At 28.1% G+C, this 72,089-nt stretch overlaps 2 protein-coding genes and 3 pseudogenes across 5 annotated transcripts; 3 read left to right on the top strand and 2 right to left on the bottom strand.

Annotated features, from left to right (window-relative positions):
* Window positions 1-28,406: 28,406 nt before the first annotated feature.
* On the bottom strand, window positions 28,407-32,229 carry LOC111276850 (uncharacterized). Its single transcript, XM_022862757.2, has 2 exons — window positions 31,971-32,229; window positions 28,407-28,692 (listed from the first exon to the last, which is right to left on the bottom strand). Exons 1-2 carry the CDS (start codon window positions 32,136-32,138, stop codon window positions 28,645-28,647), a joined length of 216 nt encoding a protein of 71 aa, XP_022718492.1. The 5' UTR covers window positions 32,139-32,229; the 3' UTR covers window positions 28,407-28,644.
* Window positions 32,230-32,293: 64 nt separating this feature from the next.
* LOC111278022 (methyl-CpG-binding domain-containing protein 2-like) lies at window positions 32,294-35,895 on the top strand (annotated as a pseudogene).
* Window positions 35,896-39,827: 3,932 nt separating this feature from the next.
* On the top strand, window positions 39,828-46,659 carry LOC111276848 (putative pentatricopeptide repeat-containing protein At1g56570; annotated as a pseudogene). The gene is made up of 10 exons (XR_016343516.1): window positions 39,828-40,217; window positions 40,319-40,387; window positions 40,735-40,878; window positions 41,114-41,212; window positions 41,437-41,509; window positions 42,231-42,316; window positions 42,809-42,892; window positions 43,012-43,071; window positions 44,110-44,332; window positions 45,128-46,659. The product of XR_016343516.1 is annotated as a putative pentatricopeptide repeat-containing protein At1g56570 (transcript).
* Window positions 46,660-47,271: 612 nt separating this feature from the next.
* Window positions 47,272-52,239, top strand: LOC111276849 (CRIB domain-containing protein RIC4-like). Of its 3 annotated transcripts, XM_089763656.1 has the most exons (4): window positions 47,272-47,547; window positions 47,687-47,882; window positions 48,642-48,713; window positions 51,085-51,224. In XM_089763656.1, exons 1-3 carry the CDS (start codon window positions 47,420-47,422, stop codon window positions 48,684-48,686), a joined length of 369 nt encoding a protein of 122 aa, XP_089619782.1. In that variant the 5' UTR covers window positions 47,272-47,419; the 3' UTR covers window positions 48,687-48,713; window positions 51,085-51,224. The 3 variants fall into 3 exon arrangements, with proteins under 3 accessions (XP_089619782.1, XP_089619783.1, XP_022718491.1); XM_089763657.1 differs by lacking the exon at window positions 48,642-48,713 and having other exon boundaries at window positions 51,085-51,222; XM_022862756.2 differs by lacking the exons at window positions 47,272-47,547; window positions 47,687-47,882; window positions 48,642-48,713 and adding exons at window positions 50,629-50,896; window positions 51,680-52,239 and having other exon boundaries at window positions 51,085-51,225.
* A 2,169-nt stretch (window positions 52,240-54,408) lies between these two features.
* LOC111277746 (photosystem I reaction center subunit XI, chloroplastic-like) lies at window positions 54,409-59,121 on the bottom strand (annotated as a pseudogene).
* Between the last annotated feature and the right edge of the window lie 12,968 nt (window positions 59,122-72,089).

The following is a 72,089-nucleotide window of genomic DNA, read 5'->3' as shown; positions in this document are numbered from 1 at the left end:
CAAGATAAGATAATATTATTTAATTTAATCCTATTTATAATATCATCTTATTCTATCCTATCATAATTTTTTGTATAAAAATATCCTATATTTATTACTTACAATTAAAATTTTCCCTACCTTACTTAGAAGGGATAGATCATTGTTCTCTTTAAAAATAATATGAAAGATAATTTTGTATGATGAAAATAATATCAATAACATACAATTAAAAGAAGTAAAAAATCCTAAAACATTAGAGGATAGTAGTTGTTTCTTATTGTGAAATAACTATTTTAGCTTTTGGTTTGGAGACTAATGACTAACTTTAAGCATTTGAAATTAATGAGAGAGAAGCATAGAAAGAGTGGAGATAAATAAAAAAAAGGAAAGAGAAAGATTTACCTAAAAAACCTTGAAAAGAATGATTTAAAAGAAGAATGATAATGTTGGAGAAGACAAAAGAGAAAGAAATGGTTAAGGCTAAAAATCGGTACGGATGACTACAGAAAAAAGAATGATAAGAATAGAGAAATAGGGGAAATAGAAAGAGAGAAAAAACAAGTGAAAGGGGAACACGATCTATTTCTCCCATCCATAGATCTCATCATTTAGGGATTAAATTGATGCAAGCTTATGTAATCAAAGCTAGAAAAAAGAAAGGTTTAAGAAAATATGAACTTTAGTGGAAGAAGCCAGAAGAGAGGAAGAAAGAAAAAGAGAGATTGAATAATTTTACTTGTCCATATCCTTCCCAATGTCCAATGATTCATTTATATACATTTACTGAGTCTTAGCATAATCGTTGTAAACGTCTCTAACTAACATTATAACCAATATAACAACCATAACCAATAATAACCAGTACACAAGCTATTGTAAAATAGGTAAACTACTAAAATTCATTTAAGGCATATATCAATACTCCCTTAATGTGGAGAATCCTTGTCCTTAAGGATTGAAGCCTGGATATCTTTGCTGTAAATTATAAAAAACTTCCCACGTTGCATCTTTTGGAAATGAATTAGTCTAATGTGCTAGGTTTCACCATTCTCCTATCTATGATCTTCAAAGGTTCCTTGGCAATGGTACCATCATCTCCTACTATTGATAGCTATTGTTGTGTAGGTTGCCTACCAACATGTTCCTTAAGTTGAGAGACATGGAAAGTGGGATGTACCTTAGAGCTTTAAGGTAATGCCAACTTGAATGTCACATTCCTCATTTTTTCCATAATTTGATAGGGCCCAAAATATTTAGCTGATAATTTCAAACAACCCTTGTTTACTATAGATTGTTGTTGATGTAAGCAAATACAGCTTTTGACGAACCATTCATGAACATGTTTGATTTTTGTTCGTTTATGTTCATTTACTAAACTTAATAAACGATCTTGAACATTATTTGTACGTTCATTTATTAAATGAATTGAACACGAATAGTTGCCTCTTCATTTATTTATGTTCACAAACAAGCTCATTTACGGTTCATTTAAAACTTGTTTGTTTATTGTTCGTTGGTTATTTGTTTATAATATTACTAATAAAATTACATTTTTATCCTTTACCCTAATCCTATTTTAAGGTTTGTTTATGTTTTTTTGGATTTGTTTATATTCATTTAAGATTTATTTATTTAAATTTATTTAGTTATAGTTTGTTTATTATTCACGAATTGTTCATTTCGTGAATATGTTCGTTTAGTGTTCACGAATAAGCTTGTTTAACTTAATTGAACAAACACGAACCGAATATGAATACTTTTAAAAATGAACGAACAAATACAAACATACGTTTATTCATTTATGTTCGGTTCATTTGCAGCCCTAGTTGTCTATAAGGCTAAAACTTCACATAAACCTAATCACCAACTGTAAACACTCTGTCAGTCCTTTTCCTATCTACTAGATTCTTCATTCTAGCTTGAGCTCTTTCTAAGTAAAACTTAAGCATTTTAATGGCAACTTCTCTTACTTTGAAACTTTTATCTACATTATCCCCCACTGAGTCATCCGTCAAGTAAAGAAGATGAATAGGGGGAGGTTGGCCATATACTGTTTCATAAGGGGTCATGTGAATGGCCGTATGGTATGTAGTATTATACCCCCACTTTATTAATGCCAACCATTGACTCCACTCCCTTTACTTTTTATTGGTCATACATATCAAATAAGATTCCAAACACCTATTAACCACCTTAGTTTGACCATTGGCCAAGGATGATAAGCTATTTACAGGTTCAGACAAGTGCCCTGTGTCTTGAAAAGCTCTTACCAATATTGATTCATGAAAATTTTATCCCTGTCAAAGACAATGCTATTAAGCATACCATGCAACCGATACACCTAATCCATGTAAACTTGAGCAACAATCAAAGTTGTAAAGGGATATGCCAATGCCATAAAATGATCATATTTGCTCAACTTATCTACTACCACCATTATAGTATTTTTACCCCCAGATTTAAGTATTTTCTTTATAAAATCCATAGATACATCATACCACAGCCTCTTTGGAATTGGTAGCGGTTGTAACAATTTTGGTGTAGCTATAAAGTCATATTTGTGTTGCTGGCATATACATTTCTTCACCATTTTTCTAATCTCTTTTTTCATACCCTTCTAATAAAATAGACTAAAAAACCTATTCATAGTCGCTTGAAATTCAGAGTGTCATCTTAAAGAGCCCTTATAGAAGTATTGTAATAGTTCTTATTTTAGTGCAGTTGTATTCCCTACTACTAGTTTCCCCTTCTTCTTTAGTTATCTTTCCATCCAAGTAAACTTAGAATTAGGTGTTATAACTGTTCATCGTTTAAGAATCAATTTCTAAAAGTGAGGACCTTAGTCTCATGAATATTGAATTTTAGATAACAGATTAGTGTTTAATGAAGTAATAGCTACTAGAACAATTTCCACTTTTTCAAGCTTTTAAGATAAAATGTTAGCTATAACATTTGAAGCTCATTTCCCATAGCATACCTTATAGTTGTATCCCATCATCTTGGTTACCCATAATTGTTGAGTTGGCATTGTTGTTTGTTGATTCAACAAGAACCTCAAACTCGGGTGATCCGTTTTTATTTTGTAATGCTTTCTTATCAAATAAGCATTCCATTTTTTATTGCTAGTAGTATGCCAGCATTTTTTTGTCATATACAATGTTTAGGGGATAATGTCTTGCTAAAATATGGTATGGGTTTGCCATTTTGACTAACACTGCTCCCACTTCCAACCCTAAACATCTGTTTCACCATAAGTTTCTTGGAAAAATCAAGCAGTGTTAAAATGAGTGCTATAGTCATAGTTGTTGGCCTTACCCATAAGATAATATTCCCTCGCTCTATCAATCTGTTGAAATCTCGTTTGACAATAGTACATGCAGAAAAATATTTATTTACAGTTGATTGTAATCTTATAATTTATATATTTATATTTGTATCCCTAGAATTAAGTATTTGTATCTCTAAAATTAAAGACACAAAATTAAGATAGACAATCCTTCAATTATAGGATTAATTTTTTAGGAAGATTTAGTTTTCTAATTTATCTACTAGTTTGTTGTATATAAACCAAGATGTTTGTATAATTTTTTATGAGTAGTTTTTCAATATACATTCAATTTTATTCTTAGTTTTTCACACAGTTTTATTTCTTAATTTTTTCACATGACATCAGAGTTTTAAGCTCTTCTTGAGAAGTAAAATTTTTAGCCTTCATTGTTGACTTCTATTTTAGGCTTTCATTGTCAAACCTTGTAAAGGCCTTCATAGCCATTTTATTTTTTCCTTCTTTAGCCTTCATTGCTAAGAGTCATTTCTGGTTATATCTTAAAACTTCTTTCAGTTCAAAGAAAGATATCACTACCACCCAATTTGAGAAAATGTCAACTGTGAAAATCATCAGAGTACTACAGATATCTTAAAAATAAGGAGAGTTGGATAGAAAAGAGATTGAAAAGCTAAAAAGCCTATTGAAAACCCTTGAAAAGCCTACTGAAGTATGTTTCTTAGGTAAGGTCTTTAGTTCAAATAAAGCTTTTGGTTTTTTTGGATTAAATATTTTCGTTAAGCCTATTATGAGTTCTTGAGTCATTGACTCAAGAGTCATAGATCATATAACATATTTCTTACAGAAGTTTAGTACATATATCATGTGTCTTAGTAATGCAAAAATTATTGTTGTAGATAGTTCACTTACTACAATGATAGGATTATGAGATATTCAAATTAATCCTTCATTTGTTCTTAAAAATATTCTTTATGTTCTTGGATTATTTACTAATATGATATCTATACAAAAACTTACTAAAGATATAAGCTGCAAAGTGACTTTTTATCCTTTTTATTGTGAATTTCAATATCAGAGTTCATGGGAAAGGATTGAACTTGCTAAGGAGAAAGATATTTTAAGATATCAAACAACGCAAGTAATATCAAGAATAGTTTACCTTTGTTATTTCTTTCTGAAAAATTTCTTAATAAAGACAAAATCTAGCTTTATCACTTTTGTCTTAGGCATTTTTCTTTTGGAACTTTAAAAAACATGTTTGCTTTTTTATTCAAAGGATTAAATGCCAAAAATTTTCATTGTGATATTTGTGAACTTACAAAGCATAGACGTGTGTTTTTTTCAGTTAATAATAAAAAAAAGTTTTACTCTTTTTTACTTGATTCATAATGATATATCCCTTTACAATTCTTAATATTTTAGGTGTAAAGTGGTTTGTTTCTTTCATAGATGATTGTACTAGGGTCTCTTAGATATTTTTACTTAAATCCAAATCAAATGTGAATAGTATATTTTTAAGCTTCCAAAACATGATCTAGAATCAATTTGGAGTGAAAATCAAGAGATTTAGGTCTGATAGTGCAAGAGACTATTTCAATCGGAGTTTATCTACCTATTTTTAAAAGGAAAAGATTATTCATGAGTTATCTTGTGTTAATACTTCACAACAGAATGGAGTGGCAAATAAGAAACGCAATCATTTACTACCTAAAATTCAAGCTTTATTTTTTCAAGTAACATATCTAAATCTTACTGAAGGATACTGTTCTCATTGCCACACATATTATAAATAGGTTACCTTAAAGGGTTTTAGGATTTAAAACTCTTATGGAACTATTCTCACAATTTTATCCTAACTTAATACCACAAGCAACCTTACACCTAGGATATTTGGTTGTACATTATTTGTTCATGTTCATAGTCATAATAGGAGGAAGTTGGATCCTAGAGTAATTAAGTGTATTTTTATGGGATATTCCTCAACTCATAGAAGGTATAAGTGTTATCATCCTCTTACCAAAAAATTATGTCTGCATATATTACTTGTGAAGAAAGTAAATAATTTTTTACTTAACCTTATCTTCAAGGGAAGACTTTATTCATGAAAGATAAAGATAAAGACTTTTTTTTTACTTAATTTATCCTCTTCTTCAATATTTTCACTCATTAATCCTTCTGAGTCAAAACCTATTTTTTCTGAGTTTAATTCATATACTAAATTTGAGTTTAAACCCATTCCAAATATAGAAGATGTGACAAAAGATAATATTGTTCTTGATTCTATGAAGGAATTACAAGTGTATTCAAGAAGGAAAGTTTTAAATCTTGAATCAATGCTAGTCCAAGAACCTGATCCTAACTCTAAAAATGAGGTAACTACAGTCTTTGACTCTATTTCTCAAAATGAGCATGAATATCCTAAAACTATAACTAGTGATTATAATCTGTTTATTGTCATCAAAAAAGGAACCAGAGAATATACTATGCATCTACTATACCCAATCTTTAATTTTGTGTAATTTAAAAAATTCTTCCTATCCCACAAAATTTTTTTTGTGAGCCTAAACTCTATTTCAATTACATTATCTGAGGCATTATTGAGTGAGAAATGAAGGCAAGCCATGAAAATAAAAATAAAGGCCTTAGAGAAAAATAAGACATGAGAACTGGTAGAGTTGCCTAAAGAAAAAAAATTCAATTATGTGTAAATGAGTTTTCATTGTAAAATACAAAGCGGGTAGTACTGTTGAAAGGTATAAAGCTAGGTTAATGGCTAAGGGCTACACTCAAACTTATAGAGTGTATTATCAAAAAACTTTTGCTCTAGTTGCCAAGACGAATATAATTAGAATTTTTTTTATCATTGGCTATAAATTACGATTAGCAACTTTAACAATTTGATGTAAAGAATGCTTTTCTATATAGTGATTTGGAATATATATATATATATATAAAGGTTCCACTAAGATTTGGAGGTCATCTAGAAGCAAACAAAGTATACAAGTTTAAAAGGCCTTTATATGACCTTAAACAGTCTCTTAGGGCTTAGTTTGAGAGATTTACCAAAGTAATGCTAGTAGTAGGATATAAGTAGAGTCAAGGAGATCGCATATTGTTTATCAAGCACTCTGATTTAGGGAGAGTCACAGTTCAATTAGTGTATGTTGATGATATAATTATAATTAGAGATGATGAAAAAGAGAAAAAATTTTTAAAACATTGTTTGGCTAGAAAATTTGAGATAAAAGAGCTAAGGAGATTAAATCACTTCTTAGGAATTGAAGTAGCTCACTCACGACATGATATTTTCATCTTACAACAAAAATATGTAATGGATCTTTTGAAGAAAACTAGGAAACTCGTATGTAAATTTGTAAATACCCTTATAAATCCTAATCATAAACTTGGAGAAACTAATAAAAATGCTGCTTTAGATAAAGAGATGTACCAAAGATTAGTTAGAAGACTTATTTATCTCTCACATACTAGACCTGATATAGTATATGCTATGAGTGTGATAAGTCAATTTATACATAGTCCTAAAAAAATGCACCTATAGACCATCTACAGTATATTGCATCATTTAAAGGTTAATCCTAGGAGAGGTATCTTATTCAAAAAAAAATTAAGGCTGGTTTTAGAGGCATATACAGATATTGATTATACATGTTTAGTAATTGATAAAAGATCTACCCCAGACTACTGCACTTTTCTAAGTGATAATCTTGTGACTTGAAAGAGTAAAAAATAAAATGTGGTGACAAAATTAAGTGCTGAAGTAGAGTTTGAAGCAAGGGCTCAAGGAATTTGTAAACTACTATGGTTAAAGATTATCTTAGAAAACTTGAAAATTAAGTGGGCTGGACCAATGTGACTCTACTGTGATAATAAGTTTTCAATAAGCATTGCACACAATCCTGTGCAATATGATAAAACAAAGCACATTGAAGTAGATCGACATTTCATAAAGAAAAAACTAGATAATGGGTTGATTTGCACACCATATGTATCAATCAAAGGTCAACTTGCAGATGCGTTGCCTAAAGGTCTCAGCAGTGTAATATTTTAAGAAACTATTTTCAAGTTAGGAATGAAAAACAGCTATTCACCAGCTTGAGAGAGAGTGTGAGAAAATACTTATTTACAGCTAATTGTAATCTTGTAATCTATATATTTATATTTGTATCCCTAGAATTAAATATTTGTATCTCTAGAATTAAGGACAAAAAATTAGCATAAATAATCCTTCAATTATATGATCAATTTTTTAAAAAGATTTAGTTTCCTAGTTTATCTACTAATTAGTTTTATATAAACCTAAGATACTTTTATATTCTTTATGAGTAGTTTTTAAATATACATTTAGTTTTATTCTTAGTTTTTTACACAGTTTTATTTCTTAGTTTTTTTCATAATACTTATTAATGAGATCAACCTAGTGGGATTTGCAAGGAGAGGTATGGATGGTATGGTATTGGTTTATTATTTCCCTTAAAAGTGGCATATATTGGATATGTATTTTAATATAGATATTATAGCATAACTTATAGAAATATACAATTACTCCATAATTAAACTTGGTATTTTGTTTCAAAAAGTTTATTTTAAAAAAATGGATTGCATGGTTAATTAAACTGATGTTAATAATATAAAGAAACAAAAGTTTATGCTATCTTTCTTTCTAGTGAAAAAACTTATATGACTAACTAATATACAGTGCAACATAAGCTTAATAGAACAATAATATTAATAGGTGAAAGATTGATTAACAAAAATGCTAATTTAGAAATACTATGAAAGCCTTATCTAAAAATTAATAAACTCAAAATATTACTCATGGCTATTTAAAATCCACACTAATTGATGCCAAATGAGTTGAAATTATAATTAGTGATATAAAAAAACTATACTCTTTTAAAACATGATAACAATCTTTTTCTAAGAAAGCAACATTTTAATAATGTAAAACATGTTGTCTTCTTTAAAACCAAAATAACTTTTCAGTCATCATTCCCAAAAAATTATCAAATGTAAAGAAATATAGTCAAACAATGGAAAGTGAAAGTTCATCCATAACCACTCACTTTCTTAAAGGAAAATGGCATCAAACCTGTCTACTCGAACATGCCTAGATTAGGTAGTGTGAATGTCCTTGCATATAATTGAATTAATATTTATTCTTATATAAAAAGCATTAGCAAAAGTAGGTCAATATAGTAGAAAAAAATATCTTCAGACATCAAAGAAAATAAACAATATAAAAATAATTTATGTAACTGAATTTGTTAAACATGAAAGGAAAATTTAAATGAAACTCAAATTTAAACTAAGTTTATTGTCTACAAACTTCAAAATTATTGCAATTATCTTTATCATCCCTAAGTCAAATTATGCAAATGCACATTTATATATAACAATAACATGTTGATCTTTATCTAACGCTTATAAATATATAAAGATGCTATTTTCATAAATCTATAGATTGGATGCTTTGGTTAGAGCTCAAAATTTTATTCACTTTCACATTTGACAACCAAAGTATCTAAGTTTCAATTTTCTTTTGTCTTTTTTTTTTTCAAGTATACATTGTATTCACATTTAGATTTGACAACCAAAACTTATACATTATATTCTCATTCAAGTATTCCTTGAAGATTTGCATATAAAAATACGAATACATTTACTACATCTAAGTTTTGACCCACATTAATCACAAACACACAAAAAGGAAATATCATACTTTCTTTTCAAAATATAAAAGAAAAGTCATCATAATTTTAGACATTGCAACTTAAATGACAAACATGAAAATAGTTTTAGATAAAAAACTGATAAAGCCAAAGGACAAATTAAAAATAAAATATCTTTAAAATATAAACATGAACATTAAAAAGAATATGGTTTAAATTCATGCATACGAAGCCCCAAAGCTCTAACTCTAATAAATTCTTGAAACCATGGCAGCTAATAGATATAAGATATATAGAAACAATATTACATTAAAAAGCAAACTCAAAAGAAAAAACTAAGAGTAAATTTATATTAAAACAAAAGCAAAGCATATTTTTCATGAAGATTTCAACCAGTATAACCAAAGCTCACTAAACAATGAAAGATCTATTTCAAACTATTTTGAAATATGAAAAAAAATCTAGAAAATGTAAATCAAAAGTATTAAATATCAATATGAAAATAATAGTATGATACTAAATAATGTGGTTTTAACTATAGGTCTAAATTTAGTTAATCCAAACAATAAAGTAAAAAATTAAGTTAAACACAACATTAGAAGTTCTAACTTTAGTGTCAAAATATTGAATGTCTTGATTCAAAATTGCTTCTACGTATTTGATCCTCATCTTTGTTGTTTAGCTTTCCCCAATCCATATCCAACAAGATATTTTTACAACAATTTCTTAAGTTTTCTTTCAATTATTGCATCAACAAAACCACCCAAAAACTTGAAGTAAAAGGAAAAAAAAGAAAAAAAATTGTCTTTTCCATAATGAACTAACCTATCCAAGAAGATACTCGAATTGTAGCACCTAATCTCATTCTAAAGTAAAATACATATTGTAAATCTAGAGAAAAAACTATATTACACTACAAAAAAAAATTCACTTTTACTAATAAAATTTTCTGTCGATAATAGCTTCAATTCCATTGGTAATAGTATTATCTATGAAATTTTTCATCGATGATAGAGATAGATAAGTCAGTAATATTAATCCATTGGTAATATGTGAAATCCATCAGTAATTACTGACAAAATTTTTCGTTAGTAAATTTTGTCGATAATAATTTCATCGATAATTTGGTTAATAATTCATTAGTAAAATCTGTCAATAAAAATGTCAATAATTTATCAGTAAAGTCTATTAGTAATTTATCAGTAATTTATTAGGGGTTATGAAAAAAGTGGACAAAATAGGTCCAAATTATATTTGAAGGGTTATCAAATCAAAAATCTTTTTTTTTTTTTCATATGGGGCATGTTAGCATTCTACCCTATCAATTTCTCCATTTTTTCTCTTTTTTTCTTTTCATCATTTTTCAAGAAAAATTTAGGCATAAAAGGGCTTTATTCCTAAAACAAGCTTATCAAAATTTGCCCCCAATATAGAAGTGATCCTTGGTTATAGTTCCTTAAAAGAAATTTTTAACAAGCTCAAATGGAGCAGCAAAAGATAATTTCACTCATTTTGTGAAAGGTAAAAGAAAAATGACAATTTATCATTTCAAACATGAATATTCTCAATGGGGAATATTTATTGACTAAGAATAGACTTATAAATGAACAATTGCAATGATCATGTATTCCATCACTTTCACCTTTCAATAAGCCAAATTTTCACCCGAGTTATCTTTTTTTATTCAGTAGTACCAATGAATCAACAATTTTAATTTATCAATCATATCATTATGAATTATATTTTCAAAATCAAATCCTGAATTATTTTCATGATTGTCTGAACATTCATTATTTGGAATTAAAGAATGGATATGAGAAAAGATATGAAAAGCTACAAGTATATAATGGTGATTCACACAAAAGAGACAATGTCATGAAAATTTATCAAATCTATCACTTTTATTAAAATGATGAAAAATAAGATGAAATCTAAATACATAAAAGAGATTCATATTTTTAAAAATTCCTAAAATGATAAGCAGTTTCAATCAGTCTTTCCAAAATCATGCCCTTGGATGATTGGGCAAAAAGTATTTATTGACATTCAATTTTCCTGATTCGTTAAAGCTCACCGAGTTTACTCGAATCAAACTTTGCACAGTGTACTTGAAAACAGGGCATGTTTCTATAAAGTGACCCACATTCCCATTATGGTAGTCATATATGACATTAATATTATACCTTTAAGGATAAGATGGTTTCAATGGTTTCAAAAAGATTGGGGATACTAGATCATTCTTGACCAACTTTAAAAATAGCTCAATATAGGTTATAGAGATAGGATCAATATGAGCTCTCTCTTGGTAGCCTATAGATCTTTTTAAACTACTTGTTTGATTGTAATGCCTTGAAATTGATGTATTGACAAAACTAGGCCCATATGTAGGTATTTGAAAGTTTGATTGATAAAGACTTGAAGCGATATTGTTCATGGTTAGGTAATAAAGCTAAAAAAAGACTTGTGCAATATTATTAACTACTGAGTAATAAGCAGGATTAATATATAAAGCATGACTTTTGAATTGTTGCTCCTCAAAACTCACCTTTTAGGATTCAACTTCTTCTTTTTTAGGCATTTTACATTTTTTGGTACTACTGATTTTTCATTCCTCAAGCTTGTCACTTTTGATGGCATTTTCAATAATCTCTTATGAGATCACCATATCAATAAAGTTCTTTATTGTGTTCCCTATTATATTATCATAATAAGGTACTTTTAGGGTGCTAATGAACAATATGGTCATTTTTTTTTCAGTTAGAAGAGGTTGAACTTGAGTAGCCATTTCTTTTCATTGTTGGGCATATTCTTTAAAAGACGCTATTGCTTTTTTCTCTATGCTTTGTAAAAAAAAATGATCAAGGGCTAAGTTTATGATATAGCAATATTGATTAATAAATAAGCGGATCAAGTTCTTTCATGTTTAAATATATATCTTGTCCAATTGGATATACCATCTTGCAGTAAACCTAGTAAGGCAGTCTTGTAACATTTGCATGAGTAGTTTTTCGTCACTAGCATGGGCAGTCATTTTTTGACAATACACAATGACATGTGTAGTCGAGCATTTAGTACCATTATATTTTTCAAACTCAGGGACCTTAAACTTTGATAGGATTACAACTTTTGAGACCAATTAGAGGTTAACTGTATCCATAGAGCTATAAAAATTTATACCTTCAATAGCTCGTAGTCTCTCTTCTAGCAAGTTTATCTTATGTTTAGACCTTGAATCCTCTAAACTTTCAACCACATTCAATTTTAGCTTCTCGTTCTTATTGAGATCATCTGAGTTAAGGACCAAGACTAGTTCTATTACCTTTTCAATGAAAACAGGATTAGAAGAACTTTAAAATTACCTCTAAATTAAGGCAAATGGCATTCCTGTGTAAGTGTACCTTATAAGAAATGTGAACTATTGTGGTGATGTACCTTGAATGGATCGAGTCTGATATGGGTTATAACAAGAAAGATATAGAGGGTCTACAACATCTTCCAATGAATGGTCTTTAGGTCTAGCCCCTTTTTTACAGTCTTCCTTTTGTTCAACTTGTTTAGCTCTTCTAAAATTTTGCTCAATTTCTTTTTAAGCTCTTCTTGGGCCTTCTCTAATTTCTCAACGCGGATTGTATTATCTTGTTTTATTCTTTTAGCTTGAGCCTGAGTATTATACTTGTGGTGAGTTAGTCAAGCTATTTTTAAATCTTAATTTTTCACAATTAGGGTATAGATTTAGAGTGATGTTTATATGACCACCAAATTATGAATGAGATTGAATGTAAAAATGCATGAATGGAACAAAGAGGATTTAATGATGCAAATGCATGCATATACAATAAAAAAAAGGGGTTAGTAAACATAATATATATAAAGAATAATATAATATATACAAAAAATAACATAGAGGATTAGTATGCAAAGAAAATATATAAATTTACGAGAAAAATAAATATCCCATCAAGTATCCTATTAAGGATTTTCTAACACAAGGGAAGGCATGGCTCTAATTTAAGTTTGGATTCTTAAGGTTTACTTATATACTAGGTTCAAAGTTTGATAGTCTAATGGTTTTTAAATTGTTTCTTACATCATTGTCTACTATAGACTAGTAAGGCATCTAAATCCTCACCCATTATAGACTACATGAGGAAAATGTTAAATTTGAGTTGGAGTTTTTCTCTAGTCCATGTAGAGACATGAAATCTCATGAAGGTATAAATACTTTACTCCCTCATAAAAGACAGAACTTAGGTATAGAGCTCATGTTATGTATATGCAAATGAATGATAGATAAATGAAAATGAATAAATAAATAAATAAAATAAAAACATGGAAAGAAAAAATCTCAAATTTATTAGGTTAGGCTTGGATAACAAGAAATTATCTACTGGCTTGACTCTTTAATTCCCCAAGAAGTCACCAAACTGTAACATATAGATCCGTAGACTTATTTCTAGACATGGATTAAAAGAGTCTCCACCAATCTTTTTTGTTTAAGTATGATTGATCATCTAATAGAATTTAACCTATTTAAAGAAGAGTCCCAATATTGACTTAGGTATCTTTAAATAATATATTTTAGTCCACGAAATTAGATTTTAGATCAAAAGTACAATTAAGTGTGAGAAATGTTATAGCAACCTCACATCATCTATATAAAAAATGGTACCAATTTGATTTCAAATTATCCAAACCTTAACCATTTTTATGATTTACCAAAATATTTAATAATGAAAATTCATTTTAAAATTACTCAAATAGTTTGGTAGCAATTTAAGATAATTCTCTTACTTGAGGAGTATTCATGAAGACTATTGTATTACCTTGAAGAGGCTTCGTCATCGGATTCATTTAAATTTTAGTTAAAGAAATAATCAATAAAATCTTTCAATAGTTTAGTAAGATTTATTTTAATGCAGATTTCTCAATAGTTTACTAAAATGTTATTATAAGATTATTTTTTAGAAAATGCATTAAACTTTCCAATAGTTTAGTAATATTTAATTTAATATGCAAATCTTCCAATAGTTTGGTAAGATCAAAACAAAATATTTTATTGATAATAATAATTATTTTTTATAAAAATTTGATTTATGAAATTCTCCAATAGTTTGATAAAATTCATAAAAATTTAAATTCATGAATTTATTTTAGATCATTTTTTGTTATTTTTTAATAAATAAATAAATAAAATGAAATTCATTAAGGCATTTAAAAAAATAAAATTTTCAATCTAAATAAAATAATAATAATAATAATAAGTAAAATAAAAGAAAATCTAAAAATAAAATAAGTAAAAATGAAAACAAAAAATAAAATGAAAAATAAAAATGAAAAACCTACAATAAGGTTAGGCTTAAAGCACGAATCTTCACGTGGGTTGTCAAGTTCATGTGAAAACTTCAAATTTCAACCGAAAAGTTTATCCTAAACCCAGAAAAACTCAGAATAGTGTCTAGATTCTTAGAACCCAATATAAATTTCAAAATAAAAAACTAACAGAAAACTTAACAAAAATCTCAAAAACTCAACATAATATGAAATTAAACTAAAAAATGAAAACCCAAATTCAGGAAACCCAAAAGTAAATCAAATCAAACTTAGAATGAAATAAAATCACAGAACAAAACAAAAAAATCCTAGAATTTACTTGAATGATTTTCCCCCAAAATTAGAAAGCTAAAAACTCTAGAATTTTATTTTTTTCCCCAAAAAAACTTTCAGAAACCTAAAAAACTTTTTTAACAACTTTAATTCATTGCCTCTTTTTTGTGTGTGTGGGTTTGAATATCGTTTAATAAGGATTCAATCCCTCTTTATTTTGACAAGTAAATCGAATATAGGATTGTGATTGCATGCGATTTGATTTGATTATAATTTTATTGTGATTTTGTAATATGTGATTTGATTTTGAATTTCCCCTTTTATAAGATTTACATGATTCAAGCCAAAATTACTCATTTTCTAATTTTTCTCTCTTTTTTTTGGCTTTTTTTTTTAAAACAAGTAAAATTAAATCAAATCAAATTAAAATTGAAAATTTTTCTATTAAGCTCGAAGCTTTGTTTTTGGTTTCAAAAAAATTTTGGACAAAATGGAGTATCTACAAATACTATCACTATTATGATCTTACTCAAAATCCTAGGGAAAATTTTGTTTTTTTTTTAAAATAAGATGTTTATTAAAATGAAAAAAAAAAGAACATACATAATTATTATATATTTTTTAAAAGAAAAATGAAAGTTTGTTAAAGGAAAATTAAATCATAAAACAAATATTCACTTAAATTTTCATAAAATAAATATTCACTTACCTTTCCTTATGTGTTTTTATCAAATCATATACATATATATATATATATAATGGAAAAAAAAAACTAATCGAATTGAAGGAAATAAATTAATTAAAATTAAAATCCACAACTTACCTTGGAACAATTGAACAATTAAACATAAAAGATTAAGTCGTTCAGATCTCTCTTTGTCTTTTTTTTTTCTCTGTAACAAATTTATTTTGTCACACTTATGAAGATTTCGATGAATTAAAAATAGTAAAAATATATTACTGTAATAAAGAATAGTTTCTAAGTACTACTTATCAAGACTCATAATTTGATGACATTTGTTATTAATAATTTGATATTATTAATAATTATTAGTTATTCAATAATTTGATATTATTAACAATAGAGCCAACAAAATGAAATATTTAGAATTGAAAGAAAAATTGAAGTTAAAAGCTTATGCATAAAGAAGCTTTTAGACAAAAAAAAGAAAAAGAAAAAGAAGAAAAGCCAATATAGAGGACAAAGAAGCAACTATTAGTATTTCCATAAAGATTATCAGGATTCATTATTAATTATTATACCCTATTAACATTATCTTTTATATTTTTAAAATTTTTGAAAATTTTTTATGTTATGTAATAATGAATCTATTATAATTATATATAGTAGTATTTTATGTATACATGTATGTATATCCTTAATTTTATTTTTTATTATTTTAGTATTTAATTTTTAAATGACTCCATGAATTGGTTGATGTCTTTAATTCTCGACATCTAATTCGTACCTTATTATTATTTTGAGTTTAGAAAAAATGAAATGACATTTAATTAATTAAGTTAATTAAATAACATGTGTTTTTAATTATGTGATTTTGATTGACTTGAGTTGTAATAATTATAAGAAATATATTTTATGATTTGTAATTAATTAAATTCATGTATACTATTTATTTATGTTTTTATTTTTATTTTAAATTATATAAATTTAATTATTTATGATTCTAACTATTTTTGAACTTAAACATTTATGAATTCATTGCATCCATGAATACAATTAATTGTGGATGAATATATTTCATATTTAGACTTATTTAAATTTAATATTTTGAGTCTAGATTTATATAAAAAATTTATTGATATAAATAATCATTAATTAAACCCAAAACACATGAATCTAACTATTCATGAATTTTATCATTTATGAATTTATGCTATAGATGAACCCAATTAATTATAGATGATTTTAATTACTATTTAGTTGTAATTTAAGTTTAACAATTATTAAATAGTATAAATATCCATGAATTGAATTCAGATTATTATATTTTTCATTTCATTTTTTTCATGTTTTAATATGTTGTAAAAATATAATTCTTAATTTGTATGATTAAAAATTTAATTTTAATAGTTAATTTCTACATCAATTGAGTTCCGATTGAATGAATTAATTAAGTTATTCACATTAAAAATTATTTTATAAATATCTATTATTTATTCATATTAAATAAAATTATAACCCGAAGTTGAATAAATATTTCTACTGTCTTTGAAAAGGTTTAACCAAATGTTAATTAATAACTTAACATTTTTAGGTTTTATTAGTTTATAACAAAAGTATGTTACTTGGTGCATTATAATCGAACCATGTATTTCACAAATATTGAATCAAATGTCAGTCAATAACTTAACACTTGTATTAGATAATTTCTCTTAAATAATTATATAACAAGGTGCCTCCCACCTATTTGGTCAAGTGACGAGAATGCTAACTTTTATCCAAAATCTAGTTTGGTCTCAAAATTTAAAAAAATTTTAATCAGATCCAATTGCCTAAAGTTGTCTTATTTTGGTCTTTCTATCTATGGAATCATTTAAATTGACAGTAAATATCAACTGGCACTGCGTGATGACTTCATTTAGTATCTCATGTGATAAATGATAGAACCAAAATAGAATTTTGTCAAAGTTTATGGACTGAAAATGAAACTATCCCAAAATTTTATATATTTCTTACATATTTCATACATGTATTTTAAAAATATTAAATTGAATTTTATATTTTTGCATTTTTTTTATTACAATATATTTATTAGATAGATTTTTGTTTTAAATAAAAAATAGATATTCAAAACTTAAAATTAAGTTAGAATTTTTAAATTCTTTTTTTTTAATTTAATAAATTTTAAAAATAGAAAAAATGATAAAAAATATTATTTTACTCATAAGTCATAATAAAACATATTATTTAAAAAAATTACTTTTTAAAATATTGAATATTTTTTATTTTTATTTTTTAAAATATATTTTATAAAATATGTTTTATAAAAAAAATAATTTAAAATTTCAATTTAAATTATATTTTTTATTTTATATGAATATAATTTTTATATTGTTGAATAGATTGATAAATCTATTTTTAAAATGATCTGAAAATTTGTACATAATATTTTAACATGATATAAAGTTTTTATTTAATTTCTTAAACCAATATAAAAATTTTTACTTAATTTTTTAAATGATATGTAATTTCAATAAAATTATTTTGAAATTTTCAATTTAATTTTAATTTTTTAAAAATCTATTTTCTATTAAAAATATTATTTTATTGATAAATCATATCATAATAAAAATTAAAAAAATTTAAATTATAATATTTTATAAAATATATTTGAAATATATAAAATCAATTTTTTCTTGAATTATTTTTATCTTTTCCTTTATTTATTTTTTATAAAATATATTTTTAAAAAAAGGAAAATAAAGATATTTAATATTTTAAAAAATATATTTTATGAATAGAAAATAATATTTTTATTATGATTTATGAGTAAAATAATATTTTTAAAAGAGAATAATTTTTTTGTTCCTAAAATGATATTGAATTTTTATAATTTAAAACTTAATATTTTATAAAATATATATATGAAATATATGAAATTTTTTAGATAATTTCATCTTTGGTCCCTAAAATTTAAAGAATTTCATTTTAATCCCTCATTTGCCACGTGATATGTTAGTTGATGTCATCATGTAATATCAATTGATATTTGCAATCAATTTAGAATGATACATAGATGGAAGAATCAAAATAGAACAATTTTGGATAATTAAGGATCTGATTATAACTTTTTAAAGTTTAAGAACTAAAATAGAATTTGAGTCAAAGTTTAGAGACTACGTGTGCTATTAACTCTTTCTTTGTATATTACAAAGTGAAAGTTATAAAAGCTTTTATTTTTTCTTTTCTAGTTGCTTACAATAAGTTCTCTGTGTTTAGTTTTGACTTTCTCTATATATTAAATGTATAAAGTTACAAAAATACATGTATTCTTATATTTTTATTAGTGTTGTCCATAGGCCTTTTATTTTTACTTTTGACTCTTTACTCAATTAGATTTTTTTTTTCCTTTGACCAACTTTTTTTTTCATATATTATAAGGTACAAAATTTCATAAACATTTATTGTTATTTTTGTAGGTACTATCCATAAATATTTTATCTTTACTTTTAACTCTTCACTCAATTAAGTATTATCTTTTTTTCTCAATTCAGTTTTCTTATATATGCAAAAAGACTTCCATTATTAGTTTGCTTGATTACAAGGATTTAAACTTGCTATTTATGTCAAAATATTATTACAAATAACAACAACTAATAGGAATATTTTAAAATCATATTATATATAATATAAACGGCTCATGGATTATTACTTTGTATAAAAGTTTGTAATCTTCTAGATTTCTTCTTTTCAAGATCATAATATTTTTTTATTTATAAAAAATTAGGATAAACTTAAATCTAATTTCATTTCTTAAGGAAGGGTGAAAGAGAAGGAAAAGTAAGCTTGATGATTTAAAATTCTCCCTTCATTATTCTCTTGATAGAAAATCTTCTAGATGTTTTTTTCCCCTTCAATTATATTTATTGTATGTTTTAAAATTTATCAAAATTTTAATTAAAAATTTTATTTTTATTATAATTTGATATCTTAATTATTTATGTTTTATATATACATTTTGAATATGTAAAATGATTAAATAATATTAATTTATCTTTTTATTCACATTTAAATAAATAAAAATAATTCGTGTATCACACAAATTGCAAGCTAGTTGCTTAAAGATTTTAGAATTGGCATATATTTTCTTGGAAAACATATATCTTATGGAAGATGTAGCACAAATTCTATACCATAGTAGACATTTTTTTCTTTTTTAATTTAGGTTAGAAATAAAAATAAATTAAAAATAAAAAAATGGAGAAAAAATTAATTTTAAGCATGTAGTTGATATATTCAAAAACCCCAATGTATCATATAGCTCTAAGAATGAGATTAAGCTCTTTCATTTTTCTTTTATTTTGTCCTTTGTAAGGTGTGCGAAGATGTAGTTTGAAAGCTTAAACCTTGAAAACATTGCTTGTTTGGAATTCTAAGACTTTAGTGTTTTCTTTTAATTCCTTCATTTAAATGTTATTAGATGCTCTTTTATCATATTGTGTTCCATTTTTTTTACTAGATAAATAGATATGTATACTTTAAATTGAAGAACATCGTAAAAAATAATCACTACAGGGGATTAGGCTTTTAGTAGCATTTTTTTTCACAATTAGCAGCGTTTATAAACACCACTAAAGAATTAATACCATTTGCCCAAACGTCGTTAAAAGTGCTGCCTATACCTACGTTGGAGAAAATAATTGTGTTTTTAGCAAAATACCACTAACTTGGCTACATTTTTATCATTAAATGTCGCTAAATTTAGAAGTACTTTTATCATAAAACACTGTTAAATTTAAAGGCATTTATAGTAAAAAAATGTCACTAAATTTAGTGATATTTATAATAGAAAATGCCACTATATTTTGGCATTTAGAGATGTTTTTAGACACAAATGCTACTAAATTAAAAAATTTATTTTTAAAATTTTTTTTAATATTGATTATTATCAATAAATAAAAAATATTAAAAGAAATAAAAACGAATTTAAATTTATAAACTGAATATTATAAATAAATAATTTGTTCCAATATAGAATACAAAGTTTAATACATGCAATAACATTTAAATTATTTTGATACATTAATTAAAAATTTAAAATGTATAGAATTGATGACCGCATAGATTTGAAACACTACCATTTGATAAAAGATTTTTTCCACCTTGTTCATTACCATCTTCTATTGTTGATGGTTTTCATGCACAATGAATATTTTCAAGCAAGATCAAATCGTTTAATCAAACACCATGATCTAGAAAAACAAACAAAACAAATGCCAAGATGAGGTGAAAAAAAAATATAATAGACTATTTCAGAATGGTTTCTTAAGGATATCTTGAATGAATCAATAAATTCATGTTAACAAGTAATAATTTTTTAGTAATTTAAAAAAATTCTAATAAAAAAAACTAAACCTAAATTTCATTTGTGTTTGTAACTAAAATCAACGTTCAATTTTAAGTTTTTTAGAGAAAAATCATATTTCTTTCACTTTCTATTCTATCTTGAATTTTTTTCATCAATTAAACAAAATCAAACTCATAACTGCAATAACGAAATAAATTGATAAAAAAAGAAAAAGAACAGTTAAATATTGAAAATTACCAATGTTGAAATGGAGCTTACCACTAGAGCTTGAACGGTGTTAGAAACGCAGCAAATCATACAGGAAGTTTATAGATTTAACCCAATAAATTAGACTGAAAGTTTAAAAATTTGACCCAAAATGTAAGAAAGTTAACTTGAAATTTACAAAAACGAAAGGAAAGAAGATAAAAATTGATTACAAAATGACTGAACTTAGGCAAAAAATGAGAAAAAAAAGTGACCCAAAATGAGCAAAAATGGAAGAAATGAATAGGGGAAAGAAAAGCAAAAAATGAGTCTTGCAAGTTTGAAATTTAAAAAAAAAAATAGCAACGAAAAATATGATTATTGAAGATATTTTTAGTTAAAAACGCCTTTAATAATTGTTTTTGACTAAAAATACCTTTAATAATCCTTTTTAATTTTTTTAAAGACTATTTAAGGAGTTTTTAGCCAAAAAATACATTGAATAATCTCTTACAAAAAAATTGAAAGAGATTATTTAATGTGTTTTTTACCAAAAATACCTTTAATAATCTTTTTTTTTATTATTCAAGGTATTTTTAGTCAAAAATACCTTTAATAATCCCCTTTAATTTTTTTTTTAAGATTATTCAACGTGTTTCTAACCAAAAACACCTTAAATAATTCACTTTCATTTTTTTTGGATTAATCAAGGTGTTTTTTACCAAAAAACGTCTTGAATAATTTCTTACAAAAAATTGAATAAAGTTATTCAAGACATTTATGATAAAAAATGCCTCGAATAATTCTTTTTATTTTTTAAGATTATTCAAGGCATTTTTTTACAAAAAAACGTCTTTAATAAATTTTTTTTTTTTTGAGATTATTCAAGGCATTTTTTTTACTAGAAAATGCCTTGAATAAGCCCTTACAAAAAATTGAATTGGATTATCTAAAGCATTTCTGATCAAAAACATCTTGAATAATCCCTTTTGATTTTTTTTAAAAATTATTCAAGGCATTTGTGATAAAAAAATGCCTTTAGTAATCTCTTCTAATTTTTTTTTAAGATTATTCAAGGCGTTTATGACAAAAAATGCCTTGAATAATCTCCTTTCATTTTTTTAAGGGATTATTCAAGGTGTTTTTAATTAGAAAACGCATTGAATAATCTCTTTAAAAAATTGAATGAAATTATTCAAGGTGTTTTTGGTCAAAAACACTTTGAATAATCTTTTTTCATTTTTTGTGAGGGGATTATTTTAAGCGTTTTTGATAAAAAAAAATGCCTTGAATAATCTCTTGCCATTTTTTTTGAGATTATTCAAGGCGTTTTTGACTAGAAACATCTTGAATAATCGCTTACAAAAAATTAAATTAGGTTATTCAAGGCATTTCTGATCAAAAACATCTTAAATAATCTCTTTCATTTTTTATTTGGGAGTATTTAAGGTGTTTTTTGATCAAAAATGTATTGATTAATTCCCTACTAAAAACACTGAAACAATTCAATCAGTTAGAATATACGGCTATTAACCATAAGTTCCTAGATTTGATCTCTCCCTTAGCGTTTTGAAGGTATTTTAAAGAATGTAAAAACATCTATTAATGGCGTTTATATTATAAATGTTGCTATATTTATAAAAGTTAAAATATATAACGGCTTTTAGGTCAATAAACACTACAAAAATATATTTTTAGTGACGTTTTTAAATTCAAACGCCACTATATAAGATTTTAGCAATGTTTTAAAAAAAAATATTGTTAATTTTATAAAAAAAATACTGCTAATCTTATAAAAATACGAAACTTTGTGACGTTTATTTAAAAACGTAATTAAAAAATTGTCATTAAATCTTCATTTTTCTATAGTGAATAGAATTGTTTTAGCTTAAGCAAAACAAAAAAGTTGGAAAATGACAACTTATGACATGCTTGAGATCGTGTTTTCAAAATGGTGCTTTTGTTTAGAATTGTAAAGAATGAAGCGAATAAAATTACATGCTGGAATGCATGATGCTTAAAATGTAGTATTATTATTGGATGCTAATTACTATATAACTTTCGAATGGATAAGTTCTTTTTTTTTTTTTTTTTGAATTTAAAACGATATAATAGGTGATATATATATATATATGTGTGTGTGTGTGTGTGTGTATGTTTTTTAATGTAAAAAATATCAAATCAAATACTAAAAGATTATTAAAAAAATTTGTAGACAAAAATCATATTTGAAAATATTTTAATTTAGAAAAAATATCTCTATTAATTTGGTTTGTAATTATTTAAATTTCAAATTTTTATTACAACTTAAATTTGATTTTAATCGGCTAACATCATATTTTTTAGGTAACCGACATTAATCCATTTTTTTGCTTTCTCATCCAATTTTATCCTGAAATTTAAATAATTTACAATAGAATAAATTAAAGTATTTTCAAATTTTGAAATTAAAGTTTTTGGTTTTTTTCTTAAATTTTTTTAAGTACATAATTTTATATATTATCTTATCTGTTGTATCGAGACAGGAAAAATCATAGAGGATTACCCATGCAAAGGAAAGGAAGGGAGACCAGGCCATAGTAAAAAAAGATGGAAGAAGCTTGCAAGGGAGACAAAAGAAAGCCCAGGAGAGGTCAAGATAGAATATGGGAAAAAGAAAGCATGGCTATGACGGTGTTTGCAACATGGAAATAGATACGAGTCATAAGCATAATAGGAGGATTGAGAATTAACCATCCAACTACAAGAATGATCAAACAGCGGAGATTGGGTACCAGTCCCGCTGAGGTGTATGGCTTGGAACTACCGTGGGCTTGGAAACCCATAGGCAATTTATGTCCTTCAGGCGGAAGAAAGAAGATCCCGAAGTGCTTTTTCTTTGTGAAACCATGGTAAATATTAGGAGGTTAGAGAAAATTAAAATGAAGTTAAATATGCAAGGAATGGTGGCGGTGGATGCAATTGGGAGGAGTGGTGGTCCTGGTATGATGTGGAAGGAGGAAGTTAAAATGGAGCTGCAGAGCTTCTCAAAATATCACATAGATATGAAAGTCACGGAGCAGGAAGGGAAGATGTGGAGGCTAATGGGGTTTTATGGCGAACCAAAAGTAAGAGTAAGAGAACAAGCATGGAATATGCTAAGTAGGTTAGCTCAAAACAACGACTTGGCACGGTTATGCCTTGGAGATTTTAATGAGATTCTCTAGGACAACGACAAGGAAGAGGGAAACATTCGACCAAAATGGCAGATAAGCAACTTCACATCCACTCTTGTAGACGTTGACAGGTTAAGATGTGATGTATTTCATATTTGATAAAAAATTTAATTATTAATAAATAAAATTAATTTTTATATTAATTTTATTTATATTTTAAATAATTATGTTTGAATAAAAATAATTATAATATGATAAATGATTATAAATTTTTGAATATAAATAAATTATTAATAATAAAAATTATGATTATATAAAATATTATAATTATTTGAATAAAAATTTATATTTATTCATTTATTATAAATAAATTTTTTAATATAATTATTTTATTATTTTTAATTAAAAAATTTAAGACTTTGTTACATCTAAAACATAATTAACTTTTAAAAAATATTTTTATGCCTTAAAATCAAAATTCTTTTACTATATTCTCTTATTTACTTTTTTCTAACAATAGAAACAGGTCTTTATGATATTGGTTACGTGGGGCCGAAGTTCACATGGAGAAGGAGTCGATGCATGGAAAATGTGATAAGGGAAAGACTTGATAAAGTTGTTGCATGTAGTGCCTGGGGAGGGCTGTTTCCTAATTATGTGGTGAGACATCTGGTTAGCTCAGTTTCTAATCATTGTCGTATTATCGTTGACACGTTAGGAAGGAATTGGAAGGCAAGCAAAGGATGAAATAAACGCAAGTTTGTGGATGTTGCATGGTTAAAAGACGAGGAAGGCAGAGTGTTGATGGAATCGGCATGGAACCATTACAAGGTCTGGGACCTAGTAAAAAAAGTGGAGGCTGTGGGGAGGAGGCTAATGGCGTGGGGAAGGAGGAAACTTATCGGTTTAAGAACTGAGATTGTGGACCTGCAAAAACAACTAGGTGAGCTAAACAATCAAGCATGGTGCCAGGAAGTCGCTGAAAAAGAGATGGCCATTAAAACAAAGCTAAATGAATTGCTGGAAAAAGAAGAAATGATGTGGATGCAGAGGGTAAGGACAAATTGGCTTAGACTAGGCGACAAAAATACTAAATTCTTTCACATGCAGGCCACTCAAAGGAGGAGAACTAACATGGTCAAAAGGCTTGTGGACGATGAAGGCGTCTGGTCATGAGAGTATAATAGCCCATGCCATATGCTACATTGCTGATCTATTCAAAACAAGTGGGCACACAAATCAAGATGCAATATTAGAGGCCATTTCTCTGAAATTGACAGTGGGGATGAATGACTTCCTTACACGCCAATTTAATGCAGAAGAAATTTCTAAAGCCAGTAATCAAATACATCCTCACAAGGCCCCAGGCCCTGATGGTAAGTCTGCAAGTTTTTATCACTCCTTTTGGCATGTTGTAGGACAAGATCTGAACAAATTTTGTCTTGGTGCTTTAAATGATGCGAACAGTTTTGAGGAGATTAATGATACAAACGTAGTACTGGTACCCAAAACAAAACAACCCACTAAAATGATCCAATTTCGTCCGATAAGATTTTGTAACGTTCTTTACAAAATCATTGCAAAAGCTTTAGCTAACAGATTAAAAAAAGTTTTACCCTTCTGTATAATTGAGAATCAAAGCGCTTTCGTCCGGGGAAGACAGATCATGGATAATACCTTTATGGCTTATGAGCTATTACATATCATGATACTGAAAGAGCAAAGCTTACGATAGGATAGAATGGAGCTTCATCGAGTCGGTTATGAGAAGGATGGGTTTTTGTGATAAATGGATCTCAGTTGTTATGCATTGTGTTAAACCTGTCTCTTACAAAATTTTTTTTAAATGGGCTGATATCAGATGTTATAATTCCCGAAAGGGGCAGAGGCTGGGAGACTCTCTATCATTGTACTTGTTTCTATTATATTTGGAGGGTTTATCGACCTTTTTAAACAAGTATCCAAGAGACGGGCTATTGAAGGGTCTCCGAGCCAGTATGAATGGCCCGAGAATTACTCACAAATTTTTTTGTAGATGACAATATACTTTTTATTAAAGCAAATGTAACCGAATGTGAAAGGGTAAGGGTTCTCCTAAAGATCTATGAGGAGGGATGGGGTTAGAAGATAAACTACGAGAAATCGGGCTTATTCTTCAGCACTAATACAGACAATGACAAACAGGTGGAGATCAAGCAACTGGTTGATATTCAGATGATTGTAAATCTAGAAAACTATTTGGGTTTGCCAATTTTTGTTGGGAGGACTAAGAGACGAGCTTGCATATGGGTGCTAGACAATATGAGGGAGAGAATAGGAAATTGGAGCCACAGATGGATCTCGGTGGGTGGTAAGGAGATCTTTATAAAGGCAGTTTTGCAATCAAAGTCTGCCTATGCTATGTTGTGCTTTCTTTTCCCTAAAAGCCTTTGCCAGGAAATGAATATCACTATAAGCTCCTATTGGTGGAGAAACAATAAAGACAATAAGGTGAAGATTTGATTGAAGATATTAAGGTGATACACCAGGAATCTTTTCAGGAGGAAGATGTAATGTGACATTAAATTGAAACAATAAACTTTGATGAAAGGATTTTGAATTTGGAGGACCAAATTCTTTATAGTGAGGCAGTATACAATACCCAAGCCCAAGTAATTATAAACTAATTAGTGACTCAGCCTATAGGTATCATTGGTAAAAAAAAAAAAACATGGCAAGTTTGTTATGTTTGACATTGGTAGTGAAAATTGTATTGAAGTTCATTTGCTCAATCATCATTCAGAATTAAGAAACAAGTATTTTGTACATCCCTTCATGTGGAAGTTTAGAGAGTCTATACTTTTGATAATTGCATCTTGCTTGATACATGAATTGAGATTGGAAAGTTTGTAGTACAAGACTTGGATTGATATGTGTTTTGACTTGATTATTAGGTAAATGATTTTAAGAAATTTTTGGGATGCTTATTTGACTATACAATATGGTTTTTGAGAATTATTTGATATTAGTCAAAGGATGTGTTGGATTTCGGGTTAATGAGATTTTAAATTTGAAGGACCAAATTTTTTAAAGGTGGGGAGGATGCAATATCCCTCTCAAATTTTGTTATATTATTTTTTATATTATAAAAATATTATCTTATTTTATTTTGCCTTGAGTAAACTTTAAAAAATTCACTGTACCTTAAACCCTATCCAAACCCAATACAACCAAATTCTAGATTAGTTTAAATCGAAACCTAATCTTAATCTAAGTTTAAAGCTTAAATTAAGCATAATATGTATTTTTTTTCTTTTATGAATTTTAATTTAATTAAACATAATCAATATAATTAATGTAAGAAATTACTTGAACTTATTGAATTGTTATTATTTAAAAAAAAAACCATACCAATTTTAACATTATCTTAACAAAATTAAAAATGAACCGAACCCAAATTTCAACATTTGGACCAGAGCTAAACACAAATCAACCCATCTAATTACCACCACTACAAAAATAACAAATCAAATTGGATTTGTGTTTCCTAAGGCTTTTCTTTTCACGTGACCTTAAGTTACCAAAATGTTTCCCAAGCTTACAAAATTAGGGAGCATGTCATCTACAAATTCAACTTTCTAAACACATACTAGATTAAAAACTGCACCAGAAAACACTTACTACGTTAGCTTGTAAATATGAAATAGAATATTGAAAAAGGCTAAATGCTCATTGTAGGATTAAACATTTAGTTAATTCTCAATTAAGGATGTAACATTTAATTTAAATTAAATTAAGATCAAATATTTTTGTGTACAGTCAAATAAAAACTCTTTTTAACAAAATTGAAAGAGTGAAATATATTGCTGTTAATTCACGTAATAGATTAAATTATTTTTGCTTACGAGTCATTTTTACTTATGTGACGTGCTAAACATGCAATTCTTGGCTAACATGGCAATGTTTTGTGGCTGATATGGCAGTTTTGAAGAAAAAAATAATCCCAAATTTTGAAACCTAAATCCCAGAATAACTAACTAATTTATGGAAGACAAACAAAAATGATATAAGATTTTTATTTGTTTCTATGATAAAAAAATTTTAGAATTCCACAAAGCAAAAACCATGCATTTCATTTACAAGCATCTTACTTCAATACGATTTTTTTAAAAAAATTTAATATATCCTAAATTGATTTTATAACCTATAACCTAATAAAAATAGATCACGTTTATTTTTCTTCTTTGCTATTGAATTGAAAGCTGAAAAAACCAGAAATTTTCAACCATTGAAGCCTTGAAGTGATTGGAACTATAAGGATGATTCTCCGTTTGTCTTTGTTTCTAGCAAAAGCTACGAAAGAAAGATCAGCTTAAGCAAAAGCAACTCTCTTACCTAACTTATATCTTTGAAATTCATCCTTCCTCGTACCCTATTCATCGACATCTTTAATTTCAAAATTGTTAAGAATTGGTAATATTTAATCCACATTTAATTATGAGGTGAATAATATCCAAACATTTAATTTTAATTTGAGCACAATTTAAACGTTGAAGAAGTACACAAGAAATATACAAGAAAAAACACAATATATGGTCAAGATGAACAAAAAGACAGAAGTTTTGAAACCGGGTAAACAACACAATTTATAGTCCCATAGAAAACCCGGTTTTACTCATCGACCTTTATTATCAAGCATCGCAGTGAGAAACTCAGATGAACTTCCTGTATGGCCTACCTGCATCTTCATCCTGCATATGCTGTTGCCAGAATTACAAAATCAGTTAGACAAATGCACATACGAAAATAAAGAAGGAAAACAAATTTTAAACCCTATGGCAACATGACCTTGAAAAAAAAAAATGACAGAAATCAAACAAGATATTGCAACACAATCCAAGAATTAAAACAAGCAACTTAATGAAATGATGAAGAAATTGCATTTAATGGTCAAAAGAAGATTTTGATTCTACACTTGAAAATGACCCACAAACATGCGCATTAATTTGCTGCGCTGCTAAGAGATTTGAATAATAAGTGACCTTATAGCAAATAAGAATTCAAATTTGGCCTGTACCAACAACAACAACAACAACAATAATAATAATAATAATAAACAACAGAGAGAAATCTTATAGCAGCAACATTGCATTTTAGAGCATAATAAAACAACAGAAACAAATATAACAAAAATTTAGCAATAAAACAAAAAACAAAAGTATTTGGTAAAAGTAACTCTTGGTATATGTGCAGAAAATATCCTCATGGAATACCACAAACAACGAAATGCAATCCCAGCAATTGAATAAAGGACACCTGTTTTAGCATTTTTGAATGCCACATCTCCAATGTGATCATAAAATCAACCCCTAATATTTAGCAGATAAGAACTCAGCTAACAGACATTGAAACAACAAACTTAAACTGGGGGAAGAGACGAAGATCTACATTGCATGGACTCAAGATCCCATGTTGGATGCAGCTGTCATATTTTTGGTAATTTTATACATTAATTTGAGGGTCTACCAGTGTCCAAGAAGTGTTGCACAAGGCCTGTTAAGGTAAAATGAATAGTTTGTGTAACAAGGAGGAAAGCAGGAGAGAAGTTGAGAGGAATTGAGAATACAAAATCTGATCAGGTCAAATCTTGAGGCAACTCCACTTCCATGTAAGGGACCAAGTTATTCAATTGTGAAACAATCAAGAAGAAGAATTTTTGAACCATTCATTTGACATAATTGACACTTAATCAATACACGTAACATCAACTTCACATAAAACTTCATGTGGTGCAAATATGAGTTTTATATTTCATGTAACTGGGTAACATGAGAAGTCAGATCAACTAAAGAGTCCATAGACAACCAATACTCTAAGTGAACATAATTTTAAAAAATAATTAAATCACAGTAGAATAAGAATATGCAGTAAGTGCATCAATTTACCCCTTATGAAAGTGAAGAACCCAGAAATCATACTCTCTTCTGCCATCAACTTATCTAGCTACTCAATATTTATTGTTCATATATTGAACAAAGACTAATTACAACAATAGTTTAATAATTTCACATACTTTTTACCACTTTCTTGTGAAAAGAATATTATAATTGACACATTTCTTCACTGTGAACAGGACCTATCTACCACTTAGATAGAGTTCCCAGAAAGTATATGGTTAATGTCCACTAAAGCCCACTCTAATAGTTACTACCATGAGATCTTGACATGATTCAGAATGGACCTCATCCCTTTAGTAGGCTTTGAATACAATAACCACTTAGATAGAGTTTCCAGAAAGCATAGTGACTATTGAATACAGTAACCAGCTGGAATGTTGAGAAGAGTATAGTAAAAACCAATCCTTTTCCTTGTTTGGAAGCGGAATAGAGAGTATTTAAAATTGAAAAGTAGAATTTGCTATAACTACTATTCCCTAATTTCAAAGTCATATCACAATAAATGCTGATGAGTAAAAGGGGAATCAAAAGCTGAAATTGTTAAATCAAATTATCCAGATTTAAAGGAATTCAAGAGTTTTCAAGAGGGTTTGGTTTCACCTACCTTGTAACTGCCATGTGCAAGATCTCACTACCAAGGCAGAGCAAAACATTTGCTCTCTTTCAATCTACACTCCTATACTCTCCCATTAAGAACCAAGAACTGCCTTGGCAAACCTTTATCATTTTTTTCTTTTAACCTGTTCCATGGTTGACAAGTGAACACCAAAGAATGATTGGCCTTGGTTTTCATTGTTATAGCTTACATGGGAAGACTATGAGCTTTTACGGCAATAATAGAATAAAAATCCTGATGTTCTGCCTTTCACAGGTGTTAATAAAAAGCACATGATTATAAGTATCAAATATGTCCACTTGAAAGAATTGTGCTCTTGATTATACCACTTATTGATAAGTAAATGTTAGCCTTTGGTCTCATAAAATGTTAAATATGTGCTTTTTTGGCATAGTTCTTGCTTCTTATCATATTTCAATTATATGAGTGTGATTTTTTTTCTAGGGCCCGGTTAAACCTATGTTACATAGACTCGAGATAAGGTGTAAAACACAGGTACAACATGGTATTTGACAAATTTTTACATTAATTTTGAAGATCCAAGTGACATGCCCATATGAATAGTAAAGTGTGCAAGAAGTCAGATGTTAGGATAAATTGAAGAGTCCATATAATAAAAATAGACACTAGTTATGATTAGTTAAATTGGTACTTTAGGGAATGGTTTTTCATTTAATTCACTTTTGTCACCAAATTCAAGAAGCAACACTGCATTAATTACAAAATTCTTTCCCTAAACATCACCTTAACCGATGCCTATACCTATCCCCTTTTTTCTATAAGCTACAAAATGTGATTTTGATTAATTGTAGTTTAAAATATGCAAACATGTTACCCTAAGAATGATCAATTTCATAAAAAAAAAAAAAATCAATTTCTTACTTAAAAATATGCAACTCTCAGGCACTTGAAAAGAAAATTAATTAAAAAATTGTAAATACTTCTTATTTCTTGTGCTATGATGATAAGCATAATAGAGAGCCAAAAAACAGTACATAAATAACTAATCAAGGGGTCCAAGAAGATTTCAAAATCCTTGCTCAAATATTTTAAATTAAATAAAAGAAATTCCAACTCAAATTTACTTAAAACCAGTAGGAAAAGAAAAGAAAATTGATAGTGAACATAAACGCCAATCCAAGGACTTTGCTTCGCATAATCTTTCACTCAGACAAAAATTGAATTTTCAAAGGCCTTTTCAAACAACCAAACCCCAAGGAAAAACAATCAGAACCCAATAAACATGAATCGCCTAAAACGACAATAGTCGCGACTCGCAGTCAGTCAGTTAATCTCGACAAGCATTGTGCACCCCCAAATCGATTACTCATACAAAATCCCCAAATCCACATTTTAACTACTTTAAAATGCAATAAAAATTAAGATCGCAGGAAGCATAGCATACCCAAATCGTTAAATCATGCGTTAGTATAAACTTGAAGAGAGATAAGAGAAAAGAGATTACAAATTCACGAACAATGCCCTTATAGATAAGGAAGGGGACGGCGATGCCGAATATGCCAACGAGAGCTAAGTTGCGGCGAGTCCAGCGGAAGTTGACCTCCAGATTCTCTCTTTTAGTGTTCCATTCTTCTATGAACCTGTTTTTGTTTGCCTCCATTCCTCCCCCCATCTTTGTTTCCTCTATGTGTCTGCCTCTGCTTCTTTCTCAATTTTTTCTTTAATCTTAGGGTTATTTTATACTCACCTGAGGGTTTCAAGCCCACTGTTTGGCTGCACTTGTTAGCTTATTCCGAGTATTGAAAAAAAAAAATACTAGGAGTATAGATGTTTACCGTAAAACAATGAAAGTTTTTTTTTTTTTTTTATGTGTTTAATGATTTATTTTAAAAAACTATTTAAAGAAAAAATTTTAATGAAATAACGTTGAATATATTAATTAAAATTTTTAGCTATAAATTAATTTTATTTAAAAATATTATTTAATTATACTAATTATACATTCTTTTCTTATTACAAAAAAAATCATATATTATTTTCTTTTAACCATATATTATTTTAATTTTAACTTTTAACAGTTGAAAATATTTATAAAATTATATCTATTTTTTATAAAAAATTAATAAAAAATCTACTAAATATTTAATTTTTAATATATCAAATAATTTTTATATCATAAATTTAACTTTATATTTTTTAAAATAAAAAAATTAGTTATATTATCTTATCAAATAAGATTTATGTTAAGTTTGGTACACAAAATTATAATAAAATAAGATAAAATAATATTATAAATAAGATTAGATTAAATAATATCATTCTGTCTTATATTTATCATATATAAGGATTAAGGTAGAAAAATTTATTTGTTTATCAAAATTATCATTTTTTAAAATTTATACAATTTAAATTATTAATATAATTTTTAAGGATATAATTGGATATATAAATTTAATCTAATAGATTAAAAATAATCATATCCACTTGAAAAAAATTGAATAATCTGTATCAAGAGTATATTAATCTTTCTTATAATCCTTATCTCTCTTTTTAAATATAAATCAAATATGACATAAAATTATTATTATTTTATCCTATTAATAATGATAATCTTAGTATTTTGTATAATAATTTGAACAAATCAAGTTCATAATCCTTCTGTGCCAGCGCCACTCTTCTGGCCGTCCAACGAGCAGTCCTCATTTCCAATACCAGGCTGTTCACCTTGCCATCCTCTTGCATCCTGGCCAGCATACTTGGGTCTCGTATGTGTGTTTAGGATCTTGGTCTCGATCCTTTCTGATCATTTGCCTGCACCATCTTGAGCAAATCCCGTCACACGACTCTCTTGGGCTAGGACTTGTGGGCGGTCGGTGACACTGTCATCTGCTATCGTATCAGGTTTTGAATCTAAGCATCAAAGCAACCAGTGTTTTCTTCATCATAACCCAACAGAGCTAAGAAAGTTTTGATAATCATACCAATGCTGTATAATTTTGTTTACTGAGTTTTCTCTGTTTGTTTCCGGAAACAATGTAATGTATGTGGTAGCCACATTATTCCCTATATATATATATATATATATATATATATATATATATTTATATATATATATTGTTAAAAGCATGAGTCTATAATAGAAGCAGGTCTGATAAAACACCTATATTCTGCTTCTTATATATTGATAGCTGAGAAGAAGTTAATGATAGTTTTGACATTTGATTAGCTCAGTAGCGTATTATGTTCTTGTGACAGGCTGTTGAGACATCTAAATGCATATCCAGAAAAAGCTTTTGTTATGTTGAAAAGGGAAGCAACTGATTTTGCTGGGTCAAGTTTTGCAAGTCACCTGGATGGTACTTTGCAGGAAGCTATAGATGATGATTCTTCTGCTTCATCATCATTATCATCTTCAGATAATGACTCTCTGGAGATACAAAATGAAGGTGACCTATAAAATGGGAGTGATCGTTTCTTTGTGAACCCGCTGCTAGTGGTACTGTTGCAATTGATCCCACCCCTCCTTGACCTATTCAGTGCTGACCACCCCCAGGTCCAAGATTTTCATCATCAAAGAGTATCGCCATCTATCGGGGCTTTCACTGTCTAGTGTGCCAATTGTTTTAAATGGAGGCTTATACCAACAAATGAAAATATGAAGAAATACATGAACATATTTTAGAAAATCCCTTTGTGAAACAGCTCGTGAATGTCGGCCTGATATCTCATGTGATGATCCAACAGATATCTCTCAAGATGGCAGCCAGTTATAGGCAATTGGTAAACCCAATATTGCTCAGCCTCCTCCTGGCTGGCAAAGGCTACTACGAATCAGAGGTGAAGTACCAAATTTGTAGACATGTACATGTGTACCTTTCTATGGAGGCAATTTTTAACCATTTGTCTTTGACTTATTTTTAATTCTCTTCTTTTTTTCCTTTTGTATTATTCTATTTTCTGATATTTGAATATCTTCGCTATCTATGTGTGTATGTGTGAAATATTCACCTTATATTCCTGAACATTGTTCCCACTCATAGCTCGCAAGTCTCTTGTCCTTATCCTCATGTGAGCATACCCAGACTATTGTGGATTTTCTTTCGACAGATTAATGGTGGATATATTGCCTCACTGAGGTTTCTCACATTATAGTAAATAGCTTTAAATCAGCTTCAACTCCTTATGCCTTTAAACTATCTGAATTCTCTTAATTTTTTGGGGATCATTGATTCACTAGAAAATTTTCCTTATAAAGCTATTAGTTTCTTTTAAATATGTTCATTTCTTTACTGTTATTCTTGTGATCATGATTAACTGTGGTTTTCATTCTTTCCGTCCTTGATACCTGATATTCCTCTTCCTTTTCTTGGTATGATCCCTCTCTTCAATGGCATGCATTTCTTCTTTTATTTGTAGTACAACGACGGAGAAGATGTAGATTACTTCTTATTTCATTCTTCTTGCAAACATTTCAGTTTGTTTCTTCAATTAGGAGCTAAGAGTTATGAGGATGTTTACTTGGTATCTGTGACCTTAATTGTTAATCCGGTCGTAGGATGATCAATACACACTTTCATGTTTCGAAAGTAAAGCAGTGAAGGTGAACTTGGTGTTAGAATGGTGCAATTCATTGCTGGCTGATTGATCTGCTGCTAGCTTAAATTAGAAATTCATTTTAAGGTGACTGCTTTTTTTAGTTGTAGTATGAACTATTAGATTTGCTAAGATAAAAAACCAGAATATGGCTTCAACTGAAACATGACATTCTTGCCTTGGTCCTATTTAATAATTTTTTATCACTTTATGTATATCTAGGTTGATATTGCACTGTGTAATGCAGATTTTTGTGAGCTTTGAAGACTAATTAAGGGTATCTCATGCCCGCAACCAAGGGCTATTTTGTAAATTTTTCTATATATTTCAGCTACGATCAAGCAGCGTCAGGAAAAAGACTGCGCTCAATGGTGGAGGTGCAAAAGTACATAATCATTTCTTAAGCTTTTTATTCTTTCTTTCCTTATTTTTGAGGTACAATTCTATTACTGGATAAGTAGTCAACAGACCCCATCCTACCACCCACACCCCTCACAATTCCCTGAATTTTCTGTTGATATTTTTGTTAACAGTGCTTATGATTTTGGAGGGACTTGATTGAACATCCAGAGTATGCAACTGAAGGGGTGACTTTGTCTCAATTTTCATTTCAGATACCTAAGCCTTTACAGGAAGGCTATGTGAGAAAGCACCCTGCCCGTCTGACAGCCTCCCAGGATTATGCTAGACCTCTTGAACCTGGTGAAGGTATGATGAAGACATTAATATGCTTTCTTTACTGACTGAAAAGAGATTATTTACCAAAGTGAGTGTTTTAGCTATCTAATTGATGGGGGATGTGGAAATATGCTACCTGGTTGAGGGAATGAGTTATCTAGGACTTTGTTTTATTTTTATGGGTTTGATTGTAATTTTTACATATATTTAGTCTATTTTCAGGTTATTTTATATTAATTAGTATTTTACTTAATTCCATAGTATTAGGATTTTAGGATTATATTTGTTATTGTGCAAGTTTAGGGCTTATAACTTATAGAAATCATTTTAGGTTTTGGATGATGAATATTTGAGATTGAGACATTGAGGTTTGAGATTTTATCCCACTTTTATGATTTTCTCCACTGATTACCTCTGCGTCTCCCTAATTGCTTCTATCTATCTTTGATTTTCCTCTAAATTTCTACTATATATTTCTTTTCCCTTGTTTGTTTCACATCAGTAATATAAAACAAAATCTTCTAATTTTAAATTTTTAAGAATTTTTAAAATTTTAAAAAAAAATTTTAATTTTTTTTTTTAATATTGATGTGACAATTGATAATGTGATGCTGAATACATTTTTAATACATGTTAATATTTTATTAAATATTCATATCATGTTAATAAATTGACTGACGATATTAATTTGAAGTATCAAAATAAATGATGAAATAAAAATTAAAATATCTAATTATGAAATTTATTTTTTTAAATATCAAATTAAAAAAAATATATGATACAATAGTAGTTAAATGAGTATTTAACCCATAAAAATATACTAAACAAATAAAAAAATTAGTCTTTTTGTCTTTTTTGAGCAGATGTCATGCAGGCATAATCTACAAACAAAATTATATAAATGTATGTATGTTGTTTTATTAAATGATTAAGTTATGATTAAAAAAGAGAAAAAAAATTCTTTCGATTATTTTGATTAAGTTCAACTTTTACGATATTAATATTACATCATATATGTATATAATATTTTATTTTCATTTTTTTTTATTTTTTAAACTTACTATTATAAAATAAAAGCCCATTTGGAATTTATTGAAACCCCTTTTTGTGCGATTATTCTCTTTTTTGTGTACCCATAGCATGAAAGAGCATTTGGGTAACAATCTCCAGTGCGATTGCCACAAAAAATTTTGCACCATCGTGCTGTTTTTTGAAGCCTCGTTTGGAATGCATCGGACTCTCAGTGGCGGTGCAATTGTTATAAAAAACTGTGCCAACAGCAGCTTCAATGTCCAAACATTGTCGTAGTGCGTTGAAGTTTTCGTCAAATGTTCACTGAAGTTGAAGGTTCCAGTTACTTCGAATACAGTTTCTTTTTTTTTTTTTTTTTCATTTTTCTTCTTAAGTTAATAGCTTTTAACTTTTCCTTAAATATTTTTATTCTAATTTTTTTACTTTTTCACCAGATTTTGAGTTTTTTTTTTTATAAAAATTATAAAGTAATTTTGTTACTTTAATATAAAAATAAAATTTATTATTATATAACAAATTAATTAAAAAATCATTTAAATTTATTTATTAATAAAACTATTATTTGATTTTAAAATAATTTAATAATTATTTATTAATTTTAAAAAATTAAAAAATTTAAAATTTTGAATATAATTTTTAGTTATTATATTTAATATCCTTAATGATTATTTTTTTTTCTTATTGTAATTCATCACATTGTTATCGTTATTTTTATATTTAAATATATATCTCATTATAAATTTTAATTTTATTATTATAGTAATTAATTTTATTTTTATTTTTATTTTTTAATTTTATCAAATTAATCTCATTGTCTATTTATCTAAATAGACTCTGAACAAAAAGGATTCAACGAAATATTAGAGTTCATTTAAAAAAAAAAAAACTTGCTTCATTTTGTTTTCATTTGGAGATTTATGCTATAGTACAACCTGCAAAGAGACCACTTAAGCTTTTCCCTTTTTTATTTTAATTTAAATAAAAATAATTATTATTTAATATAAAATAATTATTATTTTAAAAATATTATTATTAATTTATGTAAATATATTATTATATTTTTTTATAAAAAATCATTTGATATATTATAATTTTATTTTTATTAATTTTCAAATATTTTTTAATAAAATTATAATTTGAAAAAAATGATTTTATTAATTTTAAATTATTAATTAATTATTAAATAAGTTAAAATTTTTATTTTATACAAATTTTCATTTAATATACTTAATAGTTATTTTTTCATTATATTTTATTTTACTATTATTATTACATTGTATTCAAAATACATATTTTTGTCATTAATTTTAATTTTATAATAATCACTAATTTTATTTTTATCATTATTTTTAATATCATTAGAGTTAATCTTATCATTTATTTAAATGAACCTAAAGCAATTTAAATATATAAATAACAACTTTAAAAAATTTAGGTGAAACGTGGCATGAATAATTTTGTAGAAGAAAAAAATTATGCCATTTACAAAATGTCTTCAAATTTTGTTTAAATTTTATTTAGTTGTCAGTTAAAGTATCACATCACATTTACAAAAGTGTTGCTAAATAAAGTAATTGAAAAATTTTCAATTAATTTGATAATCTATGATAAAATATATGGTTTGACCACTGTTGAAAAAATAGGATTGCATTTGTTAAAGTGAAAATCGATGGTTTTTTTGGTTCAATTAGTAAGATTGAACTAAGTGGGGATGAAATCGATTTGTTGGATCGCTTAATTGAATTAATTTGGGAATAAATTAATAAAGTCAAACTAAATTAGAATAAAATAAAGATGAAATGAATTGATTGGGTTGGTTAATTCAATAATAAATCACATTATCGATTCAATATTGCTATGGATTTTAGACATTGGATTTGACCATACAAATTAAAATCATATTATTTCTCACCTAACACTATAATAAATAATATATACCCTGTTCCACCACACCCTTTGCACCCGAACTCTCCAATAATCTAAACTCAATTACGAGCGAAGGAGTTGACATTCCTCCTAACATGCTAAGAACACCTAACACTATCTAAAGAAAAAATCCGAAAGGTAAAAAGGATTGAAATCTCAAGAATTCCAAATATTTTTTAAAGAATTGAAATTTCAAGATCTAAGTTTCAAATTTGGGAAAGATCAAATTTATTCATTTTAATTTCAAGTCATTAAGAATTTAAATATTTGAAGTAATTTAAAAAAAGAATTAAATAATTTTTTATTTAAAAAATTTCAAAAATTATATACTTCGCATTTAAAAATAAATTAGAATATTATTTGACTTCAAGATTTTATCTTTTTTTTAATATTTAAAATTATTAAAATTCAAACTATTTTTATCTTTAAAATTATTAAAATTTAAATCATGATTATTGGAATTAAAATTTTAATTATCTACATGCAACATTGATAAAGTAGGATTTGCTTAAATGATGCAATCTAAAATAATTTAATCAATTGATCTAAAGGACTCAAAGCCACTTAAATTATAAATGTAAATAATATATTAATATTAATAAATTATTCAGGTTCGATTTGAATAAAACTTAAATTAGACTCAATTGTTATCGAGTTGAGTTCAAACTCAAATAATTCGACTTATCAATCGAATCGAGTTCAAATATTCGTATATTCGATTTGAGTAGTTCACAAACCTAATCGAATTATTATATTTAAATATATTTTTATTATTTTAATTAATAAATTATCTCAAATTTAAACTCGAACACAAATAATTAAATTTATTTTTATATGTTATCGAATCTAATCTAACAAATTCGAATAGCTTAATTTTTATCTCAAATTAAACTCGAATTAAAATAATAAAATTCAATTAAATTTAAATCAAATTTTAAATCTCAAATTTTAAATCAAATTTAAATTTAATATTATACCAATTTAAACTCGATTAATTCCATTTCTACTCTAACCTACCCGAACGAATAATGTAGAGCAGCTGCCAAATTCGATTAATAAATAAACAATAAACAAATTCAGCTTCCAAATCCCCGTTTATTAAAAAAAAAAAAATAGAAGGAAAAGTGAGGGTGTACGCGTGTAGCTTGCCACAGGCCTTTCGTATGTAAAAACTGCTGTGCTTCAGTTTTGACAAATTTTAGAGGAGAAGATCTTCGCTCTTCTGCTGGATCTCTCTTTCTCTTTCTCTCTCAGATCTAATTGATTAACAAATGAATCCTACGATTCCATCGAAGCATCCTTCAGATCCCAATCCCATCTCGCAGATCTCTCTCCTGTGATTCAGATCCCTCTCTTATTCCTTCCCTTCTAACTTTTTTTTTTAAATTATTCTTCAGATAAAATCTCCTGATCCCTCAAATTTTCTCTCCCCACTATTTTTTTAATGGGCTTCCCTTCCATTCACTTTATCTTCGTTGCTTCCTTTTTCTTCATCGCTCTCTCTTCCAGTACTTTTGCTCAGGTGTTGGTTGTTTCTTTGTTTTTTTTTTTTAAAGCTTGTTCTTTCAAATTTATGTAAATACTGAAATGGGATTTTTTTTCTCTATTTTTATGCTTTGTTAGGAGTCTGGAATTAAAGTTGAGAAGGAGGAATCCAGTGGGTCATCTAAAGTTCTGGGCCGCCGCGCCATGGTCTGCTTTTTCTCTTCTTCTCATCTCTGTTTGATTATTGAGATACTTAGGATTTATAGAGTTCAAATTGTTTGTTCATTAGCTGTTTGCTAGTTGGTTCTTTTTATTCGATTTTCTATTGCTTTAGGGCAGCTGTTTAGGAGTTAGAGGTAAGTAGTCAATCATGGCGTTGGTTAAATCACATGAAAGTCTAAAATTAGCTTCATCTTAAGATTTAATGTTTTAAATTTCCAACTTAGAGTGTCATGTAAATTCTTCATCCGTGGAGTTGTGTATTTTATTTTTTGTTAAAAAAAATTTTGTATTGTTGTTTGGATTATGTTGATAAAAGGGTTTCCTGGATACAGATTGTTTCAAAGAATTTTCAGAATGGTGCACTAGACGAGAAGGCTGATATCGTTTCTATGGGTATTAATCTCGGTTTTGATTCAGCTGGTCTTGGCATCTTTGATGCATTCTTTACAAGTTTTTCCATGATAATTATCAGCGAGGTTTGTACATTTAATTCTATTTATTTTCAACTTTATGTTTGGCATTGTGAAATGATAATGGTTTTCCACATCTCTTACTATCATGTGCTTTAGAACGGAGTCTTTTTTGCTAAGAAACATGTCATCTGGCTACTCTGTTAGCAACTGCTTTGCTTCTTAAATTTATCAAATATTTTCTATCTGTAATACCATTTAGTGAAAATGCTGAGTTAGTTTGTTTTGAATGCAATGATAGATTGGAGATGAGACGTTTATAATAGCAGCTCTTATGGCAATGCGGCACCCAAAGTCAACTGTTCTATCTGGTGCTCTCACTGCCCTGATTGTTATGACAGTAAGTTAGACAATTCATTCTTAATTTTTTGTTTAATGTTTTAAGTCTTTTATTTGACTTACTAAATATGTTAGGCACTTGCTCTTTTTTTTTTAGTAGAATATAATGCATTTGCATTGTGTTACAATGAAATGTTCTTGGCAGAACATGTACTGCCAAAAAGAATTTTGGCTAAATTCTTAATATTATCAATGTTTAAATTTTATTTACTTGTTGTGAATTAGGTACTTTCCACTGGACTAGGTAGGATTGTACCAAATTTGATATCAAGGAAGCACACCAATAGTGCAGCTACGGGTACATATAATGACTTTCTTTTTTTTTTTTCGTGCGTTTTCTTTGTGTTTATATTCCATAATTTCTTAGATTAGGTTCTGTTGTTCATTTTGTTTTTTGCTCATCACGCATTCATTTCTCTTTATGACTTCATTTGTGGTCATTCCCTTGTGTGTTTTTTGGAGTGTCTTCATTTATTGTTTTTGTCATTCCTTGAGCATGGTTTTCAGTTTGCTAAAAACTATTGGAATTTGGTATTTGGCATATAATTCTTGGTTTAAGTGCTGATATATGCTGGTGAAATTTTGTCCTTGCGTTTTGCCTTTCATTCATGGTGCTAGTTTTTGGAAGCGGGAATTGCAAATGATTGAGCATTATGCTACCAGACTAATTTGACTGTTTTTATTGCTTGCAGCCTTTAGAATGTAGAAATTTGAAAGGTATCTCTTTGATTGGTAAATCCATCAGTTGTGGAAGGGATTATATGTCTTTGTTTTGCAAATAGATGCTACATTGTATGCATGCCTCTGGATGGTATCCATACAGAAAGTCTAGTTGGAACTAGGATTGCAATTATCTAATGTGTAGGAGTGTAGACAGTGAAAGTGCACTTTGAATCATAGAAACTTTTGGAAAAGGGTTCCTGGTTACGAGCAAAGCGATTTATTGGATGTTGATTCTGATTTATGCACATGAGATTGAATTATCCACCCGTTTCTCTGCCTTTTCCCTTGCTATGCAGTTCTTTATGCATTTTTTGGGTTTCGGTTACTTTACATTGCCTGGAGATCAGATTCAAAGGCATCTCAGAAAAAGGAAATGGAAGAAGTATGTCTCTTTGGCTCTCAGTTTGATATTCATATTTGCTTGTATGCATCCATTTTATCTTATTTGGTTACTAGAGATGCTTCTCGCAATATAAAAGAACTAGAATAAGCTGACACTTTTAATTTGGAGGCAAGTCTATATGGTTATACTTGAAATTTTGGTCAGATTACCAAGGAGTCTTCTTTCTCTGTTTTGTACATTGTAAAAGGTTGGAAAGGTGGTTGTTTGGTTGTTCCTTTTCAGGGAAGTGCATAATTTCTTTAAAAGGATCTTGAACTTTTTTTCCATGTGTAATGTGTGTGCATTCTTATATATATATATATATATATATATATTATTCTTTGTATTGTAACCTATCCAGTATCAATAAGTTATACTATTATTTAAAGATTGCATTGTATAGCATCTGAAGGTCTTTTCCTTTTTATTTATTGTCAAAACTTTCATATCACCTTCACACTGAATTTGCTTTTGGTTATCTCACATGTTTAGGTAGAAGAGAAACTTGAGACTGGGCAAGGGAAAACATCTTTTCGGCGCTTCTTCTCCAGATTTTGTACACCAATATTTTTGGAGGTTTTATTTTGTTTCCACATTACCACTCATCTTAAATATTTATATATTGTTGATTTTCACTTATTGTTTAAATAATCTATTATCACTGAAGTGCTTTTGTCCTTTTTCTTTCCATGCAGTCATTTATTCTAACATTTCTAGCAGAATGGGGTGATCGAAGCCAGATTGCAACAATTGCTGTAATATGATTCCTACCCTTGACCTAAAGTTTTCTATAAGATTCAAACTTGTTTCTTTGTTTGTGATGGTTGCTCATATTCTTGGGTTCTTTTTACTTGAGAAGTTTGTAAGAAACAATAGCTGACATGTTTTTTTCTCTAAAAAATGCTAATCATCTCTGTTGCTATATAAAGAATGTGTGCACCTCTCTGATCTCAATTGGTTAGGTGAAAAGTTCCTTCTGCTAGCCTAAAACCCAAGGGAGATAGATTATTTAGAGGAACAGAAAAGAAAGTTATGTGCGATGTATATTAAGAGGAACTAATGTCTAAGGCAGATACCTTTGAGGGTTGTGGTTGTAAGCATCTGTACCTTGGCTGGTTTTCAGTTTCCCCTAGTGTCCTCTATACAAGTAATCCAGCCATGGAAAATAGCCTTTTGACTCTTTTTGTATCGTTTTATCTGCAGGTTTTAAGGGGAGTTATTCTGTTTGTCTCCTGTTTTACTTGCTACAACCTGTATAAAGTGAAGTTTATGCGTTTTTACTGTTTGCATCCAAATTTACATATGTTCCCTAATAAGGAGATTGAACTTTTCCCCAAGTCTGACATGGCTTTTGTAACTGAAGTGTGCTTGTATCAGTCCTCAAAATTTTATACATGTTTGTATGACTCTAATCTGCAACAGTTGCATTTTACCTGGCATCACATTCTTTATTTTCTTTTCATTGAAAATTTTGAAATATTATGAATTTTCATGATTGGTATTAAACTGATTTAGGCTTTAGACTATTAGACTATAAAACAGTGACTGAATTTTTTTTTTTTCCATTTCTGTTATGTCAAATTTCAGTTTGAGCTAATAATTTTGGAATTGTGTGGTATTGTGGCTGTTTTAAACCACAGGTCCCCAATGCCAAATTTACCATTAGATGCCAAATTTAGCATTAGATTTTTTAGATTTGTGGTTGGTGTACTAAACTTTATGCATACAAATTCAAACACCTGCTTATAACTTGATATTTACAAGTTTGTAAACCATGACTTACGATGCTGCAGCTGGCAACACATAAAAATGCTGTTGGAGTAGCTGTAGGAGCCACGTTAGGACACACCATCTGTACATCTTTGGCTGTGGTGGGAGGAAGCATGCTAGCGGCCAAGATCTCGCAGCGCACTGTTGCTACAATTGGAGGCTTACTCTTCCTTGGTTTTTCCCTGTCTTCATATTTCTATCCTCCCCAATGATTGTAGGCTAACATGATTCTTTGGGAGCACCAGTGTTCTCTTCAAAATTTTCCTTTTGTTTATTGCTTTTTGGTTATATGAACACTGAAAAGGTTTTATTCTAACTGGTTGAAAAACATATAATTGTCCCATATTCTTTTGTATACATAACATAGTTATATTTATTAAAAGTGGTTTTCCGTGGGCTTCACTCGTTCAGATATTGAAAAATGATCTTGGTTGTATTTCTCCTTTCACAAACATCCCTCTATTTATTTCTTCAAACAATTCTGCCGTACAAACTAACAGCGAGCAGCAGACCATTGGAGTAAGAGCAGTATGGCATAGATGTTTATAAAAGAAATGAAGCTGAGTCTTTTACCCAACGCCCCACTCTAACCAAAACTAAATTGGCTTAGCCATGTTCGTGATTTCCATTTTAACGCTTGTTTATGATCCCGGTAATTTTTATATTTGTATTTATATTTATTTAATTTATTTTTTATCACATGTTTGTTTCATGTTTAATATTTATAAAATTAAAAAATTATTATCTCACAATTTATATTATTGCGGTCAAAATAAAATATATTTTTCTTTCCTATTTTTTAAAATTATACGACCTACGTTCTTGTTTATCTTCCTGTATCTTCTATCTTCAACCAAATATTACTAACCTTTACGCCTCTAACAATGCAACCTCATTTCCAGGCAGCGCTGATAAAATGTTCTCCTCTTATTTGACCCCTAGAAAACATCTCAAAAACCCCACCATTTTTTCTATTTCTCTTAAAGAAATTAGTTTCCTTTCATTTTCATCAATGCAAATTCTACTCCCACCAACATTTAGCTTTACCCACTAATAACTCCCTTCACGCTAAGGCCTTCAAAGATAGTTCCTTTCAAAACTTAGACGTAGCTAACCACCTTTTAAGCTTTGCGCGTAAACTGTTTGATGAAATGTACGATAGAGATGTCCAAGCTTGGACAATACTAGTTTCTTCTTTTGCACGTGTTGGTTCTAATGAAGTTGTGTTGGAACTTTTTAAGGACATGCCAAATTAGGATGTTAAACCAAACGAATTCACTTTGTCAAGTGTTTTGAAGTGTTGTTCTAGTTTGTGTGAGCTTAGGATAGGGAAAGGAGTTCATGGGTGGATTTTAAGGAATGGGGTTGCTTTTGATATTGTTTTTGGATGAATGCCCTTCTTGATTTTTATGTCAAATGTGAGGATTTTGGATCTGCCAAATGGTTGTTTGAGTTAATGGAAGAGAGAAATAGTGTAACATGGAATATAATGATTGGCGCACATTTGAATATTGGAGTTGTTGATTTATTTAGAAGGTTTAATTTTAAGGATGTTGCTAATTGGAATACAATTATAAATGGCGTAATGCAAAAAGGGTTTGAAAGAATTGCATTGGAACTACTTTATGAGATGGTAAAATTGGAACTTAATGAAGCCATTCTTTCTATAGCTGGGTTTTGGTTTCATTGTTAATAGATTCAGAATTAGGGAAACAAATTCCTGGGAGGGTGTTGAGATTAGGAATTCATGTTGATGGGTTCATAAGGATTCACTTATTGATATGTATTGCAAATGTGGGGAAATGCAAATGGCATCAAAAGTTTTTGAGAAAATGGATATGGATTTTGGGAGGAAAGAAAATTGCATTGAAGAAATTATTTCTTGGAGTTGGATTATTTCTGCATAGCTTCTGAATGGTAAGTTTGAAGATGCTTTTAAAACATTTACCTCTATGATTCGTAAAGAAATTAAGGTTGATGGGTTTACTATCACAAGCATTGTTTCTACTTGTACTAATTCTGGAGTTTTGGAACTTGGTCAGCAGGTTCATGCCGTCATTCAGAAAATTGGGCACAAAGTAAATGCTTATTGGGGATCCTCATTGATTGACATGATTGCTAAATGTGGAAACTTGGATGAAGCTCAGATGATTTTCAAGCAAACTAGTGATATGAATGTTGTATTGTGGACTTCAGTGATATCTAGTTGTGCTTTCATGGTCAAGGGAGGTAGGCTGTCCAGCTTTTTGGATTGATGACAAGTGAGGGAATTATGCCAAATGAGGTAATTTTCATTGGAGTTTTAACTGCATGCAGCCATGCAGGGCTGATTGAAGAAGGTTGCAGATATTTCAAGCTTATGAAAGAAGTTTATGGTATCAAGCCTGGAGTTGAGCATTTCACTTGCATGGTTGATCTATATGGACGAGCTGGCTGTTGAACAAGGCAAAGAAGTTTATTGATGGAAATGGCATCTATCATATGACTGCAGTCTGGAGATCATTTCTATCTTCTTGTTGACTTCACAGAGATGTTGTGATGGCAGAGTGGGTTTCTGAAAAGCTACTTTGTCTGGAACCACTTGATGCCGGACCTTGTATCTTGCTATCAAATATTTGTGCCATAAAACAAAGATGGGAGGAGGCTGCAGAAGTGAGGAGCTTGATGCTAAGCGGAGGGGGTTAGAAAGCATCCTGGTCAATCCTGGATCCAAATCAAGAATCAGGTTCACACTTTTGTCGTGGGAGATATATCCCATCCATAAAAGGATGAGATATATGCATATTTGGACAAGCTAATTGGAAGAATGAGAGAAATTGGGTACTCATCTGATGCCAAACTGGTGATGCAGGATGTGGAAGAAGAGCAAGGGGAAATGCTAGTTGGTTTCCACAACGAAAAACTTGCCACTGCTTATGGTATCATTAGCATGACATCTCAAACACCAATTCGGATAATGAAGAACCTTATAGTTTGCGATGACTGTCATAACTTTATGAAATATACTTCTCAGCTTCTAGATAGGGAAATAATTGTGAGAGATATTCACCCGTTTCACCATTTTAAGCATGACTGCTTCTCTTGCATAGATTACTGGTGATCGAACTGGTGCTTGTCACTTATCTGATAGTGTTAGTTGTAATTATTTCACTGGTGTACAGAATCCAGTTGCCTTAACAGGAGTGTTACCAGAATACAGCCAGCATCGTGTATAATATGGCAGGGATATCCTTTCTCAAGGGATGGCCTGTGGTGAATTTTGAGCTTTGGCTTTGAGTCGACTTTCTACCACAATCACAGCCATCTTGTCATCTTTCAGAGCTTGCCTTGTTGATGCCTATGGTTCAGGAGGGACCTTCATCTGCATTCCACTACTGCAATGACTTCAACTGCGCAGGGCAAGTTACTCCTGCTTCGATGTTGTGTGTTCAACCTACAGATGGTCAGCCTTGCAGTTTTAGGTGAGGAATTGAACTTTCAGTATCATTGACTGTTTAGGGCACCAAATCACACACATATCAATAGGCATCCAGGTGTTTCTGTGATCTCTTATGATATTATAGCTAACTGAAATCCTGAATCCAATCCATTTGAAGTCAGATGTTCTCATGCAAGCATTGGTGTACAGAATACAGTTGCCTTAACTGGTCAGATGTCATCACGCAAGAATCCTGAACTGAAGATTTTGTCAATCCCATCAAGTAGCCTTGGAGATAGCATGCCACCAATATCCAAGTCCAAAACTCTTAGGCTTCTCTTGCAGATTCTGTATGGATATACTGAAGTGAAAATACAGGTACTTTCTAGTTGTCTAGAACTCTTCTTTATCCTCACTCTCTTAGCAAATTTATGCATTGAGCCATTGGTTTATTGAAGTGCAGCCAACTAAGTCTCATCCACATCTGTAATGGATCTTACCTCTTTATTCCTGTAATGTTTAGCCACACTTGTTTTTGTAAATCAAAATTTGCTTTAATGGGACTTCTTAATGAGTTGTGTGGGATCCGAATTAGCTTTGAAATAGTACCCATTGCGACATATATTATGGCCACAGCTGGTTGCAGCCTTGCAGGTTATACAATACCATGTATAACATGACATTTATTGTCTTCTTGAAACTTGAAAATACTTTGTGCTTGCTGCAACCTAATAGCCAATGAATCTACAAACTTTACAACATCCTTTCTTTTCTCCTCGGTTTCTTTTTCTGAGAGTTGGAACCATGCACATCTTAATTGAGAGGCAGTAAATGTATAGGATTGGGATTTCATTTAGACATGTGCGAATGCACTCATACAATTTAACTTTCAAATTCTACTGCATTCCATTCTATCCTATCTGTATATCTGATAAATAACTGCTTAATTTATTCTGGAAGTTCATCTTAAGTCTGTTCTTGTTTGTCATCATCTTTGTTTCTCTCCTTTACTGCACTTTGCACTTCAAGTTTTTGCCTTCACTTGCTTCTAAGCAAACCTATTTTTGGTGTTTCGGTAAAGCATTTTCTTTGGGGCAAAATTTACTTTCTCTTCCTCATTCTGATGTTTGTGTGCAGATGTTGGTTGTACAAGTATCTCCACTTCCTTTTCTCTATTTTTGATCAATTCTGGACTGGGACAGGAATCAGGTTCACTCACCACCCCCAACCCACAAAAGTTATAATTTGTTCAAAATCTAAATAAATAGATATAAAACATCATTATAATAGAGAAGGGTATCTTACTCTAAAATATGATGTCTGAAAAATAAGATAATATATTAAATCTGAGAACTCTTCTTTTAATTCTATTAAAACTGAATTATATTTTTTTCTATACTTGAAGCTGTTAGAGTTTGACAATAAAACTAGGAGTCCACTACGTTACCAATAAATCACATGATTGTCAATAAAATTGTATCATCATTATAAACTGGTTTCCTTTTTTTTTTTTTATATATGAGAAAAAACCAGTATTTTCTAATTTTATTCATTTAATACTGTACTTGATCTTATTTATTTTGGTAATTTGTAGATGCAAAAAAGATAGCTCAAGCTTTATATAATTAATTATTGAAAGAAGTTTAGAGAAATATCATGCAATTCTTCTGGGTTTGGAACCCAGTAAGTACCTGTATTTTACACGAAACACAAAGTAAAATAACAAGACAGTATCAATGACACATTAACAGAATGTCTTATTTGTTTGGTGTTTGATTTGAGGGCAGAATAGAGTGTTGAATTTGGGCTTAGTTAGGTAGGTTGGTTTTAATATCTTTACCCAACTACAAAAACCAACAACTTTTTTAAAAAAATTCCAATAAAATTCTCAACAAAACATAATTTAATCTTTTCCTTTTCAGTTTCCAATCCTCTATCATGTTATTGTTCTTTAAAATCAAGTAAAAACCCTTTGACATACATTACCAAGAGCTTGCCTAGTCAATAACATTATTTTAGTTAATAAAAATTATTTTTATTTGATTTTAATTGTAAAATATACTTTGAATTATTAAAATATTAATATAAGAATACTTTTTAATAGCTATGAGCTTTTTAACAATAAAAATAATTTTATTGTTCTTTAAAATCAAGGAAACACCCTTTGGTATCCATCACAAGAGCTTGGTGTTTTCAACACAAAAGATCGCTTGTGATGTACTACTTGAAAGGGAGAGTCCAAATTAAGTAAAAAAAAAAAACAAAAAAGAAGAAGAAGAAGAAAAGAACTCACTAAAATGTTTGAGGCTGAAAAGTTAACAATGGAAAAGAATTACAGATAAGAAAAAAAATTGGTAGCTTATTGTATAAGAGAGGCAAGTGAAGGTAGTAGGAGCCCACTGTGGAGACTTAGCTCAGTAAAATGTTTTCTAGGTAAAGTGACAGAAAGTAAGAAATAGATTGAATTTTGGGTTAGTGGCATCTATGGTGCATGGATAATCCCCTTTTTACCTGTTTTATATTTGTATTTAACATTTTGACACTTTCAATACGTTGGAATACGCATTAAATTTGATCAGATACAGTAAAACAAAAAAATTTTTGTGTGAGTAATGATTTCTTATGTTCTTTTATTATCATATTTATTATCAGTTGTTTTTCACCATGGTAATTGTCCTTTACAAATCAACTTAACATTTATCATATATTTTTAACTGATAATTATAACATATAAAAAGTGTTTTTTAATTACTATGTCCTATTTTATCCATATCTTTATTTTTAAAAAATTTTTGTGTCACCTTGTTCATATCATATTATACCCATATTATGTGTTCATAGGCTTCCTAGCTAACAGCCTAAACATAGAAATTTTACCTACTTTTAACTCCATGCATGTCAAGAAAAATGAAAAACATAGGTTGGGTTGGGTTAGGCCCGTTTTTAGGATTAAACTTCTCAATATAATCCTGTTAGTATGAATTAATACACGTCCAAATGTACCTATCAGATCAGTTGGTGTTTTCAAACCAATCTTTTTCTCTACCAAACTAAACTCAAATGTATCTTGACCTTTTTTATACATTAGAATTATTGTAACTTGATAACAAAGCCATAGCCACTCAATATAACAAAGCAATTACACTTCCAATGGTTGCATTTTCCTTCAACAACCGGTTTATTTGGGTGTCTCACTTTTTCACTCACTGGCTCACCTTTTTGCTCTTTATTCTATTTCCCCCATTGGCTGTTTAATGAAGGAATGAGAGACAAAATGGAAAGATTTGTTATTCTTCCTTTCTCAGTTGGTTGTGTCTCTGAATCAAGTGTGGCTGTAGCTGTGCAGCATCCTGGAAGATCAAAGCCTTCAGACACCAATTCAACTGCGACAAGTCTCTTTCTTTTTTTAGGATTTTTTTTTAATATATATTTGAAGTAATAAGGATTTGAATTCTAGACCCTGAAACTAAAAATCCAACATTCTATCAATAGATCCCCGACAATTGTTTTTTTTTTCTTTCTTGTTTGGTTTTTCTTAGTGGATATTATTTTGGATTTTGATTGTTATACTTCTTCGTAGGAACACGAGAGGAAGACGAAGAAAGTTTATCAAGTGAAAGTATGAAGTATTCATTGAAATTCCTGCCTCTTCCAAAACCTGACATGTCTACCGGGTTTCACAGGTTGTTCAAGAGTTTCAAGACTTTATCTCAATTATTTGGTAAGTCTATGTCTGAACTCTGAATTACTTGTGATGGTAGACCAAACATGTAAGCTAATTGCTTATTTCCAGCATTTAATGGATTTTGTAATGAAAGAGTTACTTTTAACAAGTAATTTACACTCTGATGGGGTACTAGTTACCTTCAAAATCCTACACCATTATTGAAAGAGGTTTATCTGGCTTTATATATATATATATATATATATATATATATATATATATATATCAAGATTGTTAGGATTTGAATCTGTTCACTAGAGTCCAATAATCTACCATTAAATCACACGATTTGTTCATCCTCAATTGTTACTTGTTAGGTATCCATTTAGAAGAAACTCTGTGGTTTAACCTTGTATAACACGTGATAGTTTTTTAAACATGGAGTTTAAAAACTGGAGCGACGGTGTAGAAAATGGACTCATATTATTATATTGCTCTTTTGAGTTTTCAGCGTACAGGGAAGAGTCGGAGAAAGATATGGAAATAGGATTCCCAACAGATGTAAAGCATGTGACACACATTGGATTGGGTGGGTCTGCTGCATCTACCAGCCCCAGCATTGGCAGCTGGGACAATCTATTCTCACCTAATCACTTGTTCGCTTTCCCTTCTGTTCCTTCGGGTCAGTGTGAAATCCCCATGGAAACACAAGCAGCAGCTGGCTCACCCCTTGTTCAAGCTTCTACCTAGACCAAAAAAAAAAAAACAAAAAAGAAAAGCTTAATAGATCATGATTGTTATATACTGGTGAAACAGGATTGCCTTCACCAGAATGAGTAATAGTGGGTGTTGCTGATGATAATAATTAGGTATATTTAAGTGTCAAAAAAATGGTTTAAATTGTGATGGAATTCTCCCTCCCCTTGTTTGTTTTTTAGCTGTTACAAAGTTCCATGGTGGGTGTATATGCTAAAAGAAATTTCATGGTTTTGTACGTAATTATATGGTATTAGAAAAAAAATTCAGCATTATTATTTGGAAATTATGAAATTCTGTGGATTTAACATTCAATCTTTGAGAACTATTGTCAATTGTTGTGCTAAAAGAAATCCTTTATTTTGAATGGTTACTATATATAACAGTAAAAGCTGATATTTCATCCGTCATGAAATCTTCCACTGGAATGCATGTGCATAGAACCAAGAATGTCATTAATGACAGATTGAGGAATTCTATTCATATAATCTAATTGCACTTCATGAGTCTTTCGTAAAGTCACATTCCCACAAGATTCGATATAAGACTGAAAGTCCTGTTCTTCATCTTCGTCTCTCTTCGAGTATGTGAAGAAAGCATGAGCATCAATAAAAAAAAAAATACGACTCTCCATCAACTTATCTTTAATTTTTGGTAAAAGGGTTAAAAAAACTCCTAAATTAAAATTCAATAATTATCTAAGTTTTAATTGATTTTTTATAATTAATAAAATTTTTAAATATTTATTTTCATCAATTGAATCAAATTTTTAAATATTTATTTTCATTAATTGAATCATTGTTAAAAAAAATGATTAATTATTTACGATTAATCAAGAATTTGAGTGAAAATATATATATATATATATATAAATGTTCAATCAAGTAAAAATAAATGTTTAAAAATTTAATTGATTTAAAATAAAAAATTCAAAATTCAATTGATTATAATAAAATATTAAGAGATTAAATAATTAATAAATTTTTACTTAAAATTTTTTAATCCCTTATGCCTTAATGTTCTCCTTATCTAATTCCCATACATTAAATTAAAAAAAATGATCACTGATGTTTGACATGATTAAGAACGTAAGAGTCTGCCTAAAAACCACATGCATACATTTATAAAAGAGAAAATTGAGAAAAGAAAAGATAACAGGAGACTTGAGGTTTACCTCTATAAGTCCTTGAGAGTATCCATTAAAACCTCTCTTAATTTAAAAATTTTTAAATAGTTCACATTCAACTTTTATTTTCCACCTCTCCTTTATTATTTTTAATCTCCTTCCTAATATGACTTTTCTTATCGATAGTCATTTTTTTTTTTTCAGAAAGAAACCAAATTTATATCTAACTCGATTTCTTTTTTAATTTGATAGACAAAATCTAGCCTTTTTTTAAATCATTAAAATCCAACTCTTTCTTTTTTTGGTATATTAAATTGTAGAGGTTTGAGCTTGGTCCAAAAATGATCAAAAATAAAAATACATTCATACAATTCAACCAAATAAAAAATTGCATAATTTAATCAAATCAAAACATAGTGGCAAAATTCATCTATGATATATATATTGGCAAAATTCAAACTACACCCATAATATAAAGGCAAATTTACCCTATATCCCAAATTTATTTATTGACCTCCTTTTCCAATTTCTTTTCTTAAATTTTTAATGAGATAAAGTAAATACAAAAAGTCGTTTTCAAATTTTTAATTTAGTGGTTAAAGACGTTTGAAAAAACATCAAATGTTTAATTTCGAATCAAATTTCTCTCATTTTTTTTATTTGTATTAAGATTTTATCTTCTTATTGTAGTAAAAAAAATACAAACAATCAAATTTTAGTTACGCAAATTTAACATATAGTCATGAGATTCAAATACACTCTTTTTTTTTTTTTTAGAGGTCAGGTAATCTAGCTACTATAATAAGACGAATATTTTTTATGAAATAGAGGAACTGGTCATTTGTTAATGAGCTTCTAATATTTTATTCGATTAAATTATCATATGCCGTCTTATCTTAATATATATAATTAAAATTAAATTTTAATATGTATTTTAATATGTTAAATAGTATGCATCTTCAATAGTATTTATTTTGAATTAATATATTTCAAATTGACTGGGAAAAAACATTTTTATTTGTGTGGTTATATGTTATTATTAAGTTGGGTGATCAATTATCTTAAAAGTATAAACTGATAAAAAAAATCTAACTATTATATTTAAGTGTCAACATTTCTTTTTTTTTTTTTTAAATCAAAGAAAAGCTTCAATACTTCCTTATATATATATATATAAACTTTTACAATCACAAACAACATCTGCACTCCAAATTTTTTAAGGGGAAGAGAGAACTGGTCCAAAAAGTAAACCTTTTAAAGGGATATATAAGTACTATAAAGTCTGAATTGTTATCAATGACATCTTATGAAACATATAGACATCAAATGTACACATTAATTTTCTGCTGCCTAACATAAAATCTACTTGAAGAAGTAAGGAAGGTTTAGGACATAAACGAGGAAGTAGGCCCAAATGACACCAGAAATTCCTGAAAAGAAAAATCCTCCAGTGCAACAAGCCCATCTATTAGCTGTTTGGAGCTGCTCTGGCTCCTTCTTCCGCCCAATCTAGAGATGTAATCAAGTTAAGTGGAATCGGTACAGTAAGAAGTTCGAACTTGAGTTTAACTCTTAACTTGTTACTCGATATTTAATTCGAACTCGATCGAATTTTATTTTTTAATTTGAGCTCGATTCGTAATCGAAATCGAATTACTCGAGTCGTTCGATTAAGTTCGATTAATCTGTAACAATTAGCTTGATTCTTATACTTGATAAGAGCTCGATTATTTGTGCTCAAACTTAAACTCAAATTTAAGATATTTTATTAATTAAAATAATAAAAATATTTAAATATAAAAATTCGATTAGGCTCGTAAGCTACTCGAATCAGATATAAAAATACTCAAACTCGACTCAATCGATGAATTGAATTACTGAACTCGAACTTGAATCGATAATAATCAAATTAAATTTAAATTTTATTCAAATTTAAATAATTTATAAATATTAATGTATCATTTATACTCGTAACCTCGTCAAAGTTATAGATGCAGCAGTGGATGGCTTTTCTTCCTCGAATGATGCAATGCCATACGTTGTAATGCAAATGCCTAATATAACCACGAGGCCAGCAGCTGCCAGACTTTCTGCTCCTCCTGCCACGGGTATTCCTCAATGGCCCGGCTTTAGCAAATGGTCCTACAGGGAGGAATTCATGAGCCAGGCCTACATCAATTCCACTCAATAGTGGGCTCACTGCTGTCTGTAAGCTGGAAGGTTGGACAGGTACCAGCCAATCAATGGGCTTCAAGTGATTGGGGTTTCTAAGCTCCAAGAAATGGGTAACCATTGATTGGCTAAATCACTTGGTAAGTTGGCTGCAAAATTTAGACCAACCCATATTAATCCGTCGAATTAGATTTCTTCCAAACCGCAAACAATAACCATCAAATACAAGGCCTTCCAATTCCATTTCAATAAGTATTGGAGCAGCATGAATAACTTAAATATACCAAGAAAAGAAACATCCCAAAACTATCGTCTCCTATCTCTTCCTCACCCTCATTTATAAAATTTAAAGTGCCAATCAATATCTACCTCTTGACTCTTGATCCTTTATGCATGGTGCATGCCTTTTCAGCCAATTGAATGATCTCTAATCCTAAACTTGAGCATGAACCTTACTTTCCCTTCAGGGACATGCAACTTTTTCAAGAAATAAAAATAAAACAGGAAAATTAGTGGTCAAAATTCTCCTCACTTAAATCATATCTTTTGTAAAGAGAGAGAGAGGGAGTCGAGTGCGGGGATGGCAATGGGATTATATTACGTTATACTAAGGTATCTTATAATTGGATTTGGGTAGGGTTTAGATAGTAAGATTTTTATTTGTTATGGGTTCGGATGGCGTTCATATAATGATTTTAAGATACCTAATACCTAAACCCATTTGTAAATAATAAATTTTAATATTACAAAAATAATTTTAAAATATTTATTATTAATGTAATATTCAATTAAATTAATTCATTAACTGTTGTAATTATAATTTTTAACTTTAATTTATTTTTTTATGAATTAAATTTCATTTATGAATTAAATTTTTCTTAATAATATTTATTAAAATTTACTTTAATTGAATTTAAAAGTCAAACTTTTACTTAATAAATAAATATTTAATGAATTCATGTAATTAACGAATATTCTTTATATTATATAGATAAAATTTGATAATAAAAATAAAAAATATCCGAATAGATATAATATTCAAATATCATGAAATATAATCAAATTCGGGTACGGTATCTTACCCCTTGTCATTGCTACTTGAGTGGTTTGGTGAAACATAAAAAGATAAAGTTGCCCTTGGCACCGTCCTTTAAAATTAACAATATTTAATGTGCGATGGCCACCCACATGCTTCCTGCTTGTACACCTAGCTTGACTTCTCACTTTCCAGCACATATCGGCCAAAGAAATGGAATTTGGAGGCTGCCCACGTTCTTCTACCCTCTTGGTTTGAATTAACCGCTCTTATCATTACCCTTTATTGATCTAGTCTCAATTCAAGCCGACTACTCCCACAGAAATTTGGTCAAATGATCACTGCAAAGATTGCTTAACCATTTTTCACTTCCCCTCCTTAAATAAGGCTTAATTTCTTTTTTTACAAAAATATCATAATTTGGAAATAAAAAAATATTACAAGTGTTAGAATTTGAATTTTAAATTTATTTAATATTAATTCTTAAAAAAATTTATATGAAATTTTTAGGTAAAGTTCATGAAATTTTTTAATAAAAATTATTAAATAAAAACTAAAATAAAAAATTAAAATTAATATATTGAAAGATTTTTCTATATAAACCAAATATATAAAATTTTAAAAAAATAAATTTTGATTTATTTTTTAGATAAGTATTTTTTATTACAATTTTAACAAAATTTTTATCATTAAATTAATATCGATTAAATTTGAATTATTAATGATATTTTAAATAATTTTTTTACATACTATTCATCTTCACATTAAATTCTATCAATCTATTAGTTTGAATTTTTTATTTAAGTTTTTATTAAATCAATTTTAAGAAAGAACTTCATAAACTTTACCTAAAAAGCTTCATGTAAGTTTTGTTTTAAAAATAATTATATGAACCAACTAAATTAAATCTAACTTAATTTTGCTTTATGATTGGTTAATTGTATTTAAAAAATGACACACGTTGGCATCAATATGACATTGACTTCTTGAGAGTTGAAAGGAACTTATAAGGTTTAGGATAGAAGTGAGAAAAAAATTGAGAAAACTAAAAATCGATTCGACATCGTAGCATTTGGCTTGGTTTAGAATTTTTTTATTTTATTTAAATTAAGTTCAAATATTAAATGTATATCTTAGATTTGGATAAGATTTCGGATCGAAAAGTGAAAAAAAAAGAACTGAATTATATATTTTTATTAACTTTTATATATATTTTTAATTTTATAAAATAAAAATAATTATTTTATACCTAAAGCTACTTAAATATATTAAAATTATATTAAAATAATATAAAAAACAAAAACAATTAAAAACCGATGAATTGAATCAAATATGTAGAATTCAATTTAGATTGGATTGGATTCTATGGAAATTTGGTTTAAATTTGGACCGAATTTTAAAAATTTATAATTTTATGCATTAACTGAAATATCAAACTGAATCTGATCCGATCTGAATCGTTATTACTTTTAATTTTGGATAAAACCAATTAAACCTTGTTTCAATGATAAAAGGCTTGCATTCCTCATAATTTTTTGCTTGTAAGTTTAAATCTCATAGTGACTAAATTTATTTTAGTTTTATATTGATTTCGTCCAAAGCTTTTTGTTTATTTGGTTTTTTATTAAATATTTTTTACATTCAAGATATTTTATTGTGTAATATATATATATATATATATATTAAGAGTTATTTGATTTTATTATAGTTGCAAATTTTCTTCCCAAATGTAAGCTCATTAAAAAATGCCTTAGATGCCCAATTTTATAATTAGATTCCAAATGGTGGGAAGGAGAGAAAGAATAATTGTTTTCCATGGAGGGAAAAAAAAAGGGCACATCCCAAAAAATATGATGATCAAACAAACATAAAGGATTCATTTTTAATACAATATCGATGAGTTTATATTTGATGCATTATGATATTATACACTATTAATGAATTATACAATAATACCTCATAATAAATTAATTTTGAACATATTTTTAGGCTTAAGTGAATTTATGTTTTTAGGATTTTAAAATTTTAAAATTAATTTTTAATGAGGTGTTATTGTGTGGTTTACTAATAGTGTATAGCATCTATATATTAACAATTTATCAAATATAAAGTTTAAAAGATTGACACATGTATCACTTCTTGTTTATTAATTTTTTTATTTTTTAAATATAATTTGAGAGATATGTGTTTAAAAACTCCATTAAAAATAATTTATATATATTTTATTATTATTATTTGAAAATTGGATAGAAACAAAGGAAAGGGCGGTATGAAATCAAGAAGGGATACCTTAAGCATTAATGCAAAATCTATGGAGACTTTTCCAATACTGTGAAGGTGATATTTGATAAATTTCCATTATATTTGTTATTTAAACCAAAGAAGGTTAGAATTTTCCCAATAATATCATGCTTTCCTAGATTTTAAAGCATTCATTCAAATCTTTAACTAAAATGTCTATCATGTGACTAAGCTTTATGAATTTTTTTTTATATGTATGATATTAGACTATACAATTCTTCTCATATTTTATAAATCTCATTCCATTCATTATTCAAACTTGCAACTTTCAATGAAGTTTGAAACTCTAATTACTAGGATCTTACCTAAGGACAAGTCCTCATGGAAATGAAATGTTATCATTAGAATGTTGAAAGATTTAAATTAATCTTAAAAAAGAACGTATATTAATTCAAGTTAGTAAATGGTTAAATGTACTTTTCCAGATTGGATTGCTCTTATAAAAGGTAATATTCCAATAAGTAGAGAGGTAGATGGACATTTGGGTGAGACCAATGCCCTATGAAATTGGTGTGGTGAAGCATGACTTTAGGTGGTTGGTTTTGGGCAAAAAAGTTACCATGGCAATGTATCAATATGCTTTTTTGAAGGATAATTAATATGAATATGATCATACATTAAAATAATATGGAAGATTTATTTAATTTACAGAAGTATGAAAGAAGCATTTTTACAAAAGCACAATGAAAATGATGCCAACTTGATTCACTAGTCGAGGATGAGATCATGCATTTGAAAATTGTCTACTATCAAGAGTGTAAATCTTTAAACATCAAAATTAAAGATTCTTCAAAAAGTTTCCTTCTCTCTATCCATCTTTCTATTTTCTTTTCTTGCTCTATATGTGGCTCATCACACATTCTCGCACATATGAGACTTTTCTCATACTTAGATGAATACTCTTTCATTTTTTTATCATGATTGAATGCCATGTTTAGTTTGAGAGAGGAAGTGATTGCTATTTTTTTCAATCATTAATTTTTTTGCTATATGGTTGAATGTCATATCTTGGTAAAAAAAGGGACTGGCAATGTTTTACTTTAGTTTTATTCAAAATTAAACTATTAACTGCCTTTAGCAGTTTCTATCTTGGTAGTTATTTAATATAAGAATTTACTCTCTCGTTATAGGGAAATATTACCTATATCTCCCATTTGCATAAAATGGGTGCCATACTTTCACGATCAAAAGAATGTTTTTCTACTGTTTGCAATAGGTTTATACGAGAAAATAAGTTATGTGACTAACATACTTCGAAAGCTTACTTGCTATATGATTATTAAGTGCATATAGTAGCTCAAAATTACATCTAGTAACTTATACAACTGTTAGGTATGTATAGTAACTCTAAAGTATAAATAGAGTAAGTATGTAGCACCCTAAATCCACTCAATCACATTTCAAGTTCCTCATGATCTCTTTTTTTATTATATTGCACGATATACTTATATATTCACAATTATGTTCAACATATAATTGATCGACTTGTGAATATAATCAAATATGATACTAGAATGATCTTTATTTTTTCTAGAATCTTTTCAATTCAATTCATCTGCTACCCAAATATGTCCTATTAGATCAAATCATCTATGACCATTGGTAACCATCTAAAATGGCTAACATTTAACAACAACTTTAAGAAATAGTTGAAAGTCCTTAAGGGCATTGAATATGAAATCCTTTAATCTCAAAGGTCTCACATAAAAAGAAGAAAAATCAATTCTTTTGTTATCCTTATTGGTAAAAAATGCATATGTGGTATGAAATACATAGTAAGGTATTATTTTTTTTTATAGAGCATATGTCTTTGTCATTAAATATCAATACCGTACAGATGATAGTTCAGATACTCTTAGTATCTAACTTGAGTCCATATCTCTACTTGATTCATCATAATCAATAGGAATTTTACTTGGCATTTAAGATAGACAAAGTGAACTGTGAGATTATTCACTTTTGGTCACAAATCATATTATCAAGTGACCTTATCTTGATCATTATCAAGGCAATTTTGTTTTAAGCTTGGGCTTTCAATTCATAGCTTAAAACTAATCTCATCTCCATGATACCAAACCATTGAAGAGATTCTCTATGTGAAAAAGCCAATCATCTATTTAACATACTTTTCAAATCATATTGTATATGTACATATACATATATATATGTATACATGTGTGAATGCTTCAAAAAATAAAGTATTAAACTTTAATGGCATTAATTGCATTCAATATATGTCAATTCAAATGAAAAAATATCATAGATTATTCACATGAAACATCTTAATCAATACATTTTCATTTACTCAACTTTAGAGATTTCATATGGCTATTAAACATATTTGTAGGCACGAACTTAGTTAATGGATTTACAATTATCTCACATGTAGAAATAAACTATTTGTTGACTTTTGTACAACCTGCCCCGTGCAAAATTATACTTAGTATCTTTGTATTTAGTCTTTGGGATTTGTTTGTGAATGTGATTATTGTTTGATTATTGTAATTCACTAACATTGAGTTAGACTCATCTTTCTCAATTCCTAAATGATTCAAAAATCTCATAAGCCAAACAATCTCTTGCATTGTCATTGAAAATACTACAAATGCAACTTTCATTATAGATAGTGCTACTCAAGTCTCTTTTTTATTGATCCAAGATATATCCCAATATAATGTAAAAAAAACATAACTAGAGGTAATTTTTTCTTCATTTAAATCTCCTCTCCAATTGACGTTTATATAGCCAATTAAATGAAGACCACTTTCTTGATAGCACAACAAATAATCCATAATGCCTTTATGATTCCTTAATATCCTTTTCATGGCATTCTAATAGGATTGACCTAGATTGGATTGATAGCTATTTACCATAATCACGGCATAGTAGATGTTTGCCCTTCATACATAACGTTTTCAATACCACTAGACTAAGGAACTCTTGTGTCATTTGTTCTTTTACCTTATGGAGTCCTAATACACATTTTTTGGCTCATGCTTTCACCTTTTGCCATAGAAGTATCAATTAGCTTGTAGTCTTACATACTGAATTGTTTAAAATTTTTTTTAATATATTGCTCTTCTAAAAGAGAATAATTTATTGAAACCATCTTTCTTGATTTTTAAACCAAGTATATATATGCTGTTTTGCTCATGTCATTCATTTCAAATTGGAAGACAACCAATTTTCACCATAGTGAAATATTCTTTATCATTTCTAGCAAATAATATTTCATCCACATAGAGTAACAATATCACAAGCTTGTCCATAACTCTTTTGATATTTGCATAGTGATCTTCATCAATTATGATAAAATCATATGAAATTATTGCTTGAGAAATATTATTGTACCATTGCTTGGAATATTCTTTGAAACCATAAAATGATTTTAATCATCTACACACTTTGTGCTATTAACCTCTATCAATGAAACCTATAGGTCATTCCATATAGATTTTCTTTTATAATTCTCTGTTTAGAAAAGCACTTGTCACATCCATTTGATGTAACTTCAAATCTAAACAATCTATAATCATTAGAATTACATCTTTTGGGTAGATCAATCAGTTACTAAACATTGTTTGATCTTATACTCCATCTTTCTTTTTCTATTACTTTTATCCACTTTTCTTTACTTGACTTGTGATTCTTGTGAAATAAATTCAACAAATTCATCAACTTTAGTTATATTCCTACTTAGAAGGGATATTGCTAGTTATTGATCAAGAATATGTATTAATTGGTTTGTAGCTTACCAAATCATTTGCATATTTAATCTTATAAAAAGACATTTCTTGACTTATCTCACCTTAATTTAGAAACTCATTTTTTAGAAAAAAGGCATTCCAAGATTCAAAATTCAATAACACTCCCATTTGATTGTTCACTTATGAACATATAACCCTTTAGAATGTTTAAAGTATCTTAGAAATATACTTTTTTTGCATTGTGGATCTAACTTGCCATGTTAATGAGTGAACTTAAGAATATAGGTAGTATAACCTTAAGTTTTCAAGTTACTAAGATTAGGTTTTCTATCAGTCCACAATCCATAGAAGTAGTTACAACTGACTTGGATGATACTCAATTGAATATATAGACATTTGATAATAATACTTTACCCCAAAAATAATTTGCAAACTCATTTAGGCCAATATTAACCTAACAATTTTCAAAAGAGTTTTATTTCTTCTCTTTACAACATTGTCTCGTTGTGGAGTCATTATAATGGCTAATTGTCTATTAGTGCCATTTTCATCACATAATTGTTTGAACTAATTAGACGATTACTCACATTCATGATCAATTCTCAACACCTTATGCTTTTATCTTATTGATTTTTCACTAAATAACTTTCTAAAGTACTTTAAAACATCAAACTTGTAAAGAATCAAGTAGACAAAACTGAGATATGTGTTATTATCAATCAATGTAATGAAATATTGACTTCCATGGTGTGTACTTACATACATTGGGACACAAATATCAAAATATATAAATTATAATAAAACTTCTACTCTAATATTTTATTAAATGGTTTTCTTGTCAGTTTTCTTGCTAGATAATTAACATATAATTATTGATTAACCTTATCATATAAGGCATTGGAACCTATCTTTTTCTTATCTACCTATTCTTTAATGGGCCTTATAATCCTTCTTTTGCTAGTCTATCTATTTTTGTTGATCCATGTGGTTAACTCTAGCATGCAAAACATTCACATTAATATTGGCATCATAAAACCATTTAATAAACATTTAGATCTATAATCATTTGTTTTAAAAAATAAATCCATATTGATGTTATTAAAATTCATAACAAACTATGGACAAAGAAAAACAGTGATAGAAACTAAATTCCATCAAATATCAAGAGTAAACAAGATATTATGTAGGATAAGGGCTTTTCCACCATACACACTTAACTTGTAAGTGTCAATGCCTTTTACTTTAATTCTTTGCTTATTCTTACATAAATACATTTTGCTCATGTCTTGTGCTACATGGTTTGTAGCCTTTGAGTTTTCTTCGTCTCATTACATCTATAAGCAAATGACTTTTTTTACCATATTTAATGCCCTTAACTTCAACTTTGTTCTTCTTAGACTGAGCCTTGGAACCATTCTTTTTGCTACTTTAACCACTCTTTGATCTTTTAGGAGTTTTTTTCTTATTTCCACCATGTGGCCTACGTTTGAAACTCATAGCTTCTTTTGAACATATGTATGCTATATACACATCAGCATTAGGTTCAAATGTTTTTTATATGATTTTTCGCTAATTGTAGATGACGAGTAGCATTATTGAGAGTTTTTATACTTTTATTGTGGGTCATGTGCACCTTTATATACTCTTAATTATTTGACAATGAACGAATTACTACTTGAACCTCTTAATCATCTATTATAATGTGATTAGCCTTGTTTTTAAATAAATTTTGTTACCAAGCCACTCTACATCTCATTTAGTAATACCATGCTACCTGAACTCATGTATGATATCATTCTCCATACCATTTAGCAACATAAGTTGAGCAATGGAGTTTTTTCTATCCCGACTTCACAAACATTTCATCCTTTACGAAAACAATGTTTAGAATTTCAAGAACATTTTGTTCTTCTAACACATATTGGATTTTAATATTTCAAATTATATAATTATCCCCATTTAAAACCATATACTTAAATACAAAAGTTATATTCAAAGGATAATTCAAAATTGAGAAATCCATGCACTAATTAATGCTTAACATTAAACACATCTATTTTATCACAATGTCACAAATAAAACAATAGCAAATATTCACAAAAGAATGAAACCAAAAGGTCACTATGTTCACAATCAAATTCCATTTTCAATATGTTTATCATTTATTCTATTTCATTGTAAAAAATTTATAATTCTAATTTAATTCATTAATTAATACCTTAGAATTTCCACTAATCATAAGGTTACCTTCAATCAATATCATATAGTGATTGAAATTCAAATAAACAAGTCTCATATAACATATACATACTAAACGTATAAAATGTTCCATCATTAAACACATGCATTCTTTTATTAAACTATGCTCTCAATTAGTATGTGCCACATGTTTATTGACTAGGATGGAATTCATAAATTCTTATGATAGTTTCACATTCTTATTAGCTATCCATAAAGATCTAAGAATTTTATGTGTGCCACTATGAAAACTTAAGCCAATAAAAAAGATTGCATTCCTCCTTGCCTCATTTATCACAAAATCACAAAATTCTTTATTAAAGTTGTAACATTATGATGTTTCCTCTTGTTAGATATCTAAAGATATTTAAAAAGATTCTTTTGTCTAAATGTAAGCAATGTATCTATTCAATATCATGTATATGTTTAGATTATCCTGATATATATGTTACCTCACAAGATCAACTCTTTAATCTTGCTATTAACCTTTGATGATTTGACACACAATATCATCATCATTTAGATCTATTTGGTGTTGTGCTAATTCAATTAGTGGTCTTATAGCTTTTAATAATTTGCCATAGTCCTTATAATAATAGGAGTTCTCATAAAAACAATCATGATTTTTTGCAACAAAATACAAAAAAAAAATTATGAATCTATAAGTCAACACAAGTAAAAAAATGATTAGGACGTATCTCAACCATTATTGTATAATCAAACCTCCCAAAGTTAATGAAAGACAAAATAATTTTTAAATTAAAAAAATAAAAGCATTCAAATGCTTTGGAAAGGGCATTTAGAAGCTTGCATTCTATTTTAAAAATAGTATTTGAATGCCTAGAAAGGCATTCGATTGCTCTTTTCTATTTTAGAAAATAATCGTTAATCTTTAAAAATTTGCATAGGGCATTTAAATGTCTAGTTGAGCATATGAATACTCAAATTTTGAAAATGAAAAACTTGAGCTGAATATTTCAAACAATAATGTAAAATTGCATTTTAAATGTTTCAAAACATTCATAATAACTTTTTACTACAAAATTACACACTTTTGATAATACTTCTATAGATTTTTGGACACATTTTGATAAGAACTCAAGAACATGTCAACAATTTTAATGTTTCAAGACAAACATAAAAAACAACCAGGAATCAAGTCAACTTGGCCTGATACCAATGAAGGGTAATTAATATGAACATGATCATTTATCAAAATAATGCAGAAGGCTTACTTGATTTGTGGAAGCATAGTGAAAGTGTTTTTGCAAAAAAGTTATGAAAACGATGTCGACTTCATTCACTAGTTGAAGACAAGATCACGTATTTGAAAATTTTTTACTATCCACAACATAAGTCCTTAAACGTCAAAATAAGAGATTCTTTAAATAGGTTTCTTCTCTTTGTCGATCTTTTTCTTTTCCTCTCTTATTTTGTATGTGAGTCATCACATATTACCACACATGAGATTTTTCTCATACTTGGATGAATACTCTTTCATCCTTTTCCATCATGGCCAAATGTCATGCTTCGTTTCAGAGAGAAAATGATTGCGATTTTTTTTCATCATTAATTTTTTACTATATGGTCGAATGCCATATCTTAAGAAAGAGAGTGAGTGGTAGTTTTTTATTTTTGTTTAATTCAAATCAAATTATTAACTACCTTTGATGTTCCTATCTTAGTATTTATTTAATATAGGAAAATGTTGTCCTTGAGAAAGTGTAAATCTGAGGGAAAGTGTGGTTTTTCATGACATCCTATTTTTAGATTTTTGTGTTTGGTTGAGAGGAATGTGAGATTATTTAATCTTGTATTTTTACTATAATGTTCTTTCCTACATAATGAACACATCTATTTTTCAATAAAATAATTGTCAAATAATGCAATGTCAATGATCGAGTATTGTATTTTTAATCAAAGGATGCAATAACTGACTTGTTTTAAAAAATAATTATATTGATTAGTTATTGTATTATAAAACAATGCAATGCAATAATTGAAATGTTTTCAAATAATTATAATTATCAAATATTGCGTTATACAACAACCTAACACTGTATTTGATTTTAAAACAATGACAATATAAATTATTGAGTTATGAAAGAAAGTAACACAATATTTGAGTTCTTGAAATAAATACAAGTATCAATTACTGCATTATAATAATCAAATTTAGTATTTGATTATTTGAAAAAAATATCAATTACTGCGTTTATAACCAATTCAATGCAATAACTGAGTTATTCAAAATAGTTAAAATTACAAAAATGTTGTGTTATTCAACATATCAACGCAGTAATTGATTATCTGAAATTGTAACAAGTATCAATTATTACATTGTGTAACAAATGAACGTAGTATTTGATTGCTCACCCAGAAAAAAAAATCCAATTACTACATTTAATTGGTTAAATAAGTAGTAATTGATAATTTTATTTTTTCAACTAAAAAATATTTGATTATTCAAATGTACATATACAAGTATACAAGTATAATATCTTATGCTGTATTAGGATAAACATCATACAATGTATATATTATAGCATAAGCCTCTCTGAATCAAATAAGATGTAATGTATATTGAACAATTAAAACAAAAATTTCTTAATCAAATAAAATGTTTCACAAATTGTAGCATATTACACAGCATAAAATTTTTTGAATCAAATAAGATACAATGCATGAGAAAAATAACATACATTGTATCTTAATACAATGTATCTTATACTATTGTACAACATTCAGGCCAGTAATTGATTTTCTAAATCAATTATTACATTATACAACATAACAACTTTGTAATTGATTGGTTAAAATAAATACAAGTATCAATTACTGCGTTATACACCAAAGTAACGTAATATTTTATTCTTTAAAAGTATATGAAAGTTTATCAATTACTGTGTTATACTTCAAAGTAACAATGTATTTGATTATTTTAAAAGCATATACATTGATCAATTATTGAGTTATACACCAGAGTAACGTAGTATTTGATTGCTTTAAAAGCATATATAATGATCAATTATTGCGTTATACACTAGAGTAATGCAATATTTGATTGTTTTAAACGAATATACAATTACTAATTATTATGTTACAAAAATACTATCATAGTATTTGATAATTTGAAAAATTACAATTAGTAATTATTGCATTTGTTGGTATCTAAATCTAGTAATTGAACTTTTTATTTGATAAGACAAAACAAACCTTACCCATTATTCGTTTCACCTTATGTGTAGAATATTTACCCCAAAATCCATCTCAAAATCTCCAAGCAGACCTTACTACCATCACAACTGCCCTCACCACGTTTTTGCTGCCCTCACCAACATCACTACTGTTGTCATTGTGTCCCGTCGTTTAAGGTAAAATGTGCTTTTTTTTTTCATTTTTTAACCTATTTTTCATAAAGATTGTACAATCTTTTTTATTCTTTCATAATGATAACTGAAAAGTGTATAAAGATAAAGTCTCTTTCAACATGTAAGTTATATTGTCCCTTTTATTATGGTCAAATCATAACAAAAACACTGTCTTTTTTAATCTATTATATTTTTTTATCTTTTTGTCATGTGATAATGAACCATCAAACAAAAAGGCCTTTTAAGAGAATTTATATGTTTATATATTGTAATTGATTGTTATAAAAATAACTATTAATTTCATATCTCAAAAATGGTTTGAAGCATGTGGATACTAGTATAATGGTATACATAATATTTGATTACTATTATGAATACCACATGTAGAAGTATTAAGATATTCTTATTCGTAATTTGCTTGGTGATATGCTAATGTAAATTCATATTTAACTTTGTATAGATTTATTGATATTATGGCTTTCAAAGAACACATGTCTTTATCTCCCGAACATGTTGACACATCCGTGTCAAAATAAAGAAAAGTTAGGGGATGTGGTAAATTAGTTAAAAGAATAAAAAATAAAATACATGTTGACTTCAATACGGATGGGAAGCTTATGCTAGATGGTGCAGTGAATATGGCTAGCCATATGAGAACTCTTATTCAACAAACAATATCCATTAACTACCAAAGTTAGAAGAAAGTTTCAGATTATTCAAATGACCGTATATAGGATTCAGTTGTGGTAAGTTATAATATTCAAATATAATCTTTTTGATTTAAATGTGTATTGTTTATGAAAAGTAAGTATGGTCGTTGTTGATATACTTTTATTTAATCTTGTAGAAACACTTTGACATCCCATTTAAGTATAAGAACTTTGTCTTGTAATCTGCTAGGTTGAAATTCAAAAACTTTAAAAGCAAATTGACAACAAAATATACTTTACTATTTGCTAACAATACTAAATTGTTAGCTCATCCCTTGTCAACATATTCATATGTTATTAGTAGTAAAGAGTTAATGAAGTTTATATTAGCTCGTCTATCAAATGATTTAGTGTATGCATATCAATTTTCTTTTGTTTTTATAATATATTGTTTTAAGTGAGATCTTTATTATTTTGTTTTTTTTTTTGTAAAAAATAAAAAAAGCCTAAAAGCAAATATGAGCCCAAAAAGTTGATCACCATCGAGCATAAAAAAATGGTATGCAAATGTCAAGTATGAGCTTGTAATTATTTTTTACCAATTATTATACTCCCAATTTTTTATTACAATGAAGTTGCCAACTTATATTTTCATATTGGTTCAAGAAACATCCAGCTTTGGCAATGAATATCAAGATGGAATGTTTGAAAAAAAGCTCATATACCAAATTTTGAAAGCTATAGGAATTAAGCACCAGAACAAATGGCAAAGAAAATGGCATGTTCATTTCATATTTATATCTAGATTACTATTTCACCATTTTTGCATCTTAATATATTATATTTATTGACATCTGCATTTTGTGTTATATGACGATATTGTTTTATGAGCCAAAGCTAGGGTGAAATATCCACTAGTGATGGCGAAGATGTTTTTACCTTAAATTTTGATTTAAAGGACAAACGTGGCCATGTTAGGGGGTTGAGCACTTTGTTTCTACATGAAAATATTTTAAAACTCAACCTAAACATCGCATATGGATGAGATAATTTATATCCATAATAAAGAAATAATAGCAACAACATGATGTGCAACAATAACGAATAGTTGCATTAGAGGCACATGTGGCATCAATGTGAACTAATACGATCTTGGGTCAATCTTTTACCTATATTCGAGGAAATGAATTCGTGGATCAAAGGTTTGAGTAAATCCTTTCTCTGGTAATCATTGTTCTTACAATTTTTGTGATTTTTGTTATTAAAATTTTTTTAAGATATTCATGTTTGATTGTTTGAAACTTTAAATTTATTTTTTTATGTTATAAGTATTTCAACCTTAGTTCATCTCACCTATGAAATCTAGTATATTGCGCTATCCAATTATGTGTGTTAGCATTTACTAGGAGATTTGGTCATGTCCATTCCATTGACATCATATATTGGGTAGTAGGAGATTTTGTAGATTTTGTAAGATGAAGGATATATCTACTCTTGAAATTGTTATGTACATGGGGTTAGTTTATATATTTATTTAAATATAAAATATAAATATATTATAATATATTATGTATAAAAGGATGATAATTGAATGTTGTTTTCATCATGCAACCTTTTTTACACAAGTGTGAAGAAGAGATAAATGACTAATACATACCAATTCATTGACCTAAATCATATCAGTTATGGTGCTGGGAATGTAAATGTTTGTACTCATTTGTTGGCTTAAGCACTGAAAAAACAATCCTAATACTTTATAGTGCCTTATAATCTAACGTAAGTTAATTATTATGTTAAATACTTGATTGTGTTTCATATAAGGATTTTATAATTGTTACTCACATTACATTCTAACATTTTCGATGTAACTATGATTTGCAAGGATCATTGACAGCTAGTTGTTACTGAGTTAGCAACATTTACGATTCACTTTCTTGACTTAAGATAAATAAGGTCGAGGCCTAAACCCAATCTTGTCAATTTAATCAAAAGGTATGCATATTTGTTATAATGGACTACCCAATGATTTTTTTATGAGTGTATTATATATTTCAATTTCCTTTGTGTTGTTTCAGGAGATTAAGTGTTGTTGAGAAAAATAAAAAAAATAAATTGGGTTAAAGTTTCGATAAGTGTAAAATATGTTATTTTTTATTTGTTTAAAATCAACAATTTGACTAGCAAAAAATTTCTTTACAGACCAGGAATGACAAAATGTGGATTTTATGTCATTCGTCTCATGAAGAAGATTGTTGTTAACAATCTTATGAAAACACCAAATAAGGCTAGCATAAACATAAACTATTGATGCCTATTTACATTTTTTATATATATGAAATGCAATTTGATTAACAATAATTTATTCTTTTTCATTGTGGGCTAATGAGCAACATTTACGCAAGATAAAATTAATGAAGTTTGTAATGAATAGTGTGAGTATGTATCGACATTTGCATAGTAACCCTAAGGATTGTTAGTAAGAAGTAATGCCATTTATGTATAGAACCAAAAAATCATTGTACATAATAGCAATTTGTTGTATACAAGTACAAATTTTATCAATTACACAATTCCAAATTTGATATATAAATACAAATATAAAAAATGTCATATCTAACATATCACCCATGTTGTTACACAACTAGATCTATATTCCATGTTGCATTTAAATCCAAATTGAAGCTATAAACCATATACATAAATTTAAAAAATATAACTCAACAATACGTTTACTTCAATATACATAAATTTGAAATATGTAACTCAACAAGACTTGTCAATTATTACATTTACTTCAATATAAACGCAGTAATTAAGTTCTTTATAATTAAAAATAAAAAATTTAAAACAAATTTTAATTAAATACTACATTAATTTTTATTATAATGTAGTAATTGAGAGTGTTATACAAAACAATTAACATTTTAAAAAAATACAATTAAATATTGTGTTATTTTCTATTGTAATGTAGTAATTGATTTTTTTATAACAAAAAATTGAAAATTGAAAATAGATTTTAATCAATTATTGGATTAATTTTGATTATAACGCAGCAATTGGGAGCGTTATACAAAACAATTGACATTTAAAAAAAATACAATCACATACTGCATTACTTTATTATAATGCAGTAATTAAGTTTTTCATAACAAAAAATTGAAAATTTAAAACAAAATTTAATCAAATACTACATTAATTTTTATTATAATACAGTAATTGAGAGTGTTATACAAAACAATTGACATTTAAAAAAAAAAACAAATACTGCATTACTTTTTATTATAACACAGTGATTGAGTTCTTTATAACAAAAAATTAAAATTTAAAACAAATTTTAATAAAATACTACTTAATTTTTATTATAATACAGTAATTGGTAGCGCTATACAAAATAATTGACATTTTAAAAAAAATACAATCCAATACTACGTTACTTTTTATTATAATATAGTAATTGAGTTTGTTGTAGCAAAAAATTTAAAAATTTTAAAAAAATTTTAATCAACTACTATGTTAATTTTTATTATAATGCAATAATTGAAAGCGTTATTGTAGACACTTTAA

Source organism: Durio zibethinus, chromosome 7, assembly GCF_047325235.1.
Source record: "Durio zibethinus cultivar Kanyao isolate XHJ-2024 chromosome 7, ASM4732523v1, whole genome shotgun sequence".
NCBI lineage: Eukaryota > Viridiplantae > Streptophyta > Magnoliopsida > Malvales > Malvaceae > Durio > Durio zibethinus.
Note: the sequence above shows the minus strand (reverse complement) of the source record. Positions and strands in the feature narration are given on the sequence as shown.

Bases quoted from the DNA above. Each gene is read 5' to 3' on its own strand.
- LOC111276850 (XM_022862757.2), bottom strand. From the start codon at position 32,138: ATGGGGGGAGGAATGGAGGCAAACAAAAACAGGTTCATAGAAGAATGG. The intron at 28,693-31,970 runs GTAATCTCTTTT...TTCTGGCAACAG, and splicing joins AGGGCATTGTTCGTGAATTT to CATATGCAGGATGAAGATGC.
- LOC111276849 (XM_022862756.2), top strand. From the start codon at position 50,767: ATGAGAGACAAAATGGAAAGATTTGTTATTCTTCCTTTCTCAGTTGGT. The intron at 50,897-51,084 runs GTCTCTTTCTTT...ACTTCTTCGTAG, and splicing joins CACCAATTCAACTGCGACAA to GAACACGAGAGGAAGACGAA. The intron at 51,226-51,679 runs GTAAGTCTATGT...TTGAGTTTTCAG, and splicing joins GACTTTATCTCAATTATTTG to CGTACAGGGAAGAGTCGGAG.